The sequence below is a fragment of the Harmonia axyridis genome, chromosome 5, assembly GCF_914767665.1.
Source record: "Harmonia axyridis chromosome 5, icHarAxyr1.1, whole genome shotgun sequence".
NCBI lineage: Eukaryota > Metazoa > Arthropoda > Insecta > Coleoptera > Coccinellidae > Harmonia > Harmonia axyridis.
The window spans coordinates 42,765,112-42,837,200 of NC_059505.1; the positions used below are offsets into that span (position 1 = coordinate 42,765,112).

The window sequence follows — 72,089 nt, forward strand, 5'->3', positions numbered from 1 at the left end:
CTATGGCTTTTTGATAAATTAGAAATTTTTGTACGCTAGGTATAGGTCAGGCATTTGAACACTGAATATTCTGGACAGCAGGGGAGCTCAATATCATATAGGGTTCTTCACATAGAGTAATAAACATAGGTAGAGGAAGTATATGCAAATTTTACATGTCCCCAATATGGTTAGATTACGTTGTCGGATTGTGATATATTTTCAAATCCACAATTTTACTATATCGTTATGAATTCATATTATATTGAATGAAATATATTTATTTGAGTCACTCCCGATTAAATATGCAAATTTGAATATTTGGAATCCGATGTTTTTCCTAATTGTCAAAGTTATAATAAGCAAAATATTTACTATTTTCTGTATCTACCTGCTGAAATCCAAGGTTTGGCAACTTTTGCTCTCCTAGTGTCACCGGTTGCTTCACGTCGTTTGGTGGGCTTGAAGTTTGTTTTCTGAATTTCTGATATATTCAGGTATTTATTTAAATATATTTTGAGTTAATATGAAACGTTGATTCACTTTGGCACATAAGAAGTGCTTTCTTTGTGGAGAAACTCGAGAATTGAGTGAAATATCGTATCACTGATATGTTTTCATTTCCGCGAGCTTCATGTCAAATTTGATAGTTCATGTTGGGGACAAAATTTGCTTACTGAAAATGACATATGCTCCACCTATCTATGTTTATTACTTTTGAGGTTCTCCACTTAAAGCACAATACGCTCATATGCGGCTGTATATCCTAGATATCTTTCACGTGTCTCCAAAGAAAAAATCTGAAGGTGTTAAATCACAAAATCTCGGTGGCCAATTGGGATTACTTCTTCGAAAAATAACAGGGCCAGAAAACTTTTCTAACGAAAATTCTGTTGTTTCATTACTTGTGTGGCACATAGCGCCGTCTTGATGAAAATAAACTTTTTCCACACCAATATCTTCCAAATCTGGCCATAGAAATCATCAATCATAGCTCGGTAACGCAATCCATTCACAGTAACAGTTGCTCCATCCTCATTTTCGAATATGTATGGTCCAATCAGACTTCCAGCCCAAAAACCGCATCAAATAGTGACACCTTGTGGATGGAGAGACTTTTCAACAAACATTTTTGGATTTTCCGAGCCCCAATTGTGATAATTCTACTTATCAACGTAGCCTCTGAGGTGACAATTGGCCTCATTGCTGGAGATGATTTTTCGTTGAAATTATTTTGATTCATTTGACCAATCATCGAAAATACTACGATCCTGGGGATCGACCGGCTTGAATTCTTGGGTTAATTGAACTTTAAAAGCCTAAAACCTAAGTCTTCAGTGAAATATCGTGGTATATCTTTTGTGGAATGCCTAATTCCCAAGATCAATGAGGAATCGACAAACCTATGTTTTCATCAACACTAAAAGCAACAGCAGCAATATTCTCAGTTGTTCTTGAGCGACGATTCTTCACATCACCAACTTGTCCCATCAGCTCAAAGTTTTCCACCAGTTCCACTATTGCAGGTCTAGAAGGTAATTCATGACGATACAAAATTGCTTTAGTTCTACAATTTATCAATTTTTACCATTTTTGTAGCAAATTTCAATTCCGTCTTAAAAAGAAAATAGATGCCTATAAATATACACCCAATTTCAAACTATCATTATGAAAAATAGTGAATCGAAAGCAGAAAACCGAGACACACTTTCCAACATCTACACGAAGTCAAAAGGTTACGTTCTCCAATGAGTCATTGCTATTATTAATATTCAATAGGAACGTTGAGTCGACAATATCATGAATACAATTTTAATTTCGAAAAATACACATTAATAACGATAATCGTAGTCGATTTTGATACATCTCATATTAATTAGCATATTGATCAATTGAATATTAACCTCTATTGGTCATGGATAATCGATTTAATAAAGTTATCGAATATGATTACTTATTATGGAGATCATTAATTTCGAATCGGAGAATAGGGACCGGACTAGGCTAGGATAAAAAATCTTTATATTTGTGAATAGACATTATTATTTATCCTCATACAATTGTTTTTGAATCGCTATGATGAATGATTTGATCATGGATTATGGAGACTACTTGTTTGAATTCTACATTTTTCATTTTGTAGCCTATTCACAAAAATGAGATAACATTTCTTAAAGCCACTTGGCTTAAACTTGACTTGATTTCAAGTGAAGTAGTAGTTTTTCAATCTCAACTAAAGTCAAGTACTTGAATCATATCAAGCTACTTGATTTTAAGCAGTTTTATCGTGTAATGTCACATCAATAAAAAAAATGATGAAATGAGAAGGAACCTTGCAAAAAACACTACTGTTTATTACACTTATTGTATAAAAGAACCGAAAATATCAACTTTTTTGAAATAAAAACATAAATTAAATCAATATAAATCATAACAAAATAAGATATATTAAGAAAATGAAGTTTCCTAATATTGAGAAACCCCCAGGCTTTGTTTTGATTTAATAATTTTCCATCCAGGATCTAAGACACATGAGGCATCTTATAGATTTGTCGCCTAACCTATTGCGGGTTTTTTTGACTGTAAGAGCAGCTCTGGAAAATTGTCTCTCAAAAGGAGCTGAAGATGATGGCATTGATAAAAAACCTTGACCATTTTGGCCAAGCTTAGAAAGATATTTCTGAAATTACCAAAATCTACCAATAGATTTCATAGAAAAGAGAGAAAACTACTAATAAAGTCACACTGGCGAATGCTTCAGTCTCTCGGCGCTCGAGGAATCCCCTCATTTAGTCTAAGCGCGTACGAGATTGCAGAAATATATGCCGTGCGACGTGTGCATATCAAGCTCAAGTATTATCAAGTAGCTTGATATCAAGTCAAGCAATAAATATCTATAATCAAGTCAAGTCCAGCTCAAGTATGTTATTTTTCACGAGCTTGATTTTCAAGTCAAGTAGTTGGTTAAAATGTCAAGCTACTTGGTTTGATGAATTCCTAATTTCTATCAATAAGTAACCAGTAAAATACAGTTTTTCTTGAGAATTCGACTTTATACGTCAATATAGTCACCTTCAAGAATGATACATGTATTCCTCTCAGAGTCTGAATAGCACTTTTGAAGTCATTGCTTTCTGTATACAGAATTTTTTCCATCAAAAAACCATAGGAAATACTTGTTTTTATCCATTCCTCAAAAAAACAACTAACAGCGTCATTTAACCTCAAAAATATAGATCCGCATTCTTCTATTTGTGCCAATATTTAGTCGAGCATCTTTTGAAGCTCGATCCTAACGAGAAAAAAAAAGTGGTATGGCACTGGTGATGTGATTTGTACGTCAGTCCCGATAAATTTGTAATATTTTTTTTATGACGCTGGCCTAGTGTTAGATAAATAGAGATCAAATGGCCCTAAGTGCATCAATAGCAGATAACCCTAAAGAAATGTAAGCTTATCTTTAGGTAGGCCTTCAATTTATATAGTTAAAAAATTTTATTATGAATACCCCGTTTCGATCTAGATTCAGTACCTTTAGTCTTCCCTGTGCAAACAAAATTTCCTTTAAAAAAATCATTCTGTTCTCCTGAATGATGTCTAATACTCACTGCGTAATTTTCTTGCAATATTATTACTTATACCAGATAATTTCCTATCAACAATCCTCCTCCTCCTCTGTTGGTCATTTGGCCATCTGTTCAAATTGCATAATAACACACAACTTATAACATCAAAGTCGGCATGATAGTTTCAGTTTAAATGCCTACATTATAGGAAAATTAGCACACCTAGGTTGATTTTCGATTAGAGCCATCTGTTTCGCCATAATGTAAGAAATGGTGGTATTTATCATTATGCGAAAGTGCTCAAGGTATGAGGGTACGTAAAAAGGATTAATTTCTGTTCTTAAATTGGCGTAACAGGATGGACGTGATGGATTTATGGTTTGAACGATAAGGATTGATGGATAACATTTTAGTGTCGATAGATTCGATGGTATTGGAATTTGGCGTGTACTTATGTAGCGGGTTTTTCACTATAATTTGACCGCCCTTCAACTTTGTTACTAAAAGAGGTATAAAAAAATGTTTTCTACTAAAGTTCCATGAAATCGACTACTGTTTTTTAAAATAATTTCACAAAACGAAATATGTAAATACAGAGTGGGCAACATATTGAATGCAACTTAATTTTTTCAAATGGAACACCCTGTATATTTTTCTATATTTGACTAGCTCTTTTTCCCCTGATCTCGAATATATAACATATGTTTGGTCTATTCAACGCATTCAAATGATATTTCAAATCCCAGACTTTTGTCTTACGGTCAAAAATGTTATCTCCTTCTTTACCAACTTTTTTAACTGTTTGTTGGTTTTGTTTTCACCTTATTTGAAGCTGACTGGATATTAATGCTTTGTATCATTTTTGAAACCTTCAGCGTCTGAAGATTAACTTAAAATGAGTTGAAATCTGCACGGTTCCACAATGTTATCCAATTTTCTGGTAGTGAAGACATATAAAGTAACGGGTGTTTTTTTCGAGGTATATAACTTTAAATTGGCATTACTGATCAAGATGGCAACCGATTTAACAGCTGTCAAGTGATTTATTCTCAGTTTGGTTTGGCAATTCACCATGAATAGACTCACGCTTGAACAACGTTTGCAAATAGTGCAATTTTATTTCGAAAATAATGGTTCTGTGCGGAATACGTATCGCGCACTACGTCCATTTTATTTTGTTTAGCGATGAAGCGCACTTCTGGTTGAATGGCTAAGTCAACAAACAAAACTGCCGCATTTGGAGTGAAGCTAATCCTCAAGTGTATGTCGAATCACCGTTACATCCAGAAAAACTGACTGTTTGGTGCGCTTTATGGGCTGCTGGAATCATTAGTCCGTTCTTCTTCAAAAACGATGATGACCAGAACGTTATAGTCAATGGTGATCGGTATAGAGCCATGATTACTAACTTTTTCATTCCTGAATTGAACAACCATGATGTCCAGGAGCTGTGGTTCCAATAAGACGGCGCAACATGTCACAGAGCTCGTGCCACAATCGATTTATTGAAAGACACGTTTGGTGACCGCCTAATTTCACGTTTCGGACCTGTGAATTGGCCTCCAAGATCTTGTAATTTAACACCGCTAGACTACTTTCTGTGGGGCTATGTAAAGTCATTGGTCTATGCGGATAAGCCACAAACCCTTGACAATTTGGAAGACAACATTCGCCGTGTTATTGCCGATATACGTCCACAAATGTTGGAAAAAGTCATCGAAAATTGGTCGTCCAGATTGGACTACATCCGAGCCAGCCGTGGCGGTGATACGCCAGAAGTCATATTTAAAATGTAATGCCACAAGATTATCTTGCGGATAAATAAAATTCATGTCAATCGAATAATCCTTCGTCGTTTTATTGCAATTTAAAGTTCTATAGCTCTAAAAAAAACACCCTTTATATCACAATCCGACAACGTAATTTAACCATGTTGGGGATATGTAAAAATTGCGTATACTTCCTCTATCTACGTTTATTACTTTATGATCATTTGTGAATCCATATTTAGGTTTTGCCCAATAACGAACTCCAAGAAGCTACCAAATCGCCAGTACGTTCCTGCACTTCATGTATAACCATTACACCGAGATAGCAAGCTTAATAAACACTTATTATGTATTCGAAATAGTAAATAATGGTCGTTAGGATATGACGGCGTGAAGAGACCGAACCTTTTAATCGTGTTTATTGAACGATCAATAACGCTTTCGTTATTTCAATATCGCTCAGATTTGACAGGCAAACAAGACGTGTTCATTTAAAGTCAAGCCGTCGAGAACTTTTCCACCGCACCTCGTATACGCCCCGACAAAAAAACGAGGATAACGATATTCCTATTTCTCAATGGTTCTCTCCGCGACAAGTTCGGTTTCTTTGTGTTGGCAACCGTGAATATCCGTCATTAGAGTCACTTGTCAGTCATTGAGTCAAAATGACAGGTGGTTTTTATCTGTGAACGATATTGATAGTTGTCATGGATAGGGGATTATGTTATGATGATCTTGAATAGGAGAATCGTTAATTTAATCATTGAATGTAATATTATCTATATGAATAGCACTCCTTCGAAATAAGACATTGAGGTTTTAGGTTAGTTTTTTGCTGTATAAGATATTTGTCGAGGTTTTTGTAGAGGTTCTCAAGCAAAATGAATAAATTCATAACGTGTTATGGTCAAATGGATAAATCAATGAACTAGGCAACACTATCAAGATTAATGTGTGGTTCTAGACACGAAGAGGCTTTAAGATTGTAGAGGGTGTTTTTTTTAGAGCTATAGAACTTTAAATTGCAGTATAACAACGATGGATTATTCGATTGACATGAATTTTATTTACCCGCGAGATAATCTTGTGGCATTACATTTTAAATATCGGCAATAACACGGCGAATGTTGTCTACCAAATGGTCAAGGGTTTGTGGCTTATCCGTATAGACCAATGACTTTACATAGCCCCACAGAAAGTAGTCTAGCGGTGTTAAATCACAAGATCTTGGAGGCCAATTCACAGGTCCAAAACGTGAAATTAGGCGGTCACCAAACGTGTGTTTGAATAAATCGATTGTGGCACGAGCTGTGTGACATGTTGCGCCGTCTTGTTGGAACCACAGCTCCTGGACATCATGGTTGTTCCATTCAGGAATGAAAAGTTAGTAATCATGGCTCTATACCGATCACCATTGACCATAACGTTCTGGCCATCATCGTTTTTGAAGAAGTACGGACCAATGATTCCACCAGCCCATAAAGCGCACCAAACAGTCAGTTTTTCTGGATTTAACGGTGTTTCGACATACACTTGAGGATTAGCTTCACTCCAAATGCGGCAGTTTTGTTTGTTGACGTAGCCATTCAACCAGAAGTGCGCTTCATCGCTAAACAAAATAAAATGGATGTAGTGCGCGATACGTATTCCGCACAGACCATTATTTTTGAAATAAAATTCCACTATTTGCAAGCGTTGTTCAGGCGTGCGTCTATTCACGATGAGTTGCCAAACCAAACTGAGAATAAATCACTTGACAGCTGTTAAATCGGTCGCCATCTTGAACAGCAATGCCACCTTAAAGTTATATACCTCGAAAAAAAACACCCGTTATATTAGGATAATTTTCAACTAAAAACTTATGCTTCATGAAGATAATCTCCTAATATTATTCCTTATTTTTCTGGGGATATAAATGAAACAAGACGGATATTTAAATATTTTATCTAAATATGACCATGTATATACTTATAATAAATAATACAATATTCACCAGAGCTTCACCTTAGCTCACAAAGCTTACACTAAAAATCTTTACAAATGTCAAAGATAATGCAACGACATCTACTCAATATACAATCTCTTTTTTTTACATCCATCATACGAATATATACAAATCATTTGTACAAGTATTATTTACAGATAGAAAGTCGAGATTCCAGTGGCTTCAAGTCGAGTACGGCACTGATCAAGTGAACCTTGATTCGACCTCATTTTCTGGCCGGTGATAACCCTGGTAATTTATTTCGTTGATAAAGCACTATTGATCACGTTATCTGAAAATTAATTTTTTGTGGCCTTTTAGTCACTTTCAGGACAAATTATGAGCGTTTTACAGCGAAATTGGTCTATTGCTTGAACCTATTAAGCTTTTTCTCCATGCGTAACAGCGTTAATTAGGATTCTGAAATGTTCTAAAATGAGAATGAACCGAATGATAAAGTTTCAAGGTTGGCGCAAATTTAATTTTCGCATCAGAAATTGCTTTTTCAACCTTATCAAGCTCGAACAATACATTAAACACAATGTGTTGGATTGTGCTTTCGTAAATTGTGAATTGTGCTAGCTTCCAAATAAATTCTGAAATTTTTCTTTAATCCTGTCAATTTAACAATTTTTGGGGTGTCATATAAATTTTTTTTTTTTCGATTGACAGCAATTATTAATTTTGCAGACACATATCAATCAGCAAAGTATTTCTTTTCCTGCCTAGGCAGCAAAGTAGCTATTTTTCTACCTAGATAGCAAAGTGATTATTCTCAATGCGAGTAAAACATTCGACATTTTCGCACAGTCAATATTTTTTGCCATCTTCCTTATTTCTGGAGGAGTAAGTACTTCTGAGTCGCTATCACTGTCCATAATATAAATATATCCGATATTTTTCCAAAAAACTGTCAAATATACCATAAATTGTCAAACTACACTGCGCAAAAAAATTAACGCACATTATGGAAATCTCAAATTTATTCTACAACTGAAGGTGTTCTCAATGATAATTATTTTTATCAGAATTATGCATGCATATGTTATCCACTTTCAACGTTTTTCTTCAATACAGATGTTTTTTCCCAGCAGGAATAAAAAAAGATGAGATTATCAGATTTTGAATGTATTGGCTCCATTCTGAAATCAGTTGTTCTCGATCAATTCTAGTGATAAATAGTTTTTCTTTCGTTTGATTTACTACACAATTGCAGAAAGGTTTGGAGTTTCCCATACAAGTGTGTCCAGAATGTTGCAGCGATTCAGGGAGACAGGTATGAATGTCCGAAGACCAGGACAGGGTAGACCACGGGTAACAACTGCCATTCAAGAACGTTACTTGGGAGTTTCTTCGTTGAGACAACGGTTTGCAACCGCTCGCCTTCTTCAAAATCAGCTTGAGCAAACTCATGGGGTGCAAATTAGCACTCAGACAATAAGAATATGATTTAAGGTCTCGTGTCGAGGCCAGAGGCCCAGCTCTTACCCCAGCCCATCGAAGGGCGCGTTTGGATTTTGCGAGAGAGCATATCCATTGGGAAGAGGCTGATTGGGAAAGAGTTCTCTTCACAGATGAGTCTAGATTCTGCCTCTACCATTGTGATTGACGTTCCCTTGTATACAGACGTCCACATGAAAGATATGCTCAGTGCAATTTCCTGAATACTACTGGTTTCGGAGGAGGATCGATTATGGTATGGGGTGAAATATCTTTGACTGCTCGCACAGACCTAGTGGTCGTTGATAATGCAGCTATGAATGCTGATAGGTATATAAGGAACATTCTTGAAGAACATGTAGTGCCATTTGCCCCATACATTGGTGAAAATTTCATTTTTATGGACGACAATGCCAGACCCCATCGTGCGCGCATCGTTCAGGAGTACCTTGAAGAGGTTGAAGTCTCTCGAATGGAATGGTTAGCAAGAAGTCCAGATCTCAATCCGATTGAGCAGGTTTGGGGCAGCCTCAATAGAAGGCTGAGAAGTTCAGAAAATCATCCAGCTACTCTTAATGACTTAGGAATCCAACACAGAGAAATCTGGGAAGGATTAGATCAGAACATTTTAAGATCACACTCATTTTGAGTATGAACCGTCGTTGCCGAGCTGTAGTTAACGCAAGGGGTGGAAATACCAAGTATTAAATCACTTATCAGCAGTCCAGTATTTTGAAAATTGTTTATTTCCCTTCTTTCACATAAACAACAACATGTCTTGTTTCGTTCAAAACCTTCCCGAGAGAACATAAAAAATAAGTTATAAAGTCAATCTAGAGTTAACTTTCATTTAAATTGAGATTTTCAGAATGTGCGTTAATTTTTTTGCGCAGTGTATAATTATCATGGACATATACATTTCCATAGCAACCAACCCATCCAACAATTGCGATTTCTATCAAATTTCGTTTTAATTCATCACTACAGAAGAAATGAAAAGATTGTGAGAATTGTAATAATTTGCAAATACAATATCCTACATGTATCATTATAAACAATCGCAGAAAAAATTATATGTTCAACTCGGCAGCGAAGTAGATTGACTGCTTTGGCTGAATTCCTAGCCTTGCTACTCTCTGCTCTGAACTATCAGCCGCAGCAGTCAATCTAGTACTTTGCTGCCTAGTTAAACAAATAATTCTCAGACTTCAATCGTTTACTCATATTCTATTCTGGATCACACTGTATAACGATTAGGTTTGCGATTGTGCCATCTTAAGAAAGGTCCTAAACAATAAATAGTCAATTCCTATGTTGAAACAGAGAAATGAAGTATTCCAAAAGTGAAATCGGGACCTCGAAAAAAAAAAACCGAAGAAGAAGCGAAAAAAACTGTCTCCCCTTCTTAATACCGCATTAAAAACCTCATAAAATGTTTAAGTGATCATATAGCAGTGCCCCATCTCGACATTACCGAAGCAAACGACAAGTTAAATGTCTAAACACATGTGTTAAGCTATTATATATTTCCGTTCTTCCTTTTCCCTTTTTTTTTTCGACGGACCTCCCTGGCAATAAATTACTGCCACCCGCTCAACGTTGCCAACAAAATAAGAACAATTCCCTACCCTGCAAAATAGGCGATTATTCCTGCCCCATTATTTATAGCTGGAATTGCAAGGAAGGTTTCATTGTTAATTGACTGTTTCGAGGTAATTTGAGTGACAGGAAATTTTCTAACTGGCAGGTCTCCAATGGGATATCACGATTGGTTGGAGAGCTGAAACGGATTTTGCAGGGGATTCTTGGATTTCACTTACCATTCGAAATCTTTAAAGTGTATGAGAATGGAGTGAAAGGCGCCATAAAGATTGCAAGAAAGCAATGCGGCTCAATACAGTTCAAATAAAATTGAAAAACAAACTACACACAAAATTATAATAACACCATACGACAATTCTTTGGCTCCACTGTGTCATCTGCTCGTTCATTTCAACAAACTGTTGTAAACTCATTCCCTTTGTTGTTAGATCTGCTAATTTTCATATAGCTGTTATCTATTTCACCGTTTTCTTCTTTTATTTCATTATCAATTGAAATTTAAATCTGATGAAGCCTCAGTGTGGCGAAAAAATTGAGTTTGATGATATTAAAATGTTTGTAGAAATTCATTTCTCTAATTCTGTGGTTATTCCGTTCATTCTTCCACATCTTGTAGAACAAAATCGTGCGAGAATATATCAGAAACGCACAGTTTTCATGGTTATATTTTATTATTCTATGTTGGCACTCCGAACTTTCCGCTACGGCTTTATCTGTCAATTCATCAATTTGCCTTAAAGAAATCAGTTCTGCCAACCAACATTTTTCAATGCAAAAATCACTTAATTATATTTATGGAAATATTTCATTAATTTCAATGAAAATGCAATGAATTAGAGAAAATAATGTATAATACTCGTACAGAAGGCTCATTCTACCACTCGTTCATTCCAAAACTCGCCACTTCGTGGCTCGTTTTTGGATTTTGAACTCGTGGAAGAATATCAATGCCTTCTGCACTTGTATTATAAATAACTATTCTAGCATTGTTGGTAAAAATTTGTAGCTGGTATAATACTATAAAAAATATGATACAGTCATATTATGGATTCACGGCTTGACTTGATATTCAAGCTACTTGACTTGGGCTTGACTTGAAATCAACTCAAGTTCAAGTCAAGTATTTATTTATTTAGTACCTGAGATTGAAAAACTACTACTTTACCTGAACTTGAGTTGATGTCAAGTCAAGTCCAAGTCAAGTAGCTCGAACATCAAGTCAAGTAGCTTGAATATCAAGTCAAGCCGTGAATCCCTAAGTCATATATTTAAATGCCTTCAAAGCTCACTATATTTAGACTTTCCAAAGTCATTTGACGAGAAGATCTTAAACCTACAAGGTTTATCCAAGTTCGATGTCATTCTTCAAGTTATTTTAAATGTATCACCTTTCTTCAATCATGTTCAATTATAACTGATATTTCACAACACGTGTGATAGACGGCTAATCATTAGAGGTACAGATGTTTTGCAGTTTTCATACATTGACCAAGTGACTTTTCGTTAGATCAAACACTTGTATCATAATACAGGATGTTCCTAAATGAGAGGTACAAAGGAAAACGAGAGAATCTTTGGTTAATTTCAAGAAAAAAAGTCCCATAAACATGGGCCCGCAAACGCCTTGTTTTAGAGATACAGTGTGTTTCTGGTAGTCCTACTGATTATACCAGTTTATCGAATCTTCATTGATCTTCGCTAAGGTTTGGGTGAATAAATACCAAAAGGATTACTAGAGAATTGTTTGACATTTTGTCTTCGAAATCGGTAGTAGATACGACAAAACTACATGAAATCAAAAAGTGTGGTACTGGATCAGAGTTTCTTTTTCAAATTTTTGTAATCTACCAGCGATCCACCAAAAAAAAGTTCCAGAGGAAAAAAGCGAGAACTCCCCAGAACAAATATCACCTTGTAGGTTTACATTCAAACTTAGAATATGACATGATAAAAACTTCAAATTGGAATATCTATGCCAATTTTAAGTTGAATATCTTGTGAAGGAAAGAAGAGCTATGTGAAAAAAAATTAAAAAAAAATCAAACTTCAACACCCTGTATCTCGAAAACGAAGCGTTTGTGATCCCATGCCCATAGGACTTTTTTTTCCTTAAAATGATCCGAGGAATCTGACATTTTCGTTTTTATCTCAAAATTCTATAATAATGAAATCTTTGATAAACTGAGATATTCCCGCACAATTTAGTTCTACAAGATATGGCAGAATAAACTAATTTTCCACAGAATTAGAGAAATGTCTTTTCTATCTTTGTTATTGAAGTTCTAAAGAAAGTATAATAGCATAAAAAGTAACATATGAATGATACAGTTGTGCCTTCAAAACCGGTGTTTTGAATATTTAGTCTTTCCAAAGTCATTTGGCGGAAATATATTGTTTATCCAAGTTTCAATCTTTAGATAATTGGAAATTTATCTCGTCTCGATAATTTTCAATTATAACCGGTTTTTTACACGTGCAGCTAAACGACTAAACATCAAAGGAACAGATGTTTTGTAGTTTTTGTATCTTGGCCAAGTGACTTCGATATATTAAACACTTGTATCTATACCATTGTTTATCTCATTAAATGCTAAAAGGCCGAGTAATTCAAATTTGCAATAACATATATGTAATATAGAACCAGATTAGCCCAAAAATGTGATTTTTGCCTTAAAATTTCTGTTCTGGCCACGATGAAAAAAAAGGGTTATGAACTGTGCGACTTTGCCGGTTGTAATTCAAATTTGCATTTGATGTAGAACCAGATAAGCAAAAAAAATGTGATTTTCGCCTCAAAATTACCGAAAAATTTTGGCCATGATGAAAAAAATGTGTGTGCGACGTTGCCGCTTCGTGCTTAAAATCCTATCTTTCAACTCTTTTACGCCACTCGAATCTCGACCAGCGGAAAACTGAATTTCCCTCGCTTTTCACACGTTTCCGCACACTCCACTCGCACTTCCTAGGACATGTGTGGACTGGGGGACCTGATTGCACTTTGGGTTGGATTGAGATGTGGCGGTGGCTGCGGCATTAAGCCGAGATGCCCCATGGGCGGTCGGGCGCCCAGCAGCGACGCAAGAGGGTGGGCGCCGTGGTTGAAATACCCCTGCAGGGCAGGATGGGGGTAGAGAGCGTGGTGGTGTCGGGACAAGGACGCCATCTTTAGCTTCTCTATCTCGGCTTCTTGTAATCGTTTCGCTTTCGCTCTTCGGTTCTGGAACCAGATTTTCACCTGAAAAAAAATAATTTTTGACTTTACTATAAGTATGAATGAATTCTTCAAAGGCAAGTTAAATAGTGAAATAATGAAGATAATAGATATAGTGAATAAGTCCCTGGTCTAATCAGTCAAAAGTAGGCCAGGAATTTTTTTTTTCAATTTTGAATTGACAGAGAAACATTATTTTGGCCCCTCTATATTATATTATGTAAATAATATGTTTCTTTGTATTGAAAACCACTGAAAACTTCCATTAATAAGAAAATTACTTGATAGTTGAACCAACCGTGTACAGAGTATTCCAAATTCGTTGTCTAGGGAGGGGATATCAGAATCCCTTTGAGCTAGAAAAAAAGAATGAATGCAAATTTATTGGGCTCGATTTTTGAGAGAATTGATTTGATAAAAACCGCAGTTTTATAAGTTCTACCGTTTCCAAGCTATCAGCGAAAATTGAAGAATGGCTTGTAATCGAGCCTGAAAAAGTGCCATTCATTTTTTTCTAGCTCAGAGAGATTTTTAGATCCTCTCACTAGACAACGAATTTGGGACACCTGATACATCTTATATGTTTCTTGATTTCAAGTCAAGCTCAAGTCAAGTATTAGTTTTTCAATCTCTAGTCAAGTTGAGTATTTATTTATCAAGTACTTGAATCATATCAATTACTTGATTTTGAGTTTTTTTTGTGTAGTGTCACGTCAATAAAGAAATGATGAAATGAGAAAGAACCTTGCAAAAACACTTTCATTTATTACTTATTGTATGAAAGAACAGAAAATATCAACTTCTTTGAATAGAAACATAAATTATATCACTTCAAATCATAACAAAATAAAAATTAATAAAAGAATAAAGTTTCTTAATATTGAGAAACCTCCAGGCTTTGTTTGATTTCATAATTTTCTATCCAGGATCTAAGAAATATGAGGCATCTTAAAGATTTGTCGCCTAACCTATTGCGGGTTTTTGTAACTGTAAAAGCAGCTGTGGAAAATTGTCTTTTAACAGGAGCTGTAGATGCTAGCGTTGATAAAAAATCCTTGGTCATTTTGGACAAGTTACATTAAGATATTTATATGCAATGAATTGTTGGAAATGTTAAGTCAATGATAAGTAGAGCTTCTTCTTTTGCATCTTAATTCAATAACATATCTAGCGATGTTTCATGAGCCTATGAAAGCAAAGATCTTTGACTCGTTGTCACTCGACTACTTTGTCCTCTATATTTCCCTTCGATAACAAACGCAATATTTGCCATCAATTAATATCCTCTATGAACTGACGACAACAACACAATTCCAGCATACCTGCATGATTGTGTTAAATGTCAAAAATAATCGGATTTTTCTGTAGACAAAGCTTTAGTTAGCACTCGGCAAGCGAGCCCATAGAAGAATTCATAGGACCTGTCAAAGCTTACAGCTATTTCCGTCCGTTATTACCCTTATCCTTAATCGTTAATGACATTTAATTGTGCCGATTGAGTATTTAGCACAGCCAGTATACGGCTCAATTATGTTGTTCGTTTGATATGGGCTTGGATGGAAGGGGTCCAAGATAGGAAGTTTTAATGTCTTATTCGTTGAGCAAAAAGTTCATTCCACTTGGCACTTGGAATCGCCCGCTGTCCTCAGTCGATACATTGATGTTTCCGTAGCAATTGGTCGCCCACATCGATATGTTTCCTATAAGTCAACCTCCGGTTTGGTCTTCAACAGTAATCCTTACGTGAAAAGTTCGTACGGTGTTTTGATGCAGAATGCCATGGATAGTTTTCTCCCTTTTTTCTTAAAAAAAAACGTTCCCCTGACTGCGTACGTCAATTTAAATTAGGGATTTATCAAGCCAAGTAGCTTGACATTTTAATCAACTACTTGACTTGAAAATTAAGCTTGTGAAAAATTACATACTTGAGCTTGATATGCACTTGTCGCACGGCATATATTTCTGCAATCTCATGCCCGTTTAGACTAAATAAGGGGATTCCTCGAGCGCCGAGAAACTGAAGCATTCGCCAGTGTGACTTCATTAGTAGTTTTCTCACATTTCTATGAAATCTATTGTAGATTTTGGTAGTTTCAGAAAAATCGTTTCAAACTTGGCCAAAATGGACAAGGATTTTCTATCAACGCCAGCACTTCAGTTACTGTTGAAAGACAATTTTCCAGAGCTGCTCTTACAGTTACAAAAACCCGCAATAGGTTAGGCGACAAATCTATAAGATGCCTCATGTGTCTTACATCTTGGATGGAAAATTATGAAATCAAACAAAGCCTGGAGGTTTCTCCATATTAAGAAACTTCATTCTTTATTATATTTTATTCTGTTATGATTTATAGTGATTTAATTTATGTTTTATTTGAAAAAAGTTGATATTTTCGTTCTTTTTATAGAATAAGTTTAATGAAAGAAGTATTTTTTGCAAGGTTCTGAATGACAGTTATCAAGCCATTGCTCTGCTTGCACAGCAATTTTTCCCATCAAAAAACAGTGTTTTATCAATACAAGAAACTTGTTCTATCAATTTGTCAACAGATGTAGATCCAGTCGTAAGTTACACGAATCTATTGAAGCTGGATTCTAACGAGAAAGACTCTTATAAAAACTTTTGTGGCATGCAAAAAAGAGGTGCTTCATTTTCTTGTTGTGTAAATAACTATTTTCCTCACCTGTGTTTCTGTCAGTCTCAAGGAACTAGAGAACTCCGCTCTTTCAGCTATACTGAGGTACTGTTTGTCCCTGAATTTTTTTTCTAGAGCTAGTAGTTGCTGCGTTGTGAATGGCGTCCTGGGTTTCCTATTAGGTTTGTGTTTTCTCAGGTTGCATTTGAGTTTAGCGTGTTCCCCATTGGCGTCTACTGGAAAGAAAAAAATGAACGTCAGAATTGAACGAATTTTTGGGTTTGTTAAAATAGAATAATTTCAGGGTAAATCAAATTAGGAACCAGTTTGTTTGATATACATATAAAAGAGATTAAACCGATCATTAAAAAGTTTGGATTTTTTCTTGTTTTTTTCGGTAACCTCAATTCCTACGAAAATTGCAAAATTTCGCATAATTTCCTTGAAAACAACAAGATTCTCCGGTTATTAATCCGATTGAGACCGATTTAATTGACTCATGGACCAGTTTCAATCACTTCATAACGTATCACTTCCTGAGTGAGAACGACACTTTGTTTCCTTTGTATCCTAATTTGATAATATTAATTGGATGATCTCCCAAATTATCCGTAAATTTCCAATTTTATTCGTAAAAGATGCAAATTAGTTACCGGTACAAAATTTTGACCACACCTAAGATCTTCTAATCCACTTATATTATCGAAATTGCGTATGGGTATTCTGAATTCATCACCATTTTGGCAATGTGGTTTTCTATGTAACGGGTGTTTTTTTTCGAGGTATATAACTTCAAGTTGGCATTACTGTTCAAGATGGCGACCGATTTAACAGCTGTCAAGTGATTTATTCTCAGTTTGGTTTGACAATTCATCATGCACAGACTCACGCCTGAAAAACGCTTGCAAATAGTGCAATTTTGTTTCAAAAATAATGGTTCTGTGCGGAATACGTATCGCGCACTACGTCCATTTTATTTTGTTTAGCGATGAAGCGCACTTCTGGTTGAATGACTACGTCAACAAACAAAACTGCCGCATTTGGAGGGAAGCTAATCCTCAAGTGTATGTCGAAACACTGTTACATCCAGAAAAACTGACTGTTTGGTACGCTTTATGGGCTGGTGGAATCATTGGTCCGTACTTCTTCAAAAACGATGATGGCCAGAACGTTACAGTCAATGGTGATCGGTATAGAGCCATGATTACTAACTTTTTCATTCCTGAATTGAACAACCATGATGTCCAGGAGCTGTGGTTCCAACAAGACGGCGCAACATGTCACACAGCTAGTGCCACAATCGATTTATTGAAAGACACGTTTGGTAACCGCCTAATTTCACGTTTTGGACCTGTGAATCGGCCTCCAAGATCTTGTGATTTAACACCGCTAGACTACTTTCTGTGGGGCTATGTAAAGTCATTGGGCTATGCGGATAAGCCACAAACCCTTGACCATTTGAAAGACAACATTCGTCGTGTTATTGCCGATATGCGGCCACAAATGTTGGAAAAAGTCATCGAAAATTGGACGTCCAGATTGGACTACATCCGAGCCAGCCGTGGCGGTCATATTCCAGAAAGCATATTTAAAATGTAATGCCACAAGATTATCTTGCGGATAAATAAAATTCATGCCAATCGAAAATCCATCGTTGTTTTATTGCAATTTAAAAAAAACACCCTTTACAATACGACGAATAGTGAGTGGATAACTGAATAATCATCAATGACTTTCTCTGAATATTCAGAAAATTGCATTTTGATGAAACAATTCAACGATTTCTCAACGAAGTTGAAGCTTTTATCTATCAACGGTTAAATAACATAACCTTTTGAACACAAATGGCATAAGAAATGTCAAAGAATAATACGCAGTGTTGCCATTACAACCATTTTGAATTGAATTAAAGGAAAACCTTCAATTCTATCATAAATTATCCTCCAGCTCTTCCTTATTGTCGTTATCAACTCGCTTAATTTTTTAACCCACCCCGAAGAGATCAATTTCGCCTTGGTTTCTCGAAAGCCATAGATCCTAATTGACGCTGAAGCTGGTTGTGTCTGCGCCGCCTTCTACAGCCTCTCTACAAAAAGTCCTTCTTCCTCCCAAAGGAGATTTCCGCCATTGTGACTGCGTTGTAAAATAGCATCTCGATGGCCGTTCAACGTTAAACTCCCGGTCTTCTCCCTACATGGCGTTTACCATTTGCAACAATTAGTAGTTCAATCTTACCGGAGCCATGCTGAACTGGGAAGGTAATTACCGCTGGTAATGACAGGATCTAAATCTGAACTGAAGATGGTCTAGGACGCGGAGCTATTTACTGCTTCTTCAGGATGATAAGTTGTTCACGATGTTCCAGTTACGGCCACTTTTTCTCTTTTGGGAGAGCGCAGATGCGAAAATGTTGCGTAAGAAGGAGAGTGAGAGGATCGGTCAGCGGTCCTCAACCTTTTAGTGTTGTATTCGGGGTTTTGGGCCTTTGTTGAGTTTGAAACGTGAATTTTCAGGGCATGTTTGGAGCTTAATGAAGGACGTAATAAATAGATGAAACCAAAGCAGGGGTTCCGTCAATATGGACATTAGAAATTCTGTTTTTTTGTTAATTCCAAAACTATTGCTTCTATTGGAACAAAAATTGCATGTAGATGTAGAAAGATATAGTGAAGCTTCGTACGAAATCTATTGTTGATAGAGTAACAAAAATCATAGAAATTTCAAGGAAAATATAAAAAACATTCACTCAATAATTCGGTGATGATTAGGGATTCACCAAGCCAAGTCGCTTGACATTTTAATCAACTACTTGACTTGAAAATCAAGTTCGTGAAAAATTACATACCTGAGATTGGCTTCACTTGTTTTAAGATATTTATTGCTTGACTTGATATCAAGCTACTTGATATTACTTGAGCTTGATCTGCACGCATCGCACGGCATATATTTCTGCAATCTCGTGTGCGCTTAGACTAAATAAGAGGATTCTTCGAGCGCCGAGAGACTGAAAACATTCGCCAGTGTGACTTTATTAGTAGTTTTCTCACATTTCTATGAAATCTATTGGTAGATTTTGGTAGTTTCAGAAATATATTTCCTAACTTGGCCAAAATGGCCAAGGATTTTTTTACCAATGCCAGCATCTTCAGCTCCTGTTGAAAGACAATTTTCCAGAGCTGCTCTCACAGTTAAAAAAACCAGCAATAGGTTAGCCGACAAATCTATAAGATGCCTCATGTGTCTGAGATCCTAGATCAATATTAATAAACTTTATTTTTCATTTTGTTATGATTTAAAGTGATTTAATTTATGTTTCTTTTTCAAAAAAGTCGATTTTTTCTTTCAAACAATAAGTGAAATAAATAAGAGTGTTTTTTGCAAGGTTCCTTCTCATTTCATCATTTTTTATTTATGTACACTACACAATGAAACTGCTGAAAATCAAGTAGCTTGATATAATTCAAGTTCTCGATAAATAAATACTTGACTTGAGATTGAAAAATTACTGCTTGACTTGAGCTTGACTTGAAATCAAGTCGAGTAGCTTCAAAATCAAGCCAAGCCGTGAATCCCTAGTGACGTTGGTAAAGACGACACTGAGATTTTGGTTGTTGATATAATATAACAACGTCAAACCTCATGCAAAATTTCAGTTCATCATAACATCAGAACCATAGAAAGTTCCAAAATAATATTAGAAAACAAATATCCAATATTTCCAGGATCTTGAAACCGTTGTTCATGGAGAAATAACTTTGCTAACAAAGCAATGATAGTAACTAAAAATGGGAAAGACGACTAGACTATTTCATTGGAAATAATTTCAGCTCTGTCAGCTGCTGCCTTGTTCTCTTCATTTTTATTCGATTCCTTTAGAGATATAACTATTGGACAAGAAGGCTTGTCTCAGGTTGTTCAATTCATCATGAAGGTTTTTTTTAACTTTCTCCTCAAATGTCTTGATCACTCTCCGTCTTCATTGTGGATGTCGATAAGACTGCATAATATGCAGATATCTGTCTGTATGGCTAGGTTTTCTGCAAAACTTAGTCTTGTCTTCGAATTCCTCCTGGCTAAAACATCCAGAAATGGCAAAGCACCATCTCTTTCAATTTTTAGGGTAAACTTATTGTTCGGTTATTAAGAATTCCGAAGACTCATGAAGGTATTTGGATTTTCCCTAACGTAAGACCAGCTGAACGAGGTGTAATCCACATATCGCAGCATTTTGTTGAGCTGTTTTTAAATATAGCAAACCAAATACACAGATGGTTGATTCTCACAACCACAAGCTTTTCTAAGGCCTTCACCACGTTTGAAATTGGTTGTTTTCGAACTTAAGAATGTAGTAAATCCACGAAGAAAAAACTTCTAATCTCCCGACAAGTCATTGCTCCAGTCTCACAGATCTCCAAGTGGTACTACTCAACTGCTTCCCATGTCACCACCCATTTTCAAATACTCACTCGTACTCCTCAAACATTCCAACGAGCAATTTGGATCAATGTGTTCGCAACCGATCTAGTCAACAAATAACGACCAAACAACTCTTCCCTTCCACTTTAAAACAATTAGAAACCCATCAAAGGGGGCAAATTCCATTTTATCGTACTTTTATTGCCATTCCGTGTACTCTGCATTGTCCCCCTATCCTGGGAACCTATTATCGCGCCGATGCTCACATGTTATCAGCACGTCTAATGCCCATCAAGCCCCACCTCCTGATGGCCGCTTTTCTCGCAATTTTCGTCATCACTTTCCATCTAGAGAGCGCTGAAAATTTCCGCCGGCTATTTGCAACAATTCAGGAAGAATACCATGTTGATTTAAAATTAATTTAATGGGAATGCTGTCCATACTTTGGCCGTAGCAACGCTGGAGGTAGTGACGTTTTATAGTTGCGAAATTACCCAAAGGAATCGTACCATCATCGTCCGCTTTTTTACCATCGGCAATCATCAGCGTCGGGAAGATGGCGACACATACGAGGCAATGAATTATCTCTGCTGCAAAGTTTGCTCAATTAGTCTAATGGGCAGCTAATGGCACTTTGTCGGGTGATTTTAAGACCGCGATGGGCTATCGTGAAGATAGTTATGACATTAGTTACCATATAAGCACGAAAATTATCAACTGCATTCGTGGTAATTATTCTGCTGATTATGGCAGTCGTAAAATCGAGTACTTTCTTCTTTGGATATCTGCGAGTTGTCCATATTTAGCTGTTTGCTAGCTCGTCTTCGAGGTGATGTCGTTCAACGTCTTTGGCCGGTTGGATAATACCTATCCTTACACTCTTTTTAATTAAGGAGATTAGGATCTGTCTTGTTGGTGAAAGTGGAACAGAACCGGTGATGGAGATGCTCTGTCCAAGAAGAAGGCCATGAAAAATACTTGAAAGTAGTGAACCTGAAGATACGGCAGCTAAAGCTGGAATGGATCCACCTAAGAATCTAAGATGCATAGAAAACCTGGTGTGTCTACTTATACCTGTAAAACTTTCAGACGAAACTGGAGATTTTTCAGATTTATACCTACTTGATTTCGAGGGATCGCGCCTGTTTCAGATGGCGCACACATCGTTTCTCTCGATTCTCGGCTCTCGTGACCTTTAAGTATAGAGCAATAATATTTCATATTCTATGCTCGTAACCATCTTCTATACTCTGTCATTATATTCCATTCATTTCATTAAAAATTCGATAAAAACTTAATTGTAATTTTTTGTGAAAGTTTGCTGTGTTCAACATCAGTATTACGTCTTTAAACGGCACCAGGCAGATAGCGGGAATTCGAAAATTTTTGAAGAGCGCCATCTTAAAGAACTCTAGTTAAGCTGAACACCAAAGCAACAGGTGGATATCTCAAAAAGTCTGAAACAGAATCGAATCACAGCCCACACCTATGCATCTTAGATCCACCTATTGAATAAAACGTTTTTTACTGTCCATAACATCTTCAAGGTTGGCGGGACAAGACAACAACATGATTCATCAATAAGCAGCCAATCAAACGAATGGTTTTATTCTAATTGTTTTAATTTCAAATGAATAAATGGTGTCGTTTTTTATGGTATGGTCAATATTTGATAAATGCTTTTTGGAATCGAATACTTCCTTCTTCGGATGCTCTCAAATACCTATGGTGAGTCTGCTTTTTGTTAAAGAACTTGCCGAGAGTGGTTTCAACGCTTCAAGAACGGTGATTTTGACGTCGAAGACCAGCATGGCGGTGGAAGAGAGAAGATTTTCGAAGATGCGGAATTGAAGGCATTACCTGATCAAGACTCGTGTCAAACGCAACAAGAATTGGCAGGATCATTGGGAGTGATGCAACAAGCCATTTCTAAACTCCTGAAAGTCATGGAAATGATTCAGAAACAAGGAAATAGGGTACAGTTCGAGTTGAAGCGAGAGATGTTGAACGGCGTTTGTTTGCTCGTGAACAGCTGCTTGCAAGGCAAAGACGGAAGAGATTTCTGCATCGCATTGTGACTGGAGACGAAAAATGGGTACAATACGATAATCTCAAGCGCAGAAAACCATAGGGATATCCAAGCCATGCTTCTACGTCGATGGCCAAACCGAATAATCACGGTTCCAAGGTTCTGCTCAATATTTCGTGGGAACAACTCGGTGTAGTGTATTAATAGTTGTTAAAACTGACTGATACAATCATAGGCGATCGTTATCGAACGCAATTTATACGTTTGAACCGAGCATTGGAAGACAAACGGCCGCAATACAACGAGAGACATGATAAAGTGATTTTACAGCATAACAATGCTCGACCCCATGTTGCGAAAGTGTTCAAGGCATACTTGGAAACGTTGAAATGGGAAGTCCTACCCCACCCACCGTATTCTTCAGACGTTGCTACCTCGGATTATCACTTGTTTCGATCAATGGCACACAACCTGGCTGAGCAGCACTTCCAGACTTATAAAGAAGTAAAAATTGGATTGATTCGTTGATCGCTTCAAAAGATGAACAGTTTTTTCAACACGAGATTCGTACGCTGCCCGAAAGATGGGAGAAAGTAGTGTCCAGCGATTGACAAGCAGAAGAAAAGTTGTACACCTTTGTACCTATCCTTACACTCTTTTAAAATAAAGAGATAAGGCTCTCTGTTATTGGTGAAAGTGAATAGAAACCACAAATGGAGACATTTCTGTTTGAGAAGAAGGCCAGGAAAAATACCTGAAAGTATAGTGAACCTGAAGAAAAGGCGGCTAAAGCTGAGGTGCCATGATTCTATTGGAAGGATCCACGTATTTGATAAAACGCTTTTTACTTTACTGCCCATAACATTTTCAAGGTTTGTCAGACAAGACAGCAACATGATTTGTCAATAAGTAGCCAATCAACTGAATGGTTTCATTCTAATTGTTTCAATTTCAAATGAACAAATGATGTCGTTTTTTTTTATAGGATGATCAAGATTCTATAATTGCTTTTTAATTTACGACCTCTACCTTACAATGATAGAAAATGGGATTTTTATGGAGGACTTGAAACTTGACTAAGTGCATGTTGTGTCAGTTACGACACGATAACAAAATAAAATACAACATAGTTGGATAAATCGTGCTCAATTATACTTCAAATGTTTGAAAGGGTAATTTTGGGAACTGTACTTTTCAATTTTAAGACAATGCAATCTATTATTGAGTACATCGGATTTTCTGGTAGATACTTACTGAAATATCAGTGTTAATTTTCCGATATTTTATTGAATTTTCTTTGGTTCTAACGTCGCTTTTGACACCAAACGACCAGCAGCAGCCTAATGGAAAAACTGTGTCCGGTTAATTTTTCTGAATTTTTCGTATTTTGTAGGTGACTTTCTCAACAAGAAAGTCTAGAGATCCGACAAATGTCATTTTCCTGTATCTCGAAAACTTGTCTTAGGATTGAGTTGGACCTATAGACTCTCTTGATGAGGAGATCATATCCTAAAAAATGAGGAAAATTCAAAAAATCAGCCGGTGGCAATTTTTCCCTTAGGTTGGTGCCTAGTTAGGTATTCATCAAGCCAAGTAGCTTGACATTTCAACCAACTACTTGACTTGAAAGTCAAGCTCGTGAAAAATTGCATACTTGAGCTTGACTTGACTTGATTTTAGATATTTATTGCTTGACTTGATATCAAGCTACTTGATATTACTTGAGCTTGATATGCGCGCGTCGCACGGCATATATTTCTGCAATCTCGTGGGCGCTTCGACCAAATAAGGGGATTCCCCGAGCGCCGAGAGACTGAAGTATTCGCCAGTGTGACTTTATTAGTAGTTTCCTCTCATTTCTATGAAATCTATATGTAGATTTTGGTAGTTTCAAAAATATCTTTTCAAACTTGGCCGAAATGGTCAAGGACTTTTTATCAACGCCAGCATCTTCAGCTCCTGTTGAAAGACAAATTACCAAAGCCGCTCTTACAGTTACAAAAACCCGCAATAGGTTAGGCGACAAATATATAAGATGCCTCGTGTGTCTTAGATCCTGGATGGAAAATTATGGGTTCAAATCAAGCCTGGAGGTTTCTAAATATTAAGAAACTCAATTTTTTTTATTTATTTTTCATTTTGTTATGATTTATATTGATTTAATTTATGTTTCTATTTCAAAAAAGTTGATATTTCCAGAAAAATTAACCGGTGATAACTATTCCATTAGGCTGCTGCCTTTGTCCTTTTGCACAAAGCATAAAATCATTTTTCTTTATATATAAACCTGCAAAATCTCAACTCTCTAAGATTTGTTTTACTGGAAATGAGTTATATTTCTTTTACAATATATTTCTAGCCTTTTCTATTGTCCTAATGATGTGAAATTCTTGATCTGTTCAGGAAAGAGCGAAATCTCAAAACCAAACCGTATTTCAAAGATTGCTAACTCAAAGAAACTAGAGAGCTCTCAATCCCCGAACATATCGCTCAAAATAATAATTATAAAATAATGCAAAAATAGTGCCCAAAATCACCTGTTCTTAGGTGGTGCTTCCATCCAATTTTTATTCGTAAACTAACGAAATAAAAATTCGACCTAGGGCCGTGTAAACAACGAAAAAGGCAGCGTCACGAAACTATCCCAGAAAATATTTACGAGCCCATTAAATCCGCGGCCCGCAAATATCCCGCAGAAGGCCAGATTTCCACGTATCCGGCTCGAAGGACCAAGCGGCGCATAAGCCAGGGCCATAAAACGCGGTATCAAGATCCATTTTCGGACCCGGGTCCTCTCCGCAACTATCTAATTGCCCCCATATTGTAATATCCTGCCGCCGACGGTTTTATAAAAAAAAAACCGTTCATTAAAAGGACTGTAGAGCAGCGCCATCTTTGACTCGGGAGGAAGTTGCTCAATCTTCCGAGATACTAATTATAAAGTTAATATAATGCAATTAGTCGGAATCTGTTTCGCCGTGAAGTTCCAAGTCGACTTGGGCGATTGCTTCTGGTCCTTGTTGATGTGTTTTGAGAGACGTTTTGAATGAGGCTGGGTTGACTTAGGATCGTTCTCTGGGTCGTTTTGGATGATACGAGAGATTTTGGTGGTTCTTCTGGGATGTGAGTCGTTTAAACGAAGATCAGGCAGAATATCCTCATGATTTGAGATGCTATTTAGCAAAAAATAGTGAAAACTTTTCACAATATGTTTTTTGGCTTTTTTTCTCCAAATGATTATAAAGGGTGTTTTTTTTTAGAGCTATAGGACTTTAAATTTCAATAAAACAACGATGGATTATTCGATTGACATGAATTTTATTTATCCGCAAGATAATCTTGTGGCATTACATTTTAAATATGATTTCTGGTATATGACCGCCACGGCTGGCTCGGATGTTGTCCAATCTGGACGTCCAATTTTCGATGACTTTTTCCAACATTTGTGGCCGTATATCGGCAATAACACGGCGAATGTTGTCTTCCAAATGGTCAAGGGTTTGTGGCTTATCCGCATAGACCAATGACTTTATATAGCCCCACAGAAAGTAGTCTAGCGGTGTTGAATCACAAGATCTTGGAGGCCAATTCACAGGTCCAAAAAGTGAAATTAGGCGGTCACCAAACGTGTCTTTCAATAAATCGATTGTGGCACGAGCTGTGAGACATGTTGCGTCGTCTTGTTGGAACCACAGCTCCTGGACATCATGGTTGTTCAATTCGGGAATGAAAAAGTTAGTAATCATGGCTCTATACCGATCACCATTGACTGTAACGTTCTGGCCATCATCGTTTTTGAAGAAGTACGGACCAATGGTTCCACCAGCCCATAAAGCGCACCAAACAGTCAGTTTTTCTGGATGTAACGGTGTTTCGACATACACTTGAGGATTAGCTTCACTCCAAATGCGGCAGTTTTGTTTGTTGACGTAGCCATTCAACCAGAAGTGCGCTTCATCGCCAAACAAAATAAAATGGACGTAGTGCGCGATACGTATTCCGCACAGAACCATTATTTTCGAAATTAAATTGCATTATTTGCGAGCGTTGTTCAGGCGTGATTCTATTCATTATGAATTTCCAAACCAAACTGAGAATAAATCACTTTTCAAGTAATGTTTCCTATATCCTGAAATGGGATATCATTTGGGAGTTATAGCTATTTTAACATAATCTTCGCCAAAGTTGAAATAATACATTTAGATGGTATGATCGAATGAACTCGTTTAATTTGAATACTTTTTGAATATTTGTTTCATGTTAGAGTTAGGTCTACAGAAAAATTATAAATTTTAAATGACGATTATAGCAAATAGTCAAGAATGTTCTTCAATAAAACAAGCCATACGATTTCTAAAGCCTCATAGTCAATTCTTTATTTTCTGAATTAACCAATACTTTGTTAATAACAGAAACAAAATGCGTTTCCACTATCCAAATAGCATTTTCAAGGATTTAAAATCATCAACATGGCTTCTCAATAAGCAACCAATCAGTATTATAGTTTAGGTACTTAGTATTCTAATTGAATTTTAAATGAACAAATGATGTTGCTTTTCGATGGGACAATAAAATACTATCAATTGCTCATTAATTTCTGGCCTCAAGTCAAAAATGGCTGAGTAAAAATGCTATAAAATCACATATTGCGGTAACAAGCAACAATTTGAGAACTTTGGTTGTTTTTATGGATTCCATTGATTTATTATTCCATATGTGAATAAATTATTATAAGATTATCTCCATGGAAGTGAGTTCCACATTGGAACACAACGTTTACGTGATCTGCAGTAAACAATATAGTTTCTCCTCATAAATAAGCCTTAGGATATTCACTTGGAAATTTTTATTTTCAAGTTAATAATTATGTTCTGTTGAACAAATTGATCCAACAGCTCGAATTTTTCCAGCAATTTCACTATTGCCAGCCGAAAAAGTGCTTCACATCGACACAAAAGTGCAGCAAACTGTCAATTAATTTCTATTCTGGTGAAATAATTAATTTCCTCAAATTAAGTACTTTAGTACACAAGGAAAACTATAAAGTAAACAGCAACATCTGGAAACTAGCCGATAATAGAGGTATAAATGATATTCAAGAAATAATAAGACGAATTCAAAATCTTTTTCCCCCAGAAATAAGTGATCAGAAGAATCCAAGCATGCACCTATGTTCTTTCAAGAGCAAAGCCGCCTATTATGACATAAGAGCAATTTATCTTCATTAGCAGTATCAATGGGGCATTAATCTGAAAGATAGAAGATGAATAACAATATAATGGAATATAAAGTTGGATTCTCTTTAATTAATTAACAATTCCCAATTGCTCACAACGATCTGATGGAATTTGTATTCACTATAGTGATGCTGTTATTGGAGAACAGATGATTAATTGGTTTTGAGGCAATAAACGGATAATAAATTAGCATAATCTGCTAGAATATCATGAATAAAAAACGTATATCAACAGAATGTACCGCTGCACAGTTATTAACCTCGGAATTGTATCATCAATTTGTGTAATTGGATTATGAGGCTATTTCTCATTTTTAGGATCAATTATTTTTCTTTAATCTTTGTTAGTTTCTCGGAATTTCTCGCGTTGTGAAACGTAATACTCGGTATTTGTTGAAATATGCGTATACGAGTTGATAGAGCAACTTTTTGCAGATAAAGTGGAAATTTTCTGAATTTCCAACAATGAAGAACGTTTGGATTTCAGCATAGAGGGAGTATACGCAATTTTACATGTTTAGATTACGTTGTCGAATTGTGATATATTTTCGAATTCACAATTTTACTATATCGTTATTAATGTAAGTATATTATATTGAATGAAATATATTTATTTTAGTGATTTCCGATTAGATATGCAAATTTGAATATTTGGAATCCATATTTTTCCTAATTACCGAATTTATAATAAGCAGAATATTTATTATTTTCTGTATCTACCTGCTGAAATCCAAGGTTTGGCAACTTTTGTTCTCCTAGTGTCATCGGTTGTTTCACGTCGTTTGGCGCGCTTGAGTTTGTTTTCTGAATTTCTGATATATTTAGGTATTTATTTCAATATATTTTGAGTTAATATGAAACGTTGATTTACTATGGGATATAAGAAGTGCGTTCTTTGTGGAGAATCTCGCGAATTGAGTGAAATATCGTATCACTGATATGTTTGCATTTCCGCGCGCTTCATGTCAAATTTTTTAATTCATGTTGGGGACAAAATTTACTTAGACTCTATCTATGTTTTAACTCTGAGAATTTCAGTGTTTTGAGTTATAGGTCTCCTCAAATATCAGCAGGTAGCTCGAAAAAAATCCTGATTTATTCAACGCAGCCTTTAGGATGCACACAATTATTGTAATTAATTAGTAATTTTAACTTATGGGGTTTATTAAAAATTAATTACTTCCTATAGAGTCGGTGTTGTTGGGTGAAAAATTAGCAATGCAAATATCGAATAAATTCGATTTCTGGAAATGGTTTGGTCATGAATTATTCATGTCAGAAAAGGGTACAGTGTTGGCACGACAGAAATTGTACGAAAACATAATAAAACGAAAGTAACTAGTTTAGGTTACCAACTTGAAATTGTAATTGGTTTTTTTTATGCATTATTTTCGAGTGAAAACGAAAAGTGCAATTACAAAAACTGTTTTTGGGCTAGATTACCACGAACAACGCGATTGAATTCTTCGAAATCTGGAGTCGATACAAACCTGAAAAGTCAGACGACTGGGTCGAGAAAGGAAACATAAAATTCCGCTCGGACTGTAACTGATTCAGTCCTCGATAATAGGCCTACCTTGAGGAATACTAATTTGTATTAATTATGTTTCGTCAATTTCCTTCATTCGTGACTTGATACCTGGCTACTGGTCATATCAGTGGGAAGCAGTTGAATATTTTATTTCCTCATAATTAAGGACCTTTCGTGTGGCACTTGTGGCAGGTTGATTAAAGTTTGGTTTCGTTATTTCTCATTTTGAAGCTTTGAATATACGTCAACCAAATATAAAATGGTATTTAAAGAATTTTCTGATATTTTTTGGGAAACTATAACAGGCGAAAGAAAAGTTCCCGGTCTACCATAGTGAAACATGTTTTTTGACGAAATTCTATTTTATTATTCAACATAGTTGCCTTCGAGGGCGATACAGCGATTATAGCGATCTTCCAACTTTTCGATACCATTTTTGTAGTACGATTTGTCTTTCGCTTTAAAATAGGCCACAGTTTCGGAGATTACTTACTTCTTCATTGGCGCTAAATTTCTTTCCAGCGAGCATTCTTCGAGGTCTGAGAACAGGAAAAAGTCGCTGGGGGCCAGATCTGGCGAATACGGTGGATGCAGAAACAGTTCAAAGCCCAATTCATGCAATTTTGCCATTGTTTTCATTGATTTGTGACACGGCGCATTATCTTGATGAAACAGCACCTGTTTTTGTTCAAATTGGGCCGTTTTTAACGATTTCATCCCCTAAACGATTCAATAGCGCTAAATAATAATCGCTGTTTATGGTCTGGCCCTTTGGAGGTAATCAATGAATATTATACATTGCGCATTTCAGAATACGGATGCCATAACCTTGCCAGCTGACTGTTGTGTTTTTCTTCGCTTTGTTTTCGGTTCATCATGTGCAGTCCACTCAGCGAACTTTCGATTGGACTTTGGAGTGAAACGATGGAGCCATGTTTCATCCATTGTCTCATATTGACTCAAAAATTGAGGTTTATTGCACTTAAACAGCTTAAAACACTGCTCAGAATCATTAACACGTTGTTGCTTTTGATCGATTGTGAGCTCGCGCGGCACCCATTTTGCACACAGCTTTCTCAATTACAAATATTCGTGAATGATATGATGTACACATTCAGATGATATCTTCACAATGTCTGCTATCTCGATCAACTTCTCTTTACGGTCATTCAAAATTATTTTATGAACTTTTTTATTTTTTCGTCGGTGACTACCTCTTTTGGGCGTCCACTGCGTTCGCCGTCTTCGGTGTTCATTTAACCACGTTTAAACTTAGCATACAAATCAATGATGGTTGATTTTCCTGCTGCAGACCCCGGAAACTCTTCATCAAGCCAAGATTTTGCTTCAACTGTATTTTGTCCCTTCAAAAGGCAATATTTTATCAGCACACGAACTTCATTTTTTCCATATTTTTTCAAATAATTAAAGTAGCTACACTCACAACGCAATATCTCACAAACTAATGGTCGGACTGCTGTCAAATTTTGACAGGTATCATTTGAAGGTTGGTACTAACTAAAAATCATATGGATTTAATACTAGCACCGCCATCTGTGCATCAGACCGGGGTCTTTTCAATCGGCCTAATATGTTAGTGCTCATTATTTGTAATTCCTTCCAAATATCCGACTTATTCCGTGCATAGCAAAACGACTTCCACTTTCCCAATAGCGTACTTACAATAAATAAACCACAATCGAACATGTGTCGACCATAACTTGCTTCAATTAAATCGTAATAAATATTTTGACCGCATATACGGAGCTAATTAATTTAATCTTCTGGTATTTACCGTACGTTATTTCAAAAACGCCAACAACACATTTTTTTCCCAGACTTACAACGGTGACCAAATGAAATATCGTTATTGTGCAGTTTAACGTGATCAGAAATGTTCAAATGGGATAAATCAAGCTACAAATTGTCTATTATCATTCCGGTTGGCCAATCGAATTTCCAATGAAACGGTTTGCATAATGGCGGGACGATTGACTATTGCAAATCCACAGCAACCCAATTACGTGTATAATTGATCCTGGGACAAGGACAGATCCGTATCAGATCGGGCGTAATTGCGTAGATTGTCTCTGGAATTCTTTCTTTGTCGTAATCTTGCGATTAGAACGCACTTTTCGGTGTTCACTTCTTTGAAACTGTCAAAATTCACAAATTTTGCGATGCACCTACAGAAATAAAATTTTGCACAATGGACTAGTTTAGTGATGTTGATAATACTATATTTGACACGATAGAATTAAAATAGAGAGCAAAACTGATAAATCAGTGAAAAAATTTTGAAAATCCATCAATAAATGACTGAGAAATAGATTATTCAAATTTACGTATTTTAGCGCAGAACGTCTTTGGTCTCCGACTCGTCTGTGACGTCACGCCACTTGCGTGTGATAGCTACACCATAAATTACGTTTAAATACTTAGCCGCGCCAAGGCTCTCGCGCCGTTTGTATTGTAGTTGTACAGTGTAGTTTTAACTCGAGTTTTGTTTTTATGCCATCATAATGGAAGAAGGCTTCGTGAAAGGACAAAGTTATTTTTACTCAATAACTCATTTCAAACCAACTTACACCTCAGTATTTTTATTATCAGAAATAGACAGCTAGTACTGATAGGTACTCACATCAATTTGATCTTCACACACATATGAAGTAGTTTTAGGTCCAATTAAGTCACGCCTCATAAATTTGCACTACTTCTTCCTTTGATTCATGCCATTTGGTACATGAAAAAACAATTTATTGGGTTTTTAATTGTCGTGCTTGCACACATAGGCACAATACAATATTTGTAGGATTTTTTTTATTTCAGCCATCGTGTAACTAACAAAACACGACACGAACGGCACAAGTGATTGTACACCAATGAATTCGTAAGTACTCTGCGAATACCAGTCGCCTCGTGTAAGTGGCGTGACGTCACACACTAGACTATGAAATTATTCTTCCAAGCGCAACTTCAAAGTTCCATAACTTTTTCATTTCTAGAGATATTTCAATGATTCTTCCACATTTTTTTTCATTTTACTTAAATTTTTAGAATTGATATTTAACAAAAAAATGAAAACTAGTCCATTGAAGTTGTTATCGTTTCATTTTCAGTAATAGAGTAGTTTTTACTTGTCAAATGTCAAAAGATAACAGCTTCAAAAGTGACAGCTGCCCAGATAGCGGATTATTCCAAATAAAACCTTCTATATGAAAATGTAATCATGTTGAATGGGAAACTTATTCCTGTAAAATCTGATTACATTACATTTGCCGATATTAAAATGCATTCCATTGTCGATCTCGCAACTTTATTGGGATCTTCAGACAAGGAAGTATAGTGACCGCACCCATTGGCAGAAAAATTATCCTTAATCCTTCAGTGAAATGCGTCTATCAAAAGCCTAATCACCGTGTACAAAGTCCATCAATTTCGGAATGCACTTCCAATCGAGAGGAACGTTAACGAAATATGACCAAATCTTTACGACATCTTCGAGCAATTAGCCATACCGATTTATGGACACAGCCATACCGGTCGAGACCGTAAAACGGTCCCAATATGCGCCAGTGTATTTCACAATTCACCACGCAGTCCTGTCGTCGATGAAGTTATAAAAAAAAGGAGCGATTCGAGAAAAGTTAAAACGGCACTTTCCAATCTTTTAACGAGCATTTTATTCAAATGGAGATGTGTTAATTGATGTGAGCCGAGAGAACGGGTCGAAGATTAGCTCAATTAAGGCTCTCGAGCTCCCGGTTTTAGGCGTCCCACTTTATTTGCTCTGCCCGACCAGCTCGGAGATACCAATTATACCAATTTGGCGAGAATAAATTAACCCCTCGGTCCCGACGGTACGTGCCGCCCCTGAGCTCCCTTGCTGCCATTGTGGGCCTTACGTATTAGGGATTCACGGCCTGGCTTGATTTTCAAGCTTCTAGTAGTTTTTCAATCTCAAGTCAAGTCAAGTATTTATTTATCTATCTACTTGAATCATATCAAGCTACTTGATTTTTATCAGTTTTATTGTGTAGTGTCACATCAATAAAAAATGATGAAATGAGAAGGAATCACTTTTATTTATTGAACTTGTTATATGAAAGAACCGAAAATATCAACTATTTTGAAATAGAAACATAAATTAAATCACTATAAAACATAACAAAATAAAATATAATGAAAAATTAAGTTTCTTAATATTGAGAAACCTCCGGGCTTTGTTTGAATTCATAAGTTTTCCATCCAGGCTCTAAGAAACATGAGGCATCTTAAAGATTTGTCGCCTAATCTATTGCGGGTTTTTGTAACTGTAAGAGCAGCTTTGGGAAATTGTCTTTCAACGGGAGCTGTAGATGCTAGCGTTGATAAAAATCCTATTTCTAATATTTCTGAAACTACCAAAATTTACCAATAGATTTCATAGAAATGTTAGAAAACTACTAATAAAGTCACACTGGCGAATGCTTCAGTCTTTCGGTGCTCGAGGAATCCACTTATTTAGTCTAAACGCGCACGAGATTGCAAAAATATATGCCTTGCGGCGCGTGCATATCAAGCTCAAGTAATATCAAGTAGCTTGATATCAAGTCAAGCAATAAATATCTAAAATCGAGTAAAGCCAAGTTCAAGTATGTAATTTTTCACGAGCCTGATTTTCAAGTCAAGTAGTTCGTTAAAATATCAAACTACTTGGTTTGATGAATCCCTAAATGAAACCATTGAAACCTCTTTATTGGAACACCTTCTATCATGTCAGTTCTAGACAGCAAACGCAAGTCAGTACCTACATAAGTAGCTATAAGCATAAGGAAAGACTATCCCCTCGCATCTTATGTCTTCAACATCCTCTTTCGAATAACTATAAGGAAATGAACAACTTCTGTCATCAACAGCCATCCGTTTCACTACCGAATCTGAAGAGAATTCAAATCACATGCTTAATTATCCAAATGGCATTTTTTTCATTCAACCTTCAAATTGGAAATCGATATCTGTGAAATCAGATATTGCTGTTTATATCTGCATTGATCGAGAAGGCATTGAAGAAGTTAAGTTGCAGTGGTCAGCTCGATAGCTTAAGCTGCCAAAGATGAAAAATTTGAGAAAACATAAGACCAGCTTCAATTTTTGCACGAAATTTGGAATATGCCGATTTTCATCTTGACAGACTTCTTAGTTTGAAATTATCAGATATTACTGAAGTATCTACTTCTTTCCTTTGAGAGTTATCTTATTTACAGTTGACAAGACGGACATAATGGACATAATTAAATTTGAGATTTGTCATCAAGGAGTCGAACCTCATCTGTTTGGAGAAAAAGCGTTCAGAAACAAAAAGAAAATTGCGAAAAATGTGGCAAACATTTCCATTAACAAAAGTTATTTGTTTTACTAGGCAGCAAAGTAGTAGATTGAATGCCGCGGCTGATAGTTCATAGCCGAGCGTAGCGAGGCTAGGAATTCAGCCGAGGCAGTCAATCTACTTTGCTGCCGAGTTAAACATATAATTTTTTCTTTAATTGTTTTTAATGATACATGTAGGATATTGCATTTGCAAATTATTACCATTACCACAATCTTTTATTTTTCCTGTAGTGATAAATTGAAACGAAATTTGATAGAAATCGCAATTGTTGGAAAGATTGGTGGCTATGGAAATGTATATGTCCATAATAATTATAGTTTGACAACTTATGAAATATCCGACAATTCTTACGAAATCAATTCAACACCAACAGAATTAAGAGAAATTGTGAATAATCCTGCGAATCATTTCACTATATCCAAATAATATTAGGTATATTGATAATTGACGTGTAATGCTGTAATGAGTTCGTTACATCACTGTTTTTATTAGTGTAATCAACTCATTACGATACTGAAATAGAGAAAAAATCTTTGAGTACAATTCAAGAACAGGAATTTTCACTTTACATCCCATATTTCACCAAACTTTATGTTAGGTACTTCTCAATCTTGTTCGTTTTCATTAAACATACCAACCTTTGATCCACCCTGACAGATATTTCTGACGTTAACCATCAAACCCGAGGAATCTCAACGATTCTCCATCCAAACCCACTAAAAAAATAATTAACTGCCATACTACGGCATACCATACACGTCACGACATATATCACGACTTGTATGACGGACAACCATAGACCGTAATCTATTTGTGGGAACGGATTCCACAGATTCGGACGGGCCGAAATCCGATTCTCGTCTGACCTTTTACGACTCCAAACTTTTCAATCTCTATACGTACGTACGTCGTAAATAACGCCAAGAGCAAGGCGGCCGCGATCCGTGTTGATAAATATGGCCCTACGGTATTATGACAGTTAATGACTTGTATTTTGACAGTTACACCCGATAAATAACGAGTTAATCGCCGGATATGTTTATTTATTCGAGTGTGTGTGTGTGTGTGTATGAGTGAAACAAAAGGCGGACTCACCGCGATTTCTAAATATAAAACGGAACAGGTGAAGCTGCGTGAACCACGTGCAATATTTTAGCGGTTTCGGCTCCGGTTTGAAATAAGACCTCCGGAATTTCTTCTGAGACGGTTTTACGTCGGGTAAGACTCGGTTCCGAGTATCCGATTACCGCCGGAGGACTGTGAGTCGGTTCCTGGTCGGAGGACGTTGAGAATTGCACAATATTAATATTATTTCGCGCAACCTCGAAGTAATGAGCATAGATAGAGGGAGCATATGTCATTTTCAGTGAGCAAATTTTGTTCCCAATATGAACTACCAAATTTGACATGAAGCGCGCGGAAATGAAAACATATCAGTGATACGATATTTCACTCAATTCGCGAGTTTCTCCACAAAGAACGCACTTCTTATGTCCTTTAGTGAATCAATGTTCTATATCCACTCAAAATATATTAAAATGAATGCCTAAATATATCAGAAATTCAGAAAACAAACTTCAAGCGCGTCAAACGACGTGAAACAACCTTTAACACTAGGAGAGCAAAAGTTGCCAAACATTGGGTTTCAGCAGGTAGATACAGAAAATAATAAATATTCTGCTTATTATAAATTCGACAATTAGGAAAAATATCGGATTCCAAATATTCAAATTTGCATATTTAATGGGGAGTTACTCAAATGAATATATTTCATTCAATATAATATACAAGCATAACGATATATTGTGGATTTGAAAGTATATCACAATCCGACAACGTAATCTAACCATGTTGGGGACATGTAAAAATGGCGTATATTTCCTCTATCTATGTCTATTACTCTATGCGATGCACCCATTGAACTCGTGGAATACTTCAAGAAATGGTGATTCAAAGTGAACACATCGAAAACAGTTGCAATCTACTTCGGAGGAACAACAGTAAAGAAAGAGAAAGCAGGAAACGTCAAAATAGAAAACCAGACGATAGAATGGAAAAAAAAGCAAAATATCTGGGAGTAATACTGGATGAAAGAATGAATTTTAACAATCAGATAGAAGAAAACAGAAAAAAGACAAGGCAATTGCACGACAGACTATACACATTGCTCAACACTAGAAGTAAACTTTCCTTAGAAAACAAGCTGAAGATAATAAAAATAGTGCTAATAGATAGATAGATAGATAGATAGATATATTTATTTCAATAATTGAAAACAACTTCATGTTACAAAAATGAAACAAGTCAAATTACCCTCAGCTAACTACAAAAATTAAAAAATTCTTCAATATCATAAGGTTCACAATTCATTATAAGTTTATATATCTCCTTTCTGAATACATTATAAACCTGAATATTTTGCAATTTTTTTGGTAACACGTTAAAAACTTTTATTGCCATATATAATGGATGCTTCTCAAAACAAGTTAAAGTATGATCAGGAAAGAACCAAGGAAACATACGTCTTGTATTATTGTGATTTTTGTACTTGAAAAAATAGTCATTATGCTTATGAAAGAATAACATTAATCGATATATATATAGACCAGGAATAGTTAATATTTTGTTCTTCTTGAAAAGAGTTCTACAACTCTCTCGATATTTTTTACCAGTAATTACTCTGATCGCCCATTTTTGTTTCAAGAAGATTCTATTCATGACACTGGAACTACCCCAAAATAAGATGCTGTATGTTGATAACGACTGAAAATTGGCAAAGTATATCGTCCTCAGCAAATCATCATCAACCATTCTCTTCAAAAAATTCAGTGTATAAATCACTGAGTTCAACTTTTTACCTAGCTGTTCGACATGATCCTTCCATTTCAAATTTTTATCAACTGCAATACCCAAGAAAGACACCACCTCCTTGACGTTGACATCACCATCTTTGCAACTCAGAGCGTTAGGAAATACTTGTGTACATCTATTCGTACAGAAGTAGGTGCAAACAGTCTTCTGCATATTCAAGATTATCTTGTTTTCACAACACCAGCTGCTTATCTCATCCATCACCGAACTGAATAAGTCCATTGATATTTGGAGGTTGTTACACCTCAGCAAGATGTTAGTATCATCTGCAAAATTTACGAGTTCACAATTTTCAGGTAGTACTAGGCCTATGTCATTAGCGTATATTAGAAAAAGTAGTGGTCCCAGTATGCTGCCCTGTGGGATGCCCACATTCACATCAATGCCTTCTGAGGAATACTTCTCACCATCTTTAGATATAACCACTCTCTGTATCCTGTTTCGTAAATAACTTCTCATTAGGTTAAGTTGTTTATCTCTAATACCAGACATTTCAAGCTTGTCCAAAAGTTTTCGATGGTCAACGCAATCAAAGGCCTTCGATAGATCCAGAAACAAGCCCAAGGTGATGTCTCCCCCTTCCAAGGCATCTAATATTGCCAATGTTAGCTCATTACCAAGCATTACGAATGCAGGAGTTACTTGGTAAAATACGAAGGACAATAATCATGATCAGTTGCAAAGTACGCTAAATTCAGTAATAAGAACAGCGATTGGCGCCCCATGGTATATAACTAACCAACAAATCAGAGAATAATTGAAAATTGAAACTATTGAAGAAATATTCAATAAACAAAGAAAGAAGACAAAAGAGACGCTGGAAGAGCACGATAATAAGATATTAAGAAAGATAATACAAATCAAAATAAGAAAGACAGATAAGAGGAAATACCTCTTTCAAAGAACTAAATAGAAGAAAAAAGTGACATGAAGTAGGGACGAAAGCCTTCCGATCAGACAACAGCAGAAAATAGAGGAAATGCAATAAGAGGCGAAGGGAATGTAAATTCCGGACCTTAAACAAAAAGAAGATCTGAGATGCACCCATTATGATGATCAGTTTGGAAATTGATTCTACGCGTGAGTATTGGAGTGAGTTGTAGGTACCAACTTAGAGGGCTCTTTTGCTCATCTTTAATCATGACAGAATATAAAGATCCTTTCAATACCTCACTTCCCAAATATCGTTTCCTCCAAATATGTATCTACCTATTAAAATTTTGACGTGATAAATAGAAAGACGTATTTTCGAAAACGCCCTGATGTCGCCACATCCAGATAGGCCCGAAACGCGGCAGACATCACAGCCCAATAAATCATGCGCAAAACCTCGAACCGTCCCCTAAAATTGCCGGCACAGTCACGTGATAAATGGTTATTAATCCTGCTAAACAGCCCGAGTAATAAATATTTGGTAATGATCGTTTAGTTGGCCGTTTAACTTCCGACATCGGAGCTATGTGCCGTCGGGACGTCGAGCGTCGAGATATTTGTGGCGGTCTCGGCATTTTTTTTATCCTCGACGTGTCATGTTCTTAACCCATCGAAAATTGTCGGAGAAATATACGATCATTTTTCTTCCGAACAGATGTTCCCTTTGAGCTATTTTTGGCTGTTCGAGAGCTATTGGGCATGTCGAGTTGACGTTTATTTTTGTGGTTTACTTGTGGAATTGCTGGTTGAGTGATTATTGTGTTTTTGGCAACTAGAGGGGTATGGTTGCGAATGCCTTGTTGATTGACAGTTGAAAATTGACATGTATCATTAATAAAAGCCAGGACCGGCAAACCGGACATTCTGCCGGTTTTCTTATAAAGGGTGTTTTTTTTCGAGGTGTATAACTTTATGACGCATTACTGTTCGAAATGGCGACCGATTTAACAGCTGTCAAGTGATTTATTCTGAGTTTGGTTTGTCAATTCATCATGAATAGACTCACGCTTGAACAAAGCTTGCAAATAGTGCAATTTTATTTCGAAAATAATGATTCTGTGCAGAATACGTATCGCGCACTACGTCCATTTTATTTTGTTTAGCGATGAAGAGCACTTCTGGTTGAATGGCTACGTCAACAAACAAAACTGCCGCATTTGGAGTGAAGCTTATTCTCAAACGTATACCGAAACACCGTTACATCCAGAAAAAGTGACTGTTTGGTGCGCTTTATGGGCTGGTGGAATCATTGGTCCGTACTTCTTCAAAAACGATGATGTCCAGAACGTTACAATCAATGGTGATCGGTATAGAGCCATGATTCCTAACTTTTTCATTCCTGAATTGAACAACCATGATGTCCAGGAGCTGTGGTTCCAACAAGACGGCGCAACATGTCACACAGCTCGTGCCACAATCGATTTATTGAAAGACATGTTTGGTGACCGCCTAATTTCACGTTTTGGACCTGTGAATTGGCCTCCAAGATCTTGTGGTTTAACACCGCTAGACTACTTTCTGTGGGGCTATGTAAAGTCATTGGACTATGCGGATAAGCCATAAACCCTTGACCATTTGGAAGACAACATTCGCCGTGTTATTGCCGATATACGGCCACAAATGTTGGAAAAAGTAATCGAAAATTGGACGTCCAGATTGGACTACATCCGAGCCAGCCGTGGCGGTCATATGCCAGAAATCATATTTAAAATGTAATGCCACAAGATTATCTTGCGGATAAATAAAATTCATGTCAATCGAATGATCCATCGTTGTTTTATTGCAATTTTAAGTTCTATGGCTCTAAAAAAACACCCTTTATATCGAAATGAATACCTAATTATATCAGAACATATCCTCCCTCTATCTATGTTTATTACTTTGAGGTTAGAAGGTACCAAGCTTCAAAATATGCCTGTTCAAATTCGAAAGTAACAGACTTTATGACGAAATAATAGAGCGATTTCTTCAGGGAACATTCTCAAGTTCACTTAGGGCGTAGGTGCCCAAAATATTTCCAATTCCTACGCCAGACGGTCAATTTGACTTTCAAATCGACGTTTCTTGATACGTGCCTTTTAACTCCGTTCGATAGCCAATCTCCGAATTCGAAATTCGGCAATTACGAGGGACAATAGATGCACCGCCATCCTGATGACTTTGACGAGCTGACAGAACGGTATCTTTTGTCTGGGATGATCCGCTGAGACGTTAGAGATCTGCGGCAAGACGTTTTCCGGACGATTTTGCATATTTGAATACGAGAAACGTTGGGCCAAATCCGTCGAATTTGTTGAGGGATCTCGGGCTTGTCAATCAGACGTCGAAGAAGATAGGGGTGGCTGACCTGGAGGTTGCTCCGTGCGTCGCTGAGCCGGCCATCGGTTTAGGCTGGAGAAGTTGACAAAAAAAAAGGTATTTGGATTGATGGAGGATCCGTTAGTTACATGCAGGCTTAGGTTGATTTTTTAGAGTCTGATTTTGTCTACCAATCTCTTCCATGTAGTCACCTTCAAAGGTGATGAATGTACTCTAACGCTCCTCTTACTTTTCAATACCTTTTCTGAAGAAAGATTCCTCTTCGCTTTCGAAATAAAGGGTGTTTTTTTTCGAGGTATATAACTTTAAGTTGGCATTACTGTTCAAGATGTTTGGTGCGCTTTATGGGCTGATTGAATCATTGGTCCGTACTTCTTCAAAAACGATGATGTCCAGAACGTTACAGTCAATGGTGATCGGTATAGAGCCATGATTCCTAACTTTTTCATTCCTGAATTGAACAACCATGATGTCCAGGAGCTGTGGTTCCAACAATCCGGCGCAACATATCACACAGTTTGAGCCACAATCGATTTATTGAAAGACACGTTTAGTGACCGCCTAATTTCACGTTTTGGACCTGTGAATTGGCCTCCAAGATCTTGTGATTTAACACCGCTAGGCTACTTTCTGTGGGGCTATGTAAAGTCATTGGTCTATGCGGATGAGCCACAAACCCTTGACCATTTGGAAGACAACATTCGCCGTGTTATTGCCGATATACGGCCACAAATGTTGGAAAAAGTCATCGAAAATTGGACGTCCAGATTGGACTACATCCGAGCCAGCCGTGGCGGTCATATGCCAGAAATCATATTTGAAATGTAATGCCACAAGATTATCTTGCGGATAAATAAAATTCATGTCAATCGAATAATCCATCGTTGTTTTATTGCAATTTAAAGTTCTATAGCTCTAAAAAAACACCCTTCAGAATTGAAAAAATGATTAAAAATTTTTTAGTAAATTTCAGTTGGCAACCTCAACTTATAATTTTTAAAAAATGGGCCAATTGTCTGGCAAATCGCACAACTGCGTGCATTTTCGTAATCTACGTCATTGAATCAATTGATAGAATTTTATATTGTTGAAAAATTAGGGAGTTCTGATTAAATATTTTCATTGATTCGCTCGCCTCTTTCACTAAGAAACACGTTTGGCCAAAATTATTAAAATATTCAAACTATCACTAGGTGTTCTGTCGCTTAGCATATTTACATGATTTCTTACCATATTTTATGTCATTGCTGACATCTTGATCTTATTTCGAGAAGTCGTTTGTGCTAATGAAGCTCCAGACTCTATAGTGCAACTTGAAATGACCTTCGATTCATTCAGAAAATCATATGTTCCGTTGAATCCCATTCATTCATATCAAATGTTGAAGAATAATTGCACATCTCAAGTTGTCACACTGTTTAAGTCAAATAAGCGTGAAACATTTTGAATCTCACAATAAAGGTTACTTTGTAGTACCTTGTATGGCATTTGTGTGGGTCATTTGCATACAAGGTGTGGAAGAATCTTGAAAGAACTGACACTTTTCTTTCTCCAGCTTAACTATGTGTAAAAAAGTACCAAGAAATTGATGATGGAATAAAAAACAAGCCACGGAGTGGCGAGTTTTTGAATGAACGAATGTTACAATGAGCCTTCTGTGCGAGTATTATAACGGGTGTTTTTTTTCGAGGTATATAACTTTAAGTTGGCATTACTGTTCAAGATGACGACCGATTTAACAGCTGTCAAGTGATTTATTCTCAGTTTGGTTTGGAAATTCATCATGAATAGACTCACGCTTGAACAACGCTTGCAAAAAGTGCAATTTTATTTCGAAAATAATGGTACTGTGCGGAACACGTATCGCGCACTACGTCCATTTTATTTTGTTTAGCGATGAAGCGCACTTCTGGTTGAATGGTTACGTCAACAAACAAAACTGCCACATTTGGAGTGAAGCTAATCCTCAAGTGTATGTCGAAACACCGTTACATCAGGAAAAACTGACTGTTAGGTGCGCTTTATGGGCTGGTGGAATCAATGGTCCGTACTTCTTCAAAAACGATGATGGCCAGAATGTTACAGTCAATGGTGATCGGTATAGAGCCATGATTACTAACTTTTTCATTCCTGAATTGAACAACAATGATGTCCAGGAGCTGTGGTTCCAACAAGACGGCGCAATATGTGACATTGCTCGTGCCACAATCGATTTATTGAAAGACACGTTTGGTGACTGCCTAATTTCACGTTTTGGACCTGCGAATTGGCCTCCAAGATCTTGTGATTTAACACCGCTAGATTACTTTCTGTGGGACTATGTAAAGTCATTGGTCTATGCGGATAAGCCACAAACCCTTGACCATTTGAAAGACAACATTCGCCGTGTTATTGCCGATATACGACCACAAATGTTGGAAAAAGTCATCGAAAATTGGACGTCCAGATTGGACTACATCCGAGCCAGCCGTGGCGGTCATATGCCAGAAATCATATTTAGAATGTAATGCCACAAAATTATCTTGCGGAAAAATATAATTCATGTCAATCGAATAATCCATCGTTGTTTTATTGCAATTTAAATTTCTATAGCTCTAAAAAAAACACCCTTCACATTATTTTCTGTAATTCACTGAATTTTTATTCAATTAGTGACATATTTCCTTAATTATCGTTTAGTGATGAGTGCAGACTGGAGAGATATTTTTTATTGGATATATTTGTAAATTATGATATCTAACACATTTCAGATGAAATGATAAATGAACACTCCATTTCTGAAACTCGATCACTTTGTGAAGCTCCTCAACCTGATGCTAAGGTGATGGCTATGTTGAACCCTAAGAGTATAGGCAGTCTTTGGGGGATGTCTTGGTTCTAACTAAATTTCATCAACTATCTACTGAAATTTAAACAATGAGTTCGGTTGAAATCATAGATACTTATATTGTTTTGAATACTAACTTGAGGAAAGAAGCTAAAAATTAGTTAGAGAAAATCTCTTCAAACTGAATATGTCTTTGATAAGCTCAATAGCTCATAACTCCAAGTGCTTTTCTCGTAGACTTAAGATTCCAAACACAGATTTCAAGCGTAAATAGGCAGACGAACAAGCGCGAAGCTCTAAAACCAAGCGTCAGTGAATTCTATAATTTTTTTTTACCTCGAGTCTGAAAACGGCGTTGCCAACATCGGAATAGATATATTGAGAGTCGACAGAGCGTGCGTGTAATTTAGCGTAGAGCTCGCTAATTGCAAATAAAGTTGAATTATCTGCGACTATCTGTTTTATGGATTGTCCCAACTGAAACAATAAAATTGGCGCAGTGTAATTCAGAATTGGATTTGTTCGCTGACGTTATCTAGGTGGCGTAGGAAATTTATGCACCTGGCAATTATTTTATACCTTTCGCGTTGTCATCTAACTGTAAGTCGTTGCCAACTTGCCACTGGTTTTATTTACTGGACGACGGTGTTTGGATTGTTTCCTTTCTACGGTTAGACCGAAGAATTCTGCGGAATCGAGGAACGTACAATCTGCGATGGGAATCTTTGGTAGAGAGGTGCTATTTTTGGGATGTCGCGAATTTCGAAAATGTGGGAATTTTTTTTTTCTGTACAAACCGCGTTGGAGTAATACGATTAATATTACTCCGAGACTATTCTAAAATTCCTGATCAAGAGAGTCAAGATTTTTGCTTTAATATACCTTATTTCATGTATTAAGTTTTCGATATGTCTACTTTTAAACCAAAAAAACATCATTCAGCATATAACAGGCCAATTGAAAAGTCCCCAGTCGACCATAATAACACATTTTTTTGGCAAAATTCGATTTCATTATTCAACATAGTTGCCTTCGAGGGCGATACAGCTATTATAGCGATCTTCCAACTTTTCGATACCATTTTTGTAGTACGATTTGTCTTTCGCTTCAAAATAGGCCTCAGTTTCGGCGATTACTTCTTCATTGGTGCTAAATTTCTTTATACAAAAAGTTATTATAAAGTTTTCAGCCATCAACGAACTTAACCAACGTATTCACAAGACGATACGCACGAAAAAAACTAACCATCCATCAGACTTGAACGTGTCAAAAAAAAACCAAACGTCCTCCACAATCTGCAACATTGGCATTCAACAAAACATACATAGTTGCAAACTCGAAGAGTAGGCGATGCACAACCCGTAAAAAATATTCAAATTCCTATATTTATACCAGGACATCATTAACTCACTCAGGTTAATTTCCGTTGATAAGGATCTCTTTCTCTCTCTCTAACTATTAACGACAGTTAGCGATGATGGTATTTATTGCATACGTAATGTGCAATGATATGTGGGTGAACAAAAAACCATCATTGTTATTTCTCAATCGACGCCGTCCGCTCTCACAGTCACCTGGTCTGGAAGCACCTCGTTTCTGATTGAAATCGACTGACTTTAATTCATAATAATTACGGTCGATATTTCATCATCAAGTGCATTGTAACTAACTAATTATGACAATCACCATCATGATTGGGTAAATGCAGGTTTGCTCGGAGAATGGAAAAAAAATGGACAGGATTTGTTTCCGTCAGGGAAATTTTCACTTCTTGACTTATTCAAGGTACCTAAACATTTCAGGGTTCATGCCTCGAACCAAATGGTTTCGGAGTGATCGAATATGAAATATTGGTTTTTCTTACGATTTAAATGATCATTCTAATGTCATAATAAACATATAGCTGCACAACTTCACTTCCGCCGTTTTGCAATGGATGGATGTTCGATTTCATTTGGCGCGAAGTTCCAAAGTGTTCTTTCATTCGGCTTGAAGGACCATGAAAGAATATTTGATTTTATTTGGCTGTAATTGTTATAATACTAATAACTTATGAATACTAATTGAATACTACTGAATGAATACTGAATTATTGAAGCACTCGCTAAGAGTGAGAGCCTGATGCGAGTAAGCACAGAGTTGAACCACAGAAGAATTCTTCTTTTTCCTGTGAAAGCCTTAACAACAGCCCTTTGTCTTACTTGAGAGTTTCTTCGTAGAGATAACGGTTTGCAACCGCTCGCCTCCTTCAAAATCAGCTTGAGCAAACTCATGGGGTGCAAATTAGCACTCAGACAATAAGAAATCGCCTCAGAGAATATGATTTAAGGCCTCGTGTCGCGGCAAGAGGCCCAGCTCTTATCCCAGCCCATCGAAGGGCGCGTTTGGATTTTGCGAGAGAGCATATCCATTGGGAAGAGGCTGATTGGGAAAGAGTTCTCTTCACAGATGAGTCTAGATTCTGCCTCTACCATTGTGATCGACGTTCTCTTGTATACAGACGTCCACATGAAAGATATGCTCAGTGCAATTTCCTGAATACTACTGGTTTCGGGGGAGGATCGATTATAGTATGGGCTGTAATATCTTTGACTGCTTGCACAGACCTAGTGGTCGTTTATAATGGAGCTATGAATGCTGATAGGTATATAAGGAACATTCTTGAAGAGCATGTAGTGGCATTTGCCCCATACATTGGCGAAAATTTCATTTTTATGGACGATAATGCCAGACCCCATCGTGCGTGCATCGTTCAGGAGTACCTTGAAGAGGTTGAAGTCTCTCGAATGGAATGGCCAGCAAGAAGTCCAGATCTCAATCCGATTGAGCAGGTTTGGGACAACCTCAATAGAATGCTGAGAAGTTCAGAAAATCATCCAGCTACTCTTAATGACTTAGGAATCCAACTCAGAGAAATCTGGGAAGGATTATAGATCAGAACATTTTAAGATCACTCATTTTGAGTATGAACCGTCGTTGCAGAGCTGTAATTAACGCAACGGGTGGAAATACCAAGTATTAAATCACTTATTAGCATTCCAGTATTTTGAAAATTGTTTATTTCTCTTCTTTCACATAAGATTCGGTGAAATCCTGAATTTTCCTTCCATTTAATGTGTCTTTTTTCGTTCAAAACATTCCCGAGAGAAAACAAAAAATAAGTTATAAAGTCAATGTAGAGTTAACTTTCATTAAAATTGAGATTTTCAGAATGTGCGTTAATTTTTTTGCGCAGTGTATATTGCCCCATAAGGTTCAACTTTTCTGCCCATTGTCAACCTGGTCCAGCAGTTCATCATCTCCTCCATCCCTATTTAGAACCCCTGGGCACAGGTGACATCACGTCAGTCGATCGCAAGCTGTTAATCCCCAGCTTCCAGGTCCATTGTCCCGCCAACCCCCTCGCGCGTCCCATCCAATTACATTCCTACGCGCGGTGTTGCCAGATAAATCATCGTTTCCGAAATAAATTGCCCAATTTAGAGTTGATCGCGAAATTAAGACTTGACGGGACGATTTTCCACTCTATTATTAAGTGCCCCTGGTAGGATCACAGAGACTGGACTAATGGCGGTTCGGGAAGGCTACTAGGAGCTAATAAACGGTGTCATAAATACAGAAAAATGTCCAGGCCATGAGCGATAAATCTAGACGGCGCTGCCACCGAATGGATGCGGCTTTGTTTTTGGAATTTTGGGCATAACTCATCGACGAGTGACGCGGGTATGTTGAGAGGACGTCGACAGGTCTTTATGCAGGCCAGGTATCTAACCGTTAGATTGAGGTTACGTCAAGATAATTCATGAAAAAAAAATTTTTGCTAATTTTTTTTTTCGAATAATAATCTAAATCCATAGATTATTCGATGAAATTCCAATTGTGGAATATATAAAAAAAAACATGCAACCTCTACCGATAAGTCAATTATTTTCTGAGATCGATAGGTGTATTAGGTACCTACATATTTTTTCTCCGATTGACAGCAAATATTGAGTTTGCAGACGCATATAAAACAGCAGAGTATTACTTTTCCTGCCTAGGCAGCTAAGCAACTTCTTTCCTGTCTAGGCAACGAGGTGTTTATTCTCAATGCGAATAAAACATTCGACATTTTCTGACAATCAATATTTTTTGTCACCTTCCTTATTTCTGGAGGAGTAAGTACTTCTAAGTCGCTATCACTGTCCATAATATGAATATATCCGATATTTTTCCAAGAAACAGTCAGATATTTCATAAGTTGTCAAACTATAATTATCATGGACATATACATTTCCATAGAAACCAACCATTCCAACAATTGCGATTAATATCAAATTTCGTTTTAATTTATCACTACAGGAAAAATGAAAAGATTGTGGGAATTGTAATAATTTGCAAATACAATATCCTACATATAATCATTATGAACAATTGAAGAAAAAATTATATGTTCAACTCGGCAGCAAAGTAGATTGACTGCCTTAGCTGAATTCCTGGCCTCGCTAAGCTATGAACTATCAGCCGCGGCAGTCAATCTACTACTTTGCTGCCTAGTACAACAAATAACTATTTTCTTGATTTTTCTTAATATGTTCAAGAATTACTATTTAGCCTGAGAAATTCAGACCACAAAATACTCTGACCTAGTGAAAAAAAGTTGCTTTTCCGCCTTGGGCAGTCAAAATTGTCCCTACTGGTTTTTTAAATGGATGCACTTCGGATAATAGGTGAATTCATGCTAAAACATCTCATTATATAATATTTTTGTTTGTTTGTATCAATATGATAGATTGTCCAATTATTATTGAATATAAGTTAACCTCTACCTGAAACATCATTCTCTTATTCTCCCTATCCGCTCTCAATTTATCCATTATATAACCTGAAGAGCCACCAACATCGGCAATAATAGTCTTTACTATATAACAGATTTATCTTCAACATTTCCCCCTACAAATGCTTTATATGCAATGTCCTCTTCATTTTTGAAAGATTTCTCTTCGGCAACCGTTGAGAATTTACATCCACCATGAGCCATGCCTCTTTAAAACAATTAAATCTGTCCCAGCATTGACCAAAATTGTTGCAGATAACCCACAAACTATTCCGTATGAATATTCATAGAAAAAGCGACAACTTCCAGAATTTTTCGAAAGAGGGTCAATGCTGGGAATAACAGAGTTCCAAATGCAAACATAAGACGCAAAACAGGATGCCGTTAAGAAAATCCATGTGGCTAGAATGAATGAAACAGAAAATTCAGTGAAGAACTGAAAGATTCCATCCCGACATTAAGATAACGAAATCAGGGATACAGGACCCACATGACGACCATCTCCTGGAACTCCTGAAGACGTTACTAAAACACGAAACGGGCCGGGATTCCAGCTCATTACACCGATACCTGACCCCTTTACAATGGTCCCAACACACTAATGAGCCAGCTTTGTCACTTTTGAATACCCACCATATGCTCTCTACTAATTTGCTCGCGTCCGCCGATTTTTTCCAAGCTCGCCCCTTTTTCTGGCGCGCCCAATTAACAAAAGAAAGGCGCATTAGGTCCAATTTCTGTTATTTATGCCAGCGCTCGGGTTGACTTAATGTTGCCAGATACAGAAATATCCGAGAATTAGGGAGAAATAATCAAATTCAGATCGGTCGGCGAAGATAAAATGTTAATTCTTCATCCGATAAGAGAGCGCGGGGTCGACCGGTGTGGTTCAAGATTGGGTCCGTAGAAATGTCATGACGATTCGGGTTCATCGGTAGGTCTTTGGGTTCGATCCCAGGTGCATCGAAGGTTGGATGTTCGAGTAGATTTGTGGCAACGCGTATCAGGTAACTAAAAATAATAATTGGGTTGTTGATGGCAAAATATAATGAGATATTTGTTGCTATTAGAAACACTTTGATGCCGAAAATCATACTCATACATTTGCTATTCTTCTATAGATCTCATGTCGTAAATTCTTTTATATGCCTACTTGTTTCAATACTTTACTCAATAGTCTCAGACCTAATCAGTATAAATTAGACTTTCTTCGTCAACATAGTAACCTCCAAGAGTCATATATAACGCTCCTCTAAGTCTTCAATACTTATTCTTTGGAAAGATTCGGCTTTGCTTTTGGAATTGGCTTCAACCTGGGCAATCATTTATTCATTAGAGCCAAATTTTATTCACTGGGGTATTCTTTCGAGGTCTGTAAAAAGCCAGTAATCACTACAGGGGGGCAGATCTGAGAATAAACTGAGTGGTCAATCAGTTGGAAGCTCAATTTGTACAATTTGACCATGTTTCTCATTGATTGGTGGCAAGGAGCAATGCCTTGGTAAAAGGGTATTTTTTTCTGTTGCATTTTAGGCCATTTTTCCCCAATTTTTGTATTCAACCGATCCAATAGTTCACTGTTGATGGTTTTACCTTTGTCATGATAATTAATGAACAATATATAAATACAACTGCAGAATGAACATGAATCATCAAGAAACAAAAAATCAGGAAAGCTGAAGCATCTAGTAACTATGTAGGCCAATACTTGAATTACACGATACTCTTAGAGATTATTCTATCTTCAACAAATCCTACAGGCCATATTAAAAGCAATAGAAGGCTAGACAAAAAAAGACTATTATTCTGGTTAGCAAACTTGAGGTTCTGCTTGGAAATGACATCAGTGAGTATTTTTGGGATTCAGAAAAGTAAAAACAAGTGCTTGCTTCCAGTTCAAGAGTTCTAGTAGAACTCCTGTATCTAAGATGGCTTTAAGGAGGTTACATCCTCACTCCTACAGGTTTTTGATGAAAGCATTTGTGCATTGGCTTGCAATGGCTACACAACATGTCACCAAGTTATCAAGAGATTCTTCTTTTTTTCCTCAGAATCTACACTCTTCAGTTTCTGAGACAGCAGAACCTTCTCAAAAAGCCAGTGAATAGGTGTTACATGTTCTTAATAAAATTCAGATCTTAAATTTGGATCTTGAAGTATGCTCCGAAGGAACTTTTTGAAATGATCCATCACTGGAAGATTCCACCATAGTTTTTGTCTTCCAGTTTTCTCCATTCATGTTTCGGACAACCCAAAGACTGTGTTGAAGATACCAAGAGATATATCTATGCATTTTTCTTAGGACAAAAATTTCATGAAATGGACACTAACCAAAGTCAAAAACTAGAAACGTTCAAGATGTGGCTCTGCAGAAGAATGCTCCGAATCAGTTGGACAGAGCGCATAACCAATGACAGGGTGTTAATATTACTTAACAAGAAGACTGAAATTATCAACACCGTGAAGAGGAGAAAACTGGAGTATTTGGGCCACATCATGCAGAATGAACAAATATATAGCCTGCTCCAACTGATACTGCAGGAGAGGTCCCATCAGGAGAAGAATTTTGTAGCTCAGGAATTTGAGAGTTTGGATTTTCGACGACAATAGTTGGAGTCTTTCGGGCAGCAATGACCGGAGTCACAATAGCAAGTATGATCTTCAATATCCGATAACGAATTGGCATTATCAAGAAGCAGAAGAACCAAAGTAATGTGACTAACTTATAAAATATTCGTTTTTATGACGTTTAGTTGGTCGTGTCCTGAAATACCCATTATCTATCGAATTTACGCTTTGGTAAAGTTTACTTGAGAAAGACTTCAACCCAATCTTCATCTTTCAAAGCGTTTTAAATTAGTTTCCACTCCACAGCCCATTCGATTAAATCCTATCATCCACCAATTTCCTTCAGCTGCATCAAGCTTTCACCAATCGAACATTTAGAAATCGCGATAGCTTTCATCGCCCGCTTCCAAACTGCTTGTACACTTAGGATTAATCGCGAACGTACCCCTTATCGCCTCTCCTAACTACAATACCAACTTAATAATGCAAAAGTACATCCATTGAATCGTCGCTATCGCCCTGCCTCCCCTCAGCCCTAGCTCTGTGTGAAAGCTGTTTAACTTCGAAACCGCTATTTGAGAACCCCACATTGTACAACCTCTCATTATCTCCCCCACAGGCATTCAAGTCGAAACGAGATAATAAATAAACGCCATATTATGGCGCTGAAAAAGGGCGGAGGTGTTTGGAGGTATGGGCCAGAGGGGCGAGGAAGACCGTTTCGGACTTATTGGGGTTCCTCACACTCAAACAAGGGGTAATTTCCGGGAGTTTAAGGTGATCCTTGATTTGAAGAGTTTTCGACGAAACGGCAACATCTTTTTATCTTGAAGACTTGCAAACTTCAGGGGACGAAAGGGAGACTTTATTTTCCCTTAGTTTGCAACTGAATAAGGTTCTAAGGAATGTATGTCAAGCCTTTGGTCTTCATCAAGTAATACATATTTGCATAACTGAACACTCAGCGACAAGAGGCAATTTCCGGGAATTTAAGGAAATCCCTGTTTCAGCAATTGGTTTGAAGATTTTTCGATGAAACGGCAACATCTTTTCATCTTGAAGGCTTGCAAACTACAGGGGAACAAAGGGAGAAATTACTTTCCCTTGAATTCCAACTGAATAAGGTTCTAAGAAAGGGATGTCAAACCTTTGGTCTTCATAAAGTAATAAGTATTTGCATAACCGCATTGCGGCGTTGCAAGTTGAATACAAGAATATATAGCATCAGAAACATAACGAACAATAACACATTACTCTAATTTATATCACATAAATAGCAATATATGACAGTAGACTATGAGTCCATTTGTCCAATTCAATAAATTCTAGTTGTTTTTCAGTTCTTTTTATGGTTTCGCTATATCGAAAAGAAAAGGTTCCGAGAGCATGTCCCAAGGTTAAAGAGTTTATTTGGGCCACCGTGTATATCAATATCGCCCAAAAAGAAATCGCTCTCAAGTAGAACAAAGCAAGGAAGTCAATTGACTAAGACGAAATATGAATTTCAGTAACTCTAACTAGAAACATTTGAAATATAACTCAGGTTTATAGTACTTACTTTTGAGAAAAGCTGATATATTTGAAATATTTGCTTCATGGTTTGGATAATGAAGAAATCAATGGAGTGTAACAAATGAAAGCAAGCAAATATAAATGTAAAAAGGAATGACAGAAACCAAAGATGGAACAAATCGAATGAGTATTTCGATTAAATAAAAATGTGAAAACAAAATTAAACGAGATACAATAATTAAAGCAAACTCTTTAAAATATTTACCAACAGTCTAACGTAGATGGAGAAAATGATGAATCTTTTTTTGAGAATTTTAAGAAGGCTGGTTCTATTAGGTTTGGATATCAAAAACATTTCCGAACTTTCGATAGATACATATGGATAGTACAGATCCCACTACCACAATTCGTTTTTGCTATTTACATCTATTTCTAAAGATAGGTAAGAAAAAATACCATTTCCTCGATAGGACAATGTCAGAAAATCATCTCAACTGCAATGTTTGAACACAATCCATGCCTGTTTAGATACTAATGGAAGGAAGTTGATGGTACTTTATTTGAATTTCAGATTGTTGTTTTTATCTTTCTCATTGTTGAGTGAATAGTTAGTAGGTACACTCATCTATCAAACGCGGAAATTGTTTATGTAGTATGTACAGTCTACAGTCTACACTATGGGAAAATAATATTAGTATAAATATTCATTCATGGAAGTCTAGCACATTAGAATAGGTATGCATCTTTTTTCAACTTGCCGAGTAACAAGCATCGATTTAGGTTAATGTTGATTTCAGGCATGTAACTACTGTTCTTTTATTGTATTTCTTCTTTAATTCGATATAAGCCTGATGCCACCAATGGAATCAATACGTCCCTGAACGATTTACGCTATTTTAATTGTAATAGTATAATTTATAGGCCCTGAGGGCCACCAAAGAAAATGGTACGGACCTGAACAATTAATACTGTTTTAGCTGTAAAATGATAATTTTTAGACCATAAGGACCCTTTTCAACGTAATCGGACTCATCAGCATTGAACAATCAACAATATTTTATCTGTAAAAAGTTAATTTATAGGCCCTGAGGGCCTCCAAAGGGAACAGAACAGACTCGAACAATTAACACTGTTTTAGCTGTAAAAAGGTAATTTATAGGCCCTTAGGGCCCTTTCGAACTAAATGGGACTTACCAGCATTCATGTTGGGTACGCCAAAATGAGTAGGCCCTGGAAACATGTTGCCGGGGCCTCCAAAAGGGTTCACCATCCCTTGGTGCGGCCAGTTCGGATGGGCTGCCTGGTAAACAGCGGCGGCCAGCGCCGAGAAAGGAGTAGGCCTGATAGGGCCTTGAGGGCCCATCATACCAACCGCACTGTTACTGTCCTTATCGTTATTACTAGAGTCACCTGCGTTATCTTTGCATTCTGACTTGACAACGTCTGTCTCTAGGTCCTCCACGTCCACTATAGAGTCCTCCTGGTTGGAGTCATACTCCTCGTCCGACGACGGCCTAGAGGGTAAGTTTGAGGAGTTCTGGGAGGCTGAAGGGGACACAGAACGTGCTGGTCGAGTATCCGCCAACAAAGACGCGACACTGAAACTTATATGGCCGTTCTTAGACGTCATCTGCTTGTTGTCCCCGGACTTGTCCTCGGGATTCTGCATGGTTGCCCCGTCCTTGGCCTCCAGATCGTCCAGATTTTGGATAGTCATAATTCGATCACTGCCCGTGTGTTTTCTCAGCATGAAACTCACTTTCTCGACGTTCAACTGGCTAAAAAACACATCGCGCGAGAGGCCCGTTCAAAATCGAGTCGCTCAGTCTGTACTGATCGACTCTAACTGACGGCGGGCCCGCGTTGGACCTCGCGGGGCGTGGCTTAGGTGGGCGTGGCCGATCCGGCCCCTCCTTGAGCTATTACGCTTATCGACGAATCGGAGCGGGTTTGGGGCAGCCGTCCAGATAAACTGTCGACAGGGGATAGATGGCAGCGACGTGCGACTTGGCTGGTGGGCTCGATTCACCTCCGTTATTGCTGGCAGGGGCCTTTTAAGTGCTTGTTCGGTCATTTCCAACCGGCCCGCTCAAATTGATATAACTTAATTAGGAACAGCGAGAGCTGACTGCCGATGGGGCCTTCGGTTATTTCGGAGTTGTTAATTTTTTACGGTCGCAGATACGATTATTATTTCTGCTGGCTTGTTTGCGCGCCCGAAGGGAGGAGGGCTAGGTACCTGCGGGGTGGGCAGGGCAGGGACAAGCACCGTCTTTAAATTGGTTTAATTGCGTATTGACTTTTCCGAATGGTTATTTCAGGATTTGCTCGAGTTTATTGATTCGGCCAGGTCCATTATGTTTGTTGAGTTAATGAAGATGTTAACTGGTTGTCTGAGGTTCGTTGTACCCGCTTCCCCTCCCTTGTTCAGCTTGGGAGGCAAATTGGGCGACGAGGCTGGTTCTTTTTTAATTCTTTGGAAGGCTCAGGGTTGATGATGTTAAGTTCGCTTTTATAGTATTCTCAAAGAAGAGTCTATCGTGTTTTTTCGATATAAGTTTTGTCCAATAAATTCTACAGATTGCTGTTATGAAGTCATTTGAAGTATAGTACTCAAATCCGTTTATATCAAATTAGCTAAAAGTCTATTATGTATTCAAATACATACCAGAAGCAATTCCTCTATTGAATGGAAAAAATTTGTGTTGTTATATTTATACCGAATGAAAGTATTGATTTACAATTTACATAACTAGTTCAATATTTATGAAGCTATCAGTATGAAATGTGGGTATGAATCAAAAGAACGTTATGACCATGTATTCAACGATGGATCAGTTGAACTCCACTTGTGATTAGATTACCTAGTTCTACCAACCTACACCTGAACTGCAGTTACCTATATCCAAAATGAATCCAATGATCTATCCACTGTAATTAACACTTTTTTATACAACGAAGACTGTAATGATAAGGTATTACTTGAACTTCTCGTATTGAATATTTTATTTTACTTCTCAATTAGGTTCTTTATATTATAGTCAACTCTTTCAATATAGATATTCACATTAGAATAATCAACCCACTTAATTTGTTTTCACATTGAAATGATAATTAGGGCCCCTAAAAAAATTTAAAGAAAAATTATGTGATTAAAAATAGAATAGAATATATTTATTGAACGACTTTGACATTTATAGATTTATTAGAAATTTTTAACCACGAAATATTGCACCTAACTTCTATAAGCAATTCTTTTTGTCTGATTTGTAAGATTTTCATTTCAACAATTCATGTGAAAGGGGCTATATTCTTAAAGTAATCCTGAAAAAAGTAAACAAGATTATGTCTTCTGTAAATACAAATTATTTTTTCTACATTAATGCAAAAAGCAAAACTTCATTGAACTATATTTAGTGGAAAAAGAAGTTCTTTATTGCACTCGTGCAATAAAGTTTTTATTGCACTCATCTGTCATTCTACTTCAACGTGCTGTCATCATGACAAACAAATATTTCAGTCTGAAGGAAATAACGATGTACAGTTACCAAGTACTAGTACGTTTACAGCAGTAACAAATCAAGAAGTGGATTTAAAAAGTACTCCACTACTAAATATTCATATTGAAAATTGCACCAATTGTTCATTCACTTTCAACATTGAGGGTAAAAATAAAGTTTGAGTTAAATTGTTCATTCACTTTCAACATTGAGGGTAAAAATAAAGTTTGAGTTAAATTGTTCGTAACGTATTAGTTCCTGTTTCAATGCAAATCGATATTAATAATAAAGTATTTAAGTTGCGCTTTTCATTTTCCTACACCTAGTGCCGCACCTCAATAAATCATTTTTTGCTTTTTGCATGAACGTAGAAAAAATGGTGTATGTAACTCGTGCAAAAATTATTTATTGCACTCGACGTGAAATTGTCCGACGAGGCCGTTAGGCCGAGTTGGACAATTTCACGTCGAGTGCAATAAACATTCACTTTTTGCACTTGTTGCATAAATAACTATTATTTTTGGTTGATCAGAACAGGGAATGATGATATTTTTCATTAGATGAATTCAATCGTTTTCTGTTGTATTTGCAGGGTTACTACGATTTCTGTTATTGTCTTGTGTAAAATTGAAGTTTTTTTTTTTAACTGAGTGAAAGTGATACATTCCCGCACGATTTTGTTTTACAGGGTATTGCAGAATGAACGGATCTGCCTCAGAATTAGAGAAAAAGTCTACAGTAATCCAAAGTCAACCAGTGTAGGGCAAGTGCAGTATCTGCATGGGTGATCGGCTTGTCTGCGTTTCAGTGCTTTGAGTCACTTTTTTTGTTGGATTTATAATTATTGTTAATCATCAGTGAATGTCTTAATTTTTTTTCATTTGGACAATGTGTGCGCTTCTTTTTTGGCCCGTTTCCCTTCTTCATCGAGCACACGTCTCGGAAACATAATAAATTGACTTCCTCCCAATTTGCCGGTTCGAAATCAGACAGTCACATGTTTGCAGATTTCGTAACCGGATACTTCCAACTGATGCCCATATTCGAACAAATCATCTCGTGACATGCAAGTGCTAATTGTATATTAAATTTCTCGGATGTAAATGACCGACATGCTGTTCTTATTAAATCCAGAGGCCTTGGGAGTCTGACGACTCCACTTTATCCTCGCGATCGATCTCTGGATGATTCAGTAATAGCTCTCACCTCATCTCACAATGCGCCCATTCACTGGTCCAGATTGGGCATCTCGATTTCGTCTTATTAGTGACGGGATGTGTTGCTCTATTTCGGGCCACCAAAGCACCTAATTGTTGAGTCTTGGCTCCGGCTAGAGATGCTATCTCGCGTCGAGATGTGTTAAAAATTTGGTGGTTCGTAATGAAGCCCAGAATTATTTCAATTAACCCAAAGGAGGGGATATGAGACAAATGTGGTTTTGTTTAGTCCTTGGTTTTTTACTGGGACCCTAGGTATTTATATTTGTATGTTCTCGTCTAGTTTTCTTATTCTCACACTGTGAGTGTGTGATTTTACAATTACGTTACAACTCTGCTTCTATAACTACATGCAGGTAGATGAAAATCCTTTTCAAAATTTAATAAAACAATAACAATCATCTTCGCTTCTAGTGAAAAAGATCAGACGATAAAGTAAATAACATGTCATTCAATATCTCCTTGGCATGGCGCATATAGATGGCTCTACCAATGCCTTAACTTAAGTACCAAGCTTCAAAAGATGCGAGTCAAGTTTTCGAAACATAGAGTTATGACTAGATCTAATAATGCTACATTTTTTTTGTTTCGTGTATGAACAAACCACTGTTTTTTCATAAGAAAAAATGCTGTACAAGCAAAGCAGTGGCTTGTAGAGTGCGTTTCAGACTCTACTTTATCAACAATAAGTGTTTAATGGTGGTGGAAAGAATCACCGACAATGCTGAAGGCTATCCTCAATTCTGCAAGGTGTTTGGAGCTTTTAAAGAGGAATAAACAGAATTTTTCTGCTACACTGAGTCAAAAAAAGTATCAGCTGAGTGGAAAGCCGTCCAAACCGAACAAAATCTCAAAAATCAGCTAGAAATATTGGTGCATTCTTATTTTGGGGCGTGCATGGTATATTGTTCATTGACTATCTGGACAAAGATAAAACCATCAACAGTAATATTTTGAAGAAAATACAAAAAGAAAAAGAAGTACGATTTCCAAGTGTGTAATATCATACGATATTAATTATCTATCTGGTTAATGTATCAACAAAAATGCCATCAACATAACCATTGTCAAACAGAAGATTTCCACGCTATTTCATTGGAATCACATCGAAAGTAAACCAAGGAAAATGCATGTCATCAAGGGAGAGTAGCGATATACTGGTTTCACCCTTATTAGGGATCATCATAACTCAACCTAAGATGACGAACAAACGAAATAGCAGGCATCTTATTGAACGCTAGCAGGCGCAACGCAGTATGATTACTGCGATGCGCCACCCAGCGGATTAAAACCTAACCGGTATATCGCTACTCTCCCTTGATGACATGCATTCTCCTTGGTTTACTTTCGATTGTGCATTTTTGTTGATACATTAACCAGATAGATAATTAATATTGTATGATATTACACACTTGGAAATCGTACTTCTTTTTCTTTTTGTATTTTCTTCATTCATTACCAAGTGCAGGTGTTAGCCAATTATATATTATTTAGTAATTATTATGTAACGTAATTGGATCGATTGAGTGCATAAATTAAGAAAACAGTCTTCAAATGCAAAAAAATGCTCTTTGTCACAAATATATGAAACTACTTGAAAACCCAGCTTTTTTCTTCAGATCTGGACCCCATTAATTAAAGGCTTATGCAGAGCTCAAAAAAATTTCCAGGGAATGAACTAGTTAACTACCTGATGTCGGAACCAGATTCATTTTCAGAGATATTCAAGAACTGCGTAAAAGTAGTTCTTGACAAAAACCTACGTATATCGAAAAGAAATGACATTGAAAGACTAATTTGTATAATTTGAAATTGAATAAACGACTTTTAATCAACACAACAATCTCCTATGTCCATTTGAATTTTTGGTCAATGATATTTTTCATTATACAGACTATATTAAGTATGTGATAACAATAACGTAAGACGCTATAATAGTTAAAGATGAATATTTTAGCCTCTCCGACCAAATTCTACCTATCGTTCGATTCGACTGGCACACATCATTGTCAAAAAATAACCATCAATAACGCCAATATCCGACAACGGACTGTTTTAACAAGCATAATAACTTACAATTAAGTGATCATTATATCTAATTGCAAGTGGCATCGGCAAAACCAATTCGAAAACGAATTCGAAACAGTCACTTTTTCTACAGCTCCCCAGGACCGTACTGACCTCATTTCAGGCAGGTAATTGTCTCACTTCGATAACAGATCATCTACCATTCACTAGAAAGTATGTAGGTATCAATTAAAGTTCAAGATTTAAAGGCTAATCAAAACATGTTTTTCTGCAGACAAAGAGTGGTTAATTCGTTGACTTGTGAGGTGTTCTATCAAGGATTTATTGATATTTGGTAAAGGTTGTCTTCAATAAGAAGTACAAGGTCTTTAGAAATGATTGTAACATCGTAGTTGTCTTTGAAATATTTGCAAGCAATTGTTAGTGGGTTTTGAGACAAATAGTTCACAAAATTTGATTAATGATTGCTTATAAACAATTCGTTAGTGTCAATTTCGATATTCATCATTCAGAATAGTGGACGGTGTTACTGAAAAGTGGTAGAGAAGGATTCAAGGGTTTTTTTAGAGCTATAGAACTTTAAATTTCAATGAAACAACAATGGATTATTCGATTGACATGAATTTTATTTATTCGCAAGATAATCTTGTGGCATTACATCTTGAATATGATTTCTGGCATATGATCGCCACGGCTGGCTCGGATGTCGTCCAATCTGGACGTCCAATTTTCGATGACTTTTTCCAAAATTTGTGGCCGTATATCGGCAATAACACGGCGAATGTTGTCTTCCAAATGGTCAAGGGTTTTTAGCATATCCGCATAGACCAATGCCTTTACATAGCCCCACAGAAAGAAGTCGAGCGGTGTTAAATCACAAGATCTTGGAGGCCAGTTCACAGGTCCAAAACGTGAAATTAGGCGGTCACCAAACTTGTCTTTCAATAAATCGATTGTGGCACGAGCTGTGTGACATGTTGCGCCGTCTTGTTGCAATCACAGCTCCTGGACATCATGGTTGTTCAATTCAGGAATGAAAAAGTTAGTGATCATGGCTTTATACCGATCACCATTGACTGTAACGTTCTGGCCAACATCCTTTTTGAAGAAGTACGGACCAATGATTCCACCAGCACATAAAGCGCACCAAACAATCAGTTTTTCTGAATATAACGGTGTTTCGACATACACTTGAGGATTAGCTTCACTCCAAATGCGGCAGTTTTGTTTGTTGACGTAGCCATTCAACCAGAAGTGCGTTTCATCGCTAAACAAAATAAAATGGACGTAGTGCGCGATACGTATTCCGCACAGAACCATTATTTTCGAAATAAAATTGCACTATTTGCAAGCGTTGTTCAGGCGTGAGTCTATTCATGATGAATTGCCAAACCAAACTGAGAATAAATCACTTGACAGCTGTTAAATCGGTCACCATCTTGAATAGTAATGCCAACTTAAAGTTATATACCTCGAAAATAACACCCTTTAGTAGCCAAGACTCCTAAAAAAGACGTCAGGGATATAAACACTATTGACGATTTTCGGAAACTGATCTAGCAGGTTATTCAATCAAAATTAGGAAAAAATTTCCTCTTAATCTAAACTTGCCTTGCTCAACTGGAAGTTTGAATGCAATTCAGCCTCAAATAATAATAAAGTGGCTTCATTGAGCTGGTACACTTAGCTCCATATTCTTACCTATAGTGTTTTGGAAGAGTGACTTCCTTGTGGTAGCAAGAATAAGTGTGGTAGAAGGAGAAGTTTGTTTACACTAATTTGTATATCATCTTAAATAGTGCTAGGGCTTTCTGACCTGTTTAATACTAAAGAATATACCTACTGATCTTTCTCTAGTGCTTTACCTGAATCACCTGAACCAAATCTCTTCGATCCGGCCCTGTCCCTCATTGATCACATCTTCAATTCAGACTTTTTGTCGCAGACCGAGCTGCTACCAATTTGCAGGCACTCATTAAAATATATAAGTCACCAAATATTTACGTTTCTTTTCGACTATTGTGTGTCAGAGCCAGCTCCGTCTCTCTCTAACTCCCAGACTCCGGGGCTCCGGCAAAAAGATAGCTAACGCAGCCATTCGCAGAATCCGTGGACCGAGCCGGTAACAAATAACGAATCCAAGGAAATAATTAATGGGTCTACCATCACCGACAAGAATGAATTTTATATATCTCACTAATAGACGCGTTTGTTATGTGTTTCAGGCTCTAAAAACTTGCTTTTCTGTCCTGTTATTGTTTATTGTCTCGGAGTGTAGTCGTCACTTTTTTTCGGGAGAGGCCGAGACCAGGGATCTGAGTTTTAATTGGGCTATCTGCGGTGGTTCTTGGAGGTCTCCTCGCCTATTTTTGCACGCTCATACAGAAGCCACAAACGATTTGTTGATGATGAATTCCTTTAGAAATCAGATGAGAATTGAAGAAGTTAAGGCTTAGACGAGCATTTCTGGACACACTAACTGACAGAAACAATGCCAAAGTGATATAGAATGGAATGAAATGAAATTTTGAAATCAGAGACAAAAATATTTCTTTTCTATCTTTTGAAGACTCGAAAAAATACTACCACAAGGTACAAGCTAAACAACGAATATTTATGCCAAGTTAGTAAGGATTCATTAAGCCAAATAGCTCAACATTTCAACCAACCACTTGACCTGAAAATCAAGCTCGTGAAAAATTACATACTTGAGCTTGACTTGACTTGATTTTAGATATTTATTGCTTAACTTGATATCAAGATACTTGATATTACTTGAGCTTGATATATACGCATTGCACGGCATATATTTCTGCAATCTCGTGTGCGCTTAGACTAAATAAGGGGATTCCTTGAGCGCCGAGAGACTGAAGCATTCGCCAGTGTGACTTTATTAGTAGTTTGCTCACATTTCTATGATATCTATTGGTAGATTTTGGTAGTTTCAGAAATATCTTTCCAAACTGGGCCAAAATGTCCAAGAATTTTTCATCAACACCAGCATCTTCGGCTCCTGTTGAAAGACAATTTTCCAGAGGTGCTCTTAAAGTAACAAAAACCAGCAATAGGTTAGGCAACAAAACTATAAGATGCCTCGTGTGTCTTAGATCCTGGATGGAAAATTATAAATCAAACATTTTTTTATTATTTTGTTATGATATATAATTTCAATATATGTTTCTATTTCAAAAGAGTCAATAGTTTCGGTTTTTTTCTACAATAAGTTTAATAAATAAACTTGTTTTTTGCAAAGTTCCTTCTTATTTCATATTTTTTTATTGACACTACACTATAAAAATCAAGTAGCTTGATATTATTTAAGTACTTGATAAATAAATACTTGACTTGACTTGAGATTGAAAAACTACTACTTGACTTGAGCTTGACTTGAAATCAAGTCAAGCTCAAGCCAAGTAGTTTGACAATCAAGCCAAACCATGACTCACTACTCTGGGGTAAACACTGAAAAAAAAAAGTGTTCATTGTATCAAAGAATGTCAAGCATTAACTTGATTTCATTGATACAACTGTGCTTTTTTCGACAATATAATAAAATTTTAATGTTCAACGTATACCTCTATTCTCTATTCATTGATATTATGAATCTCTGTTCATCAATATCATTATTCTGAAATCGATTTTGAGTGTTCATTGCTTCGATGAAATATTCATTGGATAGATGAATTTTGCCCATAAGAAGTATAAAGTCGTACATTAACTGATCTTAACTAATTTCCATGAACAGTAATACATTATTGATGCAAAGTACAACTAAGCGAATAATGAATCAAACTTTGTACTAATGATTATTTCATTGATTTAATGGTAGTGGTTCCTTGATGAATGAATAAAAATCATCAATACTTTTCATTGTGTAAATTTTCGTTCAACGGCTCGAAAAATGATGACTGGATCCATCGATACAATTAATTTTTTCATTGATTTTATTGACACTTTTGATTTAGTGTAACCAATCTAATAAATCTTAATCCTTTAGAATCACCAAGATTTAGAAGCATAGAATACGATCGATTAATTTCAAAGTCAAATTCTCAACGTCTAATCCACTAAGAATTAATTCTTCAGGACCAATACAACATGAAATCATGTTAAACATTATTAACGATGAAAATCACTTTCTACCATACTGTCTCCTTATAAATAACCATTATGGGATCCGTCCTCTTCAATCGATTTCGATTACACCATTGTCGGAACGACAAACAAAAATAAATCAAAACTTTCTTGGAGCAGGTCGATTATAATTTTCAGCATAGTAACCCTTGATACGAAAAATCTTTATAATTCCTCTGAATTGTTGACTCGAGAGTCTTTCATTCGGCTTTGGAATCCCGACACTCTATATGGATAGTTTCAGCGGTCTTCAAAATGTTGGTAAGAACCACACCTTGGCATTGGTTCAGATTATGAGAGGAACAATAAAGTTTTTTCACATTTTCTCGAAAAAACTAATACATCGAGTGAAAGTGGAGCTTTTTTATTATATTATATATTTTTAGTAACACTTCACTCAATTAATACAAGGCCTAACCAGGATAAACACAGTTTTTCTTAATTATTCGAAATTTTTTTCCTCCAACATCCTCAAGAGTTTTACAAATACTCCAACATACTCATCGAAGCTTTTCTTTAAAAAGATTCGTATTTGCTTTCAAACAATCGAATTTCTAATTTCTTTCGTTGGAGCATCCTTTTGAGCTCTGCAAAGAGCCTGTAATCACTGGAGGTCAGGTCTGGAGAATAAGCAATTGAAAGTGCAGTTCGTTCAATTCATTCTACACTCAATCAATCTATTTTGAGATTGGTACTAGATAAAAGAGTAGTATGGCAGTGCCACCTGTGCGATAGGCCCAGAACATTTTGAGTTACATGGTATATGTAGGATATGATCTTATAATTTCTCCAATGGTTTTCACATCCGTACATTTATCATTATATTTTTTTTAACATACGAAGCGTAGTGTTGGAAGAAGGTAATTTAAAGCAACGTTGAATACTCTGCTGAAATATAATGTTTAAAATTAATAATTCATGTATTAGGCCATCTAGAATCGTATTAAATTTTATGGTTGTATTTTTTTAATTTGACTCTCACTCAGTTATGTTAAGCAGACATGTTATAACGAAACATAATAAAAAGAAAAGATGTTGAAATTAGTGTTTCCATGTTTTTTAAGACGCCTTATCGTGATTTGACTGAGTAATATATTTTATAGTGCATAAGGTCTTTCCTTAAAGAATACAGGCTGTACTACAGAACTTTTTTTTTGGTGGATTACTGGTAGTTCAGTTCAATTTGGACCAGTAGGTATTACTTTTTTTGTTTCTTGTAGTTTTGTCGTATCTACTACCGATTTCGAGAAAAATAATTTCAATTTTCTGGTAACCCTCAGGAAAATCCATAGAGTAATAAACATAGATAGAGGAAGTATACGCAATTTTTACATGTCCCCAACATGGTTAGTTTACGTTGTCGGATTGTGATATATTTTCAAATCCACAATTTTCCTATATCGTTATGAATGTATATTATATTGAATGAAATATATTTATTTGAGTGATTCCCGATTAAATATGCAAATTTGAATATTTGGAATCCGATATTTTTCCTAATTGTCGAATTTATAATAAGCAGAATATTTATTATTTTCTGTATCAACCTTTTGAAATCCAAGATCTGGCAACTTTTGCTCTCCTAGTGTCATCTGTTGTTTCACGACGTTTGGCGTGCTTGTGAAGTTTATTTTCTGAATTTCTGATATATTTAGGTATTTATTTCAATATATTTTGAGTTCATATGAAACGTTGATTCACTATGGGACAGGACAAAAGAAGTGCATTCTTTCTGGAGAAACTCCTGAATTGAGTGAAATATCGTATCACTGATATGTTTTCATTTCCGCGCACTTTATGTCAAATTTGATAGTTCATGTTGGGGACAAAATTTGCTTACTGAAAATGACATCTGCTTCCTCTATCATTACTCTGAAGGAAAATCCAAATTATTATAAAGATTCAGTTAGTAAGCTTTGATGAATAAATTAATTATAAGTTTTGGTACTTATTTACTCAATCTGTAGCGAAGAATGAAGATTTGATAAACTGCTAAAATCATCACAAAAAGTAGGACTACAAGGATTTTTTCCTTCGTAAAATTATCCGAGGAATCTCTTATTTTTCCTTGAATATTGAGAACAGTATAACATATAACTGTACTAAAATAAAACTATACTTACGTATAAATCCAAAACGTTCTTGAAGCAAGAAGGCACACCTGTTGAGATGCCCTGATAGCTCAGGTCTCAACAGAGGGATATTAATATATAATACCTACACATAAATAAGTGATACAAGTATTGTGCAGGAGATATATTTATAGTTCATTAGGAGCGCATTGGAGGCTGTGTGTGACGCAGGATACATCTCTGATTGTGTTCGAATAAGGCCCTAATAACCAGCACATAGCGATACACTCGCCATAGCCTGCGTGAATAATTTATTTATAATGACGGAATAAATACCGGATTAAAAAGATTTGTGTGGTGTGATGAATGGTTCGGACTGTCCCGGTCCTCGCTGCCTCTCTCTCTCTCACTCCTTCTAATTCTTTACTTACGATCTCTCAACCCGAAAGGGGACTAATTGATTGGACCATTCTTGAAAAATGCGACCCGTATTCTGTAAGTGTGAAAATGTAAATTTATAGGCAGAAAATTAGTGAGGTTATGCACGCCGTGGTCGGTTTTATTTATCGTTGGCCATGACTTATGGCGTTAGAGCGTGCGTGGATGGCACAAAGGAGTCCTGGAGTTAATATGGGGATTTACGACGCCATCGCTGATTGTGTTTGTCGTCTCTGTTGTTAATTCTTGGGATGATCGGCGAGTTAGTTATTACCATCGGGATTTGTCATATATATACTGGCGGTTGGAGGGGGTTATATGGAAGAGTCGAAGAATTTGAGTTTTTGTGAGATATGCACTTCCAAATGGAAAACGTTGTCAACGAGAATCATAATGTCCCTCTTGTAGGGGTCCTTGTCCCTATTGGCAAAAAACTCGCTCAATCAATTTTCACAGGCCTCTATTAAGGCCAAAGTTGTACCCCCAAGCGTGTTTTCTAAAGAAAGCAACAGATGGTAGTCACTTGACGCCAGGATGGACTCATAAGCACTTCCTTCTGAGCTCTTGGAGCTTCTGGTACGTCATCGAAGATGTGTCTGACCTGGCGTTGTCTTGATCAAGCATGATTTCTCTCCTAATCACCAAAGCTGACCACTTCTGTTCGATCGTCAGCTCCAAACGGTTATTACCAGTAGAGGACAGGTTTGAGCGTTTGTCCTGAGGGAAACAGCTCATACTAGAGACCACAAAATGCACAGTAAGGTCTTCGTGGTCATCAATCTTGATTTAGTCACGGTCTGAGCCGCTGACTTTCTAGCAAGATATGTGATGATCGATATTGTCGTATATTTCTCATCTCTAGTTACCATCCACTTCAGAAATGAGTCCATGAAATTTTTTTTTTTGCGTCAGAACATGTGATTCGTAGAGTGCTCAAGATTATTGTCCTGGATAGATAAAGTGTCGAATGAGGGACAGTGTTAATGCAGATGAAGAGCTATTAGCGTCTCGTAAAAGATAGAAAATAGCCTACTTAGGACAGGTGTTGTGAGGTGATCAATTATTACAGTTGTTCAAAAAGAGCAAAATAAAGAAAAAACGAGGACAAGGCAGGAAAAAGCACTCCTGGATGAAGACTGGATGTCCAAACGTTGGTTCACACCGCCCAATGAGGAACGAAAGCGTTTGGATTTTGCGAGAGAGCATATCCATTGGGAAGAGGCTGATTGGGAAAGAGTGCACTGAGCATATCTTTCATGTGGACGTCTGTATACAAGGGAACGTCGATCACAATGGTAGAGGCAGAATCTAGACTCATCTGTGAAGAGAACTCTTTTCCAATCAGCCTCTTCCCAATGGATATGCTCTCTCGCAAAATCCAAACGCGCCCTTCGATGGGCTGGGGTAAGAGCTGGGCCTCTTGCCGCGACACGAAGCCTTAAATCATATTCTCTGAGGCGATTTCTTATTGTCTGAGTGCTAATTTGCACCCCATGAGTTTGCTCAAGCTGATTTTGAAGGAGGCGAGCGGTTGCAAACAGTTGTCTCAACGAAGAAACTCTCAAGTAACGTTCTTGAATGGCAGTTGTTACCCGTGGTCTACCCTGTCCTGGTGTCGGACATTCATACCTGTCTCCCTGAATCGCTGCAACATTCTGGACACACTTGTATGGGAAACTCCAAACCTTTCTGCAATTTTTGTGTATGTCCACCCTTCTTCTCGCAAAACTACCGCTTGGGCACATTCCTCTTAGGTTAAATTGCGTGTTTCGCGTTGCATAGCGATCGAGAGTAGAAAATCAAATGAAAGAAAAACTATTGATCACTAGAATTGATCGAAAACAACTGATTTCAGATTGGAGCCAATACATTCAAAATCTGATAATCTCATCTTTTTTATTCCTGCCGGGAAAAAACATCTGTATTGAAGAAAAACGTTGAATGTGGATAATATATGCGTGCATAATTCTGATAAAAATAATTATCATTGAGAACACCTTCAGTTGTATAATAAATTTGAGATTTCCATAATGTGCGTTCTTTTGCGCAGTGTAGTTTGATTTGAATGTATCTCTAATCACCAATTTCACTCAACAGTCATCAGTATCATCACAATTAGAGAAAACTGATTTAATCCCTTCGATATTCAACTTCCTGGTACCAACACCGGACTCAACTAAGACATTCCAGCTTGCCAGTCAGATTCCCCGCAAACCCTTTCATCACAACCTGGCCGAAGATAATGTATTGCAAACACGCGAACGACCGACCCAATAAATTACAAATTACAGAAAATGACCAGTTGCTGGGCATCGGAACCGATAGGGTTCGACGCGATTTTAACAAACTCATCACCCGTCCATAAATAACCAATCTAAGCAGCCTGTAATTTTCCCATGAGGCACGGTCGGTAGCGGATTTCGCTGCAAAAAAAATTTAATGAAGAAATGATCGGTTTGGACCTTGTCTTCACATTATTTCAATCGCCTGCAATGCTGATGGTGCCTCGATTATATAATTTGATCACGATCGTGGTAGCCACGATGGGTTTTGGTGGGTAATCTGGTGATTACAAGGGTCGTTTGTCTGTCACACCCACGGACGATGGTATGAATCACAATGTAAGAGTAAGTTTCGTAAAATCGGATAGTGAGCTTTGATTGCCTCTGCCTTGCAATTACTAGCGATAGAAAGTCAACGGAGGAAGTGAAAAGCCAGAAGGCTGAAGCTTCCTGTTCATGGTCACGATATCCAACGATACGATGATCCAAGATTGGCACTATTTGTTAGATTATTTCTTGCCATCATTTATTTGAAATAATCAACCAATAGTGGCATTTTTCGACAATATTTATGGAAAACACTCGTGGAAGCATGGCCGGAATATCCCCATGCTCTTCTGCGCTTGGGATTATCGTAATGAACCCATTTTTCGTCTACAGTCACAATGCGATGCAGAAGTCCCTTCAATCTTTGTTTTCCAAGCAGCTGTTCACTAGCAAACAAACGCCGTTCAACATCTTTCGGCTTCAACTTGTACGGCACCTAACTTACTTGTTTCTGAATCATTCCCATGATTTTCAGGCGTTTTGAATTGGCTTGTTGGGTCACTGCCAATGATCCTAGCAATTCTTGTGGCGTTTGAAACGAGTCTTGATCAAGTAATGCCTCCAATTCTGTATCTTCGAAAACCTTTTCTCTTCCACCGCCTTGCTGGTCTTCGACGTCAAAAATCACCGTTCTTGAAACATTGAAACCACTCTTGGCATGTTCTTTCACTAAAAGCGGCCACAACATAGATATTTGGGAGCATTCGATGAGCCTCAGCCTCAGATTTCTTCATATTAAAGCAGAAAATTAGAAACCTCCCGCAAATTACGAGAATTTGGCTCGTAAGCTGACATGTTCAATGGAGAAAAACTTTATGATACACACAAATCGACTAATATTTCGATGGCGTTATGCTTACAAATCCCTAAGCTTCTTGTATGACATCTACGATCTTTATGTTTCGACTATCACTTACCGCTACAGCCATCTATTGCAAATAATAGAAGCAAAGTTGTACACCTAATATAAGAAAATAGAATGAAAGAAAAAAAATCTTCGATAATGGTGGTAGCTTTCTTATATATTTCCAAAGGCCCAAGAGTACTAAGATACGTCTCTGGTCTCTCAGACATCAAGAGGAGTCTTAAGCATTAAAACACCTAGAAATTAAATACTTCAACCTTTGCAGAACTTTGGAGATAACCCATATATGGTGATATTGGAGGTGTTGGAGATATTGGATATATTGGAGATATATTGGAGGTATATTGCATATATTAGAGGTGTCTTGGAGATATATTGCAGGAGATATATTGGAAATATCCAATATATGGCAGTTTCAAGCATTGGAAACACCTAGAACTAAAACACCTCAACGTCTCCAAAACTTCTAACATCACCCCCGTACCACAACCGCTGGAAATTAGCAAACCATCAGGAGAGGAAGAGATATCCACGTAACTGCGATCACGGCAATTAATTAGACCGAAAATCGTCTAGATGGCGTTCCAACGTGGTCGAAAAAAGGTGTTCGAAACATTTCGCTGACCGAATAAGAGCCGATCATTTCGCAGTTGGCCATATCCATTCCAGTTCCGTCGCCGCGCTGCCTTTTTTCCTGCCACTTCGGCCGGAATGGGCTCGTAGCTAAGTGGCAATCAAAGCCTCGGATATGGTGCAATGAAAACAATTAATAGCCACCGAGTTTGGTAATCGGCCGATCGGCTGATGGCTGTACGGCGGTCCGACCGACTTTTAACACTGCGCTGTTATGGGGAGACCTTGTCGGAATCAATTAAAATAGCCTGGGTGTTTATGATCCAATCAACATTTCACTCCGTCCCTGGTTTAGAATAAGCGAGGAGGCAGCTGCGGTTTTTGGGGTGCTCTGTTAAGGCTTACACAGGAAAAAGAAGAATTCCTCTGTGGTTCAACCCTATGCTTACTCGCATCATGCTCTCACCTCTATCGAGTGCTTCCATAATTCAGTATCCATAAGAATACAGTAATATTCATTAGTATAATTACAATTACAGTTTTATTCAGTGTTCTCTCGCTCTACAAGGCATATCAAACAAGTTAAAATCATTCCCGTATTTTCCTTCATTCCCAATTCACGATCAACAAGTTTGGTACTTCGAGCTAAATAAAATCATACAACTCTACCAGCGAGGAAAAGAAGGCCCAGGAATTCGTGCTGAGAGAATATATTATATTAGGTGTACAATTTTGCTTCCGCCGTTTTGCAATAGTTGGCTGTAGCGGTAAATGGTAGTCGAAATAAAAATACAATAAGCTTAGGTATTTCTAAACATAACGCCATTGAAATATTAGTTGATTTATGTCTGCATCATGAAGTTATTCTCGATTAAACATGTCAGGTTACGAGCCAAATATCTTCATTTGCGGGAGATTTTGATTTTCTGCTTTAATATGAAGAAATCTCCGGCTGAGGCTCATCGAATGCTCTCAAACACCTATGGTGAGGTCGCTATTAGTGAAAGAACGTGCCGAGAGTGGTTTAAATACTTCAAGAACGGTGATTTTGACGTCGAAGACTAGAATGGCGGTGGAAGAGAGAAGGTTTTCAAAAATGCAGAATTAGAAGCATTACTTGATCAAGACTCGTGTCAAACGCAACAATAATTGGCAGGATCATTGGAGTGACGCAACAAGTTATTTCAAAACGCCTGAAAGTGGGAATGATTCAGAAACAAGGAAATTGGGTGCCGTACAAGTTGAAGCTGAGAAATGTTGAACAGCATTTATTTACTTGTGAAGAACTGCTTGCAAGGCAATGAATGAAGGGATTTCTGCATTGCATTGAGACTGGAAGCGAAAACTGAGTTCATTACGATGAACCCAAGCGCAGGAAATCATGGGTATAACCCGGCCATGCTGCCACGTCGACGGCCAAACCGAATATTCACGGTTGCAAGCATTAATACTTTACTCCAATCCAATGAAACTGACAAGAGAATTTGGCGCTGGAATAGAGTTATTGATGTAATGTCTTCAACAAAAGTCATATCGTTGATCCTTCGTAGAAAGTACCAGGTTTCAATCTTGCCTAGAAAATTTGGTATATTTTAAATCGACTAAAGACTAGTCAAGGTCGTTGCAATAGTATGCTTTTCTATTGAAAGCTCACTGTGTGAGCGTAGAAATCATAACAACAATATTTCTGTCTTGTATTATCGTAGGTAATTGCACAAGTGCATCAAAATTACCGATAATTTTGCATGACAGCGTGTTGTCATAAAAACTGCATGAGTTCATTTTCATTTTTGGAGAAAGAGCCCGACACCGAAGGTGGAGGGCTCTTTCTCCAAAAATGAAAATGACCGAATGCAGTTTTTCAAAGAAAACATGCTGGAATGCGAAATTATCCGGTCATTTTGATGCACGAGTGTAATTCGGGGGAATATTTCCCGAATAAATTGTTACATCACTTGTCAAACTGATGTAGAATGGAATTGCCATAGATTCGAACTGTGTAAGATGCATAGAAACTATGTATCTATGAACAGAACA

The 72,089-nt window shown here is 37.0% G+C and overlaps 1 protein-coding gene across 2 annotated transcripts; it reads right to left on the reverse strand.

Annotated features, from left to right (window-relative positions):
• Positions 1 to 12,547: 12,547 nt before the first annotated feature.
• On the reverse strand, positions 12,548 to 54,621 carry LOC123680638 (muscle segmentation homeobox-like). 2 transcript variants are annotated; one of them, XM_045618628.1, is made up of 3 exons: positions 53,811 to 54,621; positions 16,236 to 16,420; positions 12,548 to 13,575 (listed from the first exon to the last, which is right to left on the reverse strand). In XM_045618628.1, the coding sequence occupies exons 1-3, from the start codon at positions 54,364 to 54,366 to the stop codon at positions 13,303 to 13,305; spliced, it is 1,014 nt and encodes a 337-aa protein (XP_045474584.1). In that variant the 5' UTR covers positions 54,367 to 54,621; the 3' UTR covers positions 12,548 to 13,302. The 2 variants fall into 2 exon arrangements, with proteins under 2 accessions (XP_045474584.1, XP_045474583.1); XM_045618627.1 differs by having other exon boundaries at positions 12,551 to 13,575; positions 16,236 to 16,423; positions 53,811 to 54,615.
• Between the last annotated feature and the right edge of the window lie 17,468 nt (positions 54,622 to 72,089).

Bases quoted from the DNA above. Each gene is read 5' to 3' on its own strand.
- LOC123680638 (XM_045618627.1), bottom strand. From the start codon at position 54,366: ATGCTGAGAAAACACACGGGCAGTGATCGAATTATGACTATCCAAAAT. The intron at 16,424-53,810 runs GTAAGTCCCATT...TTTTCTTTCCAG, and splicing joins CGTACCCAACATGAATGCTG to TAGACGCCAATGGGGAACAC. The intron at 13,576-16,235 runs GTGAGGAAAATA...ATTTTTTTTCAG, and splicing joins TGAGACTGACAGAAACACAG to GTGAAAATCTGGTTCCAGAA.